The sequence below is a fragment of the Hydra vulgaris genome, chromosome 07 (assembly GCF_038396675.1).
Source record: "Hydra vulgaris chromosome 07, alternate assembly HydraT2T_AEP".
NCBI classification, from domain to species: Eukaryota; Metazoa; Cnidaria; class Hydrozoa; order Anthoathecata; family Hydridae; genus Hydra; species Hydra vulgaris.
The window spans coordinates 24483973-24556061 of NC_088926.1; the positions used below are offsets into that span (position 1 = coordinate 24483973).

Consider the following 72089-nt stretch of genomic DNA (forward strand, 5'->3'; position numbering starts at 1 on the left):
CTAGATAAAAAAACAAAAAAAAACATGGATATCATATTGTTTGCAAAATCGTCAAAAACAGTCTAATTTTTTCTGTTACTTGTTTAATCTTTTCAGCAATTCTAAGCCTAGGTTTATTTAATTTTTATGGTTGGGTTATGTTGGGATATTGTTGAAACAATTCAATTAAGTTTACTGTTTTCTTCATTTGCATATCTGCAAAACGCATAACCTTGACGCGCTAAAGTACAAAAAGTATCCAGTAATACAGTAATCGCTTCTATATGAAAAATTTATTATGTTTACTTCAATTGCCTTTACTCTGTTTTCCATGTTGAGAATACAGCCAATATAGTTTACAGGGAAAATAAATTCAATATAGTTTACAGGGAAAATATAGCCAATATAGTTTGAGGAAGTCAAAAAATAATTCCATCTCTCTGATTGGTTTAAGATAAATAAATGTGATAACATTGAGAAAACCGAATGGATTTCTGAAGAAATCTCTAAACATTGATAAAACCAAATGGATTCTTTTCCATCCCGACAACAAAAAACACCTACTTTCGAAAGACATACCTTTTCTTTTTATAGATAGTATACAGTTTCATAAATTTATATATATATATGTATGTAAATTATGTTAATAAGTAAGTTATGTTTTACAAATAGAGTGCTCAATGTTCTTAAAGAACAGAGCAGTAATAAATTAGTAAAAAACACTTATTTAACTTTTATCTTCTACTTTAAGTTTCACCATTGCTGGATCATCAGGAGGAGAACTTTTTTACTAATTTATATATATATATATATATATATATATATATATATATATATATATATATATATATATATATAAATATATATATATATATATATATATATATATATATATATATATATGTATATATACATATACATATACATATATATATATATATATATATATATATATATATATATATATATATATATATATATATATATATATATATATATGTATATGTATATATACATATATATATATATATATATATATATATATATATATATATATATATATATATATATATATATACATATATATATATGTATATATATATATATATATATAATATATATATATATATATATATATATATGTATATATATACATATACATATATATATCAGGGCCGTACCGTGAAATTTTTTAAGAGGGGGTCGTTTTTAAAAAAAAAGGCTGTTTTAAAACACCTAACAAATATCTTACTAAATTTAATTAATAAACATTTTATGAAACATAGCTATATTTGTTGAACAATGTTTATATAAACGAATTTATTGTTCTTTGAATATTTTTTGGTACAATATTGATCTCAATATTGGCTAAATATTGTTAACAATATTGCACCAATATAAAATGTCCACATTTCGATGTATATAGCCAATACCTAGATTTACAATATTGGCTATATATAAACTGCAATATAACGCCAATATATATATATATATATATATATATATATATATATAAATTAGTAAAAATACTTATTTAATTTTTGATTTCTTCAACACTGTGTTTCGCCATCAGTAGGTTCATCAGGAAGAATGTCTAAACACAAAAAAGTTTTCAAATTATAGAAAAATTATTTAATAACTGTAGTATTATGCTACCAGGAAGTTGCATCAACTACATAAGATAATTAAAAAATCTTGAAAAGAATTCTTTAGAATTAGGATAAATTTGGACTAATCATTTGTTTTTATAATTTTTTAAAAGGATATATTTTCAGGTCTGCATTTAGAAATTAGTTCTGATTTTTTATTCAGTAAATTTTCTTGATCTCAATGAGTAATAATTTCAAATTTTTCTTGTAAACATAGTATACATTTTTTGGAAATGTTATTATAGGCAGGCGCAGTTTTTAGGATAAACCAGTTTAACTTAAAATTAATATTTTTTTCTTTTAGTTGTCAAATATATTTTGACAGCATAGTCTCTTTTGAGTATTTTTTTATGTTTAAAAGGTTGTTGGTGGTTGGCATGACATTTTTTCCTTTTGCCCTCGGTTAAGTCAATATATTGTTTATCAGGGTTGTCTTTTGAGGAAACAATGCATTTGTAAATAATATTTTTTGATAAGCATTTGCCATTCATAGAGCAGTCAATTTTTTGCTTGCAGTTACAATTTTCAGTATATTTTTCTTTAAGAAATTCATTTTTATTAATCAATGCAAAATTATGGCCTTTTTAAAGAATTATAAAAGGCGAGAGATTTGCATTGATTGATTGATATCATTTGTATCAACAGAAGTCTCTAGATTAAAATCAACAGCAACATCATCTTTATCAATCTCATCCTGATCACTAGTATTACCAAGAATTATATCAGCAATACTTGCTTCTTTTTCATGGAGCGTGGCATTTGCATACATTAGAACTAAGCCGATTGCTTTATCTTTTGCAAGTCGGTTTCTATGCTTTGAATGTATAAAATCATACAAACTCCATATTCGTTCACTTGCAGCTTGAGAAGTTGGAATGGTAAAGACTATTCGTGCAACTTTAGCTAAATTTGGAAATTTCTCAACACTCTCAACACTCCACCAGATATCAGGATCCATTAATTTAACTTGAACTGCAAAATCTGGAGTTTGATTTGCGTATAGTCACTAAAAAGACCTTAATTCATTTTTTGAAGTTTGACAATTGCAAAATCCTCTTGTTTCAACTTTTGTACTTTGGAAGTAACTCAAGGACTATAACAAGATCACTTTTACTGGATGGAGGAGGCTCAATATACATATTTCTACCACCATGATTTCGTGGATCAAGAAAGTACGCGAACCCCATGGATGGTGTATGCACAAATTCCCATCGGTGTAAAACAAGAGCTTTCAATACTGAGTCTTCACTCCATATTTGCATTAAATTAACAAATCCTAAATAAACTTCAGAAAGTAAACAAGTATCTGATTCCAGTTTACCTATTAGTTTTGATAATGGTTTCATAACATTAATAAAACGTTGACAATATTCCCAAAAAATTGTCTTGTATAATATTTATATACTCTAACTTTTTTGTGGATTAAGATATAGGCGTAAAGACACCTGAGTTGACTAAATTCAAATGGACTAACTTGTTTCCAAGATTACGAGCAACTAATGTATGATGGCTATACAACCGTGTTAAAACTGCATGTGATAATGTTTGCATTTTCTTTAAATTATTTTCTTGTTTAACACGATTTTGAATTATACGAAATTGATCAACAAGAGATGTTCTTTGCTTAACAAATGCTCTCAGTTTTCTAGACTTTTCTAAAACATCCACAAATTCAGGCAGAAGGCAAATATCTTTTACTATAAGATTGATTGTATGGGCTGCACAACCATTACGAAACATTTTTGGAAATCTTTTTTCAATAACATCCCATGCAGCTCTCATGTTTGAGGCATTATCAGTTACATTGCTTGTAACTTTATCAACACCAACCTCTAGAATTACATTTTCTATGCGAGTTGCAATATTAATGCCAGTCTGTTGCTCCTATTTTCAGTCCTATTTTCAACATGAATCGAATAATTAATGTGATGATTTGTACTAATGTTTGAAAAACCATCAGTCACTATACTTACATATTCAGAATTATCGACATGTTCTTTTATTGAACGTTTTTCATCATTTAATGCATTCTTATAAAGACGCCCACTAATGCATTTACTAGATGGAGGCTTATATGCAGGCCTAAGATTTGCATGATGTTGCTTCCAAGCAGAAAAATCAGCTAATGCAAAAGGTACTCCTGCATGGAAAAACACCCTTGCATATGATTTATTAATCTTTTCAATATCATATTTGTTCATAGTGTCAAAGTATGAATTTAGCATAGTTCTTTTAGAAGATTGCCTAGAAACTGAATCTTCGGGGATTTGTGAGGCCATATTTTCATTGCTTTTTGTTTCAACTAAAACACTTTGAACTTCTCTTTTTATTTTTTTGAAGCACAATTTAACATTGTCAGATGCTTTTTTACATCCCAATATATGTTGCATCCGTCTGAATGTTGAGCGTGCTGTAATTTGAAAAACAAGAAAAATTTATTGCAAATATTGTGGTAACGCGATATTTGCGATAATTTTTTCTTGTTGAACCTTTTCCAAAAAAAGAGACATGTTTTTAAATTTGATCAACCATCTCAATTATTTTACTTAATACAATAGTAAACATACGTATAATATTGTTAACAATATTATTATTATTGTTAACAATAACAATAATAATAATAATAAAAGGAGTAGCAATAATAGTTATAGTAATTATTATTATTTAATTCAGAAAACATAAATCCACAGAATAAACTATATAAAAAAAAACATGTAAAAAAAAAGCAAAAATATTTTTTAAAAATGGTAATAAGCAACACTAACAGTATGGTATAAAAATTTATTGGTATAAAACTATAACAGTTTAACAAACTAAAACAAAAAATATTAAAAAATCAAATTAAAAATCACTTTAATTATTTATTTAATAATGTATTCAATAAAGTATAGCAATTAAATACATTAAGAAAATAAGTATAATCATTAAATCATCAAGTCATTCCGGAAATATTTCATAAATATAAGCATATAGGTATACTAAATGGTATACCAACATTCAGTATACCAAATATTCGGTAAAGTTTACCGTAAAGTTAGAATTCCGTATACTGTAACCATTGATCTCAAAATTTAACTGGATAGCTGGTTCTATTGTTTTTTTCAAAAAAAGTTGAAGCCAAAATTGGCTGGCGATTTTAATTCCTAGCGGTTAAAGTCAATAAACATTCTATATGGCTTTACCGAAATAGAAAATAGAAAAATAATTAAAAAAAAATTATTTTTTTTTAAATTAGAGATAAAAAAGAAGTTATCTTTTTGAATATATAAAATTTAATATTAATTAATTAAATTTAATATTAAATGGCATTAGCGAAATTTCCAAACTTAGTTAATTTGAATGTATAATTTATGTTCCCTTTAGTTCTTAGTTAACCAATGCTGTATGCTAGAAGGTTAATAACATAATAGCACGATAGGCGGCAATCATGTCTACCTACAATTTTCAATTTTTTGTATCAAGATACAATTTTGTACAAAAGCTGCATGAATTATTAACTGAGTGCTGTGAGTACACACAAACTCAGGGGTTCCTTCTAGCATTATATTGTACTTAAATATTATTATTGCATAAATCCTTTATTAAAATATTCTAAATTCTCACTTTTCCACTGTTTGGAAAAGTGTATTTATTAAATATTTAATATAGAAATATTCAAAACATTGCTTTGAAATATCTTTTTAACTTAAGTTATACATACTATTTACCTGCTGTTAATTATTATGGTTATATATTATGTATATTAAGGAGCTGTAAACCAGCAGTTAAATAAATTTATAAACATGCCAAGTTGCTGTGTCATTAGATGTACAAATAGAACTGGATCAAAAGCAATTTGAATGAAAAGGTTTCTTTTCACAAGTAAGTCAAGCTAATACTTGTATAAAAAAATTTATATTCAAATATAAATAAACCAGAATTAATAATATAAATACTCATGACTTTAGATTTCCAGAAGATATTGGAAAGAAAAAAAATGGATACATAACATTGGGCAAGAAAATTACATACCCTCTTCTAATGTCACATTTTGCTCAGAACATTTTGAAAAATCTTGTTTTGATAAGACTGGACAGAAAATTCGTTTGAGACAAAATTCTGAGCCAACAGTTTTAACATTTCCAAAACAATAATAACAGTACAAATATACAATAATAATACAAGTAATAGTTTGACTTACATGTGAAAAGAATGTGAAATTTTTAGTATACCGTAAACTAGTGATCAATTATATTAACAAACTGAATTGTACTTTTCATAACATCTTCAGATACAAGCTCCATACATTTTGAACTACATCTGTAAATAAAGAAAATTATTGAGGTAATATTACAATAATTAAATATCAAGATGTTTTACCTCCAATCATTGGTGGTACAACATGAGTAAATAAACAAAAATTTGAGAACGATTACAGTATATACTTTATATTAAAGAACTAAAAACAAACCTGCAAGAAGCACCCGTCTTACTTGGTGCCACATCATTTCCTTTGTGGTTTTTATAAGCTTCTCCTGCAATTTTGGCTTTTTTATTTTTTCATGTTTGTAATTTTCACTATTCCTTATACCAGACACTTTTATTCCAGATGTATATGCATTTTTTAGCAAGCTCACGATTTTCCATTTTTGTAATAAATATAGTGAGATTGCGGTCTGCAAGATCTGGATTTATGCATTTTTCAAGTTAAACGAAGCGCAATTGAAGTGACGCACACTTCAATTGCGCTTCGTTTAACTTGAAAAAGGCATAAATCCAGATCTTGTGCCATTTTCGATCAGACTTTAATTTTCATTATCATTTAAAGTTGACTTGTGGTATATGAAATAGTGTCTCCTTTAAAGTAAATGTGTAAAACACTTTAAAAGAAAAACCCAGTCAGCACAAGACGTTTTTAAAACGTTTTAATTCCGTTCGATTTTGGTCGGACGTTTAAAGAACCAATACAAACGTTTTTTAAACGTTTTTTTTTTTGAACGTTTTTTTTAATTGATGTTTTAAACGTTTTTTAAGCGTTTTTTTTTTATATTAACATACGGAATTTCCCAGCAAGACTTAAACGTTTTTTAATCTTTTTTTTTTCATATAAAAAAAAACAGTTTTACAGATATCTATAGATAACTGTAAAACTGTTTTTTTTACATGAAAAAAAATGATTTGCTTAAAAGGTACTTAATTTTTTAGATATTGCCGTATACGGCAATATCTAAAAAATTAAGTACCTTTTAAGCAAATGATGCGTGATGGCGTGAACTTCGATTAGATTTTTTAAAGTTAAAATTATATGAATTTAATATCGCATCTTTTATTCAACCAACAGTTTGTATTATTTTCTTATATTTCTAAATTAAGTTTTTTGTTATATTGGAGTATTTTTAGTTTGAAGCTGTTTACCTTAAAGCTGTTTAACACTAAAATTTTCTAATAAAATTGTGAGGCTTCTAGTACTAGTTTCTTATAAACGGGTTTCATAGTTGAAAAAAACGTGTGTTTTAGGTATTGTTGTAGTCATTTTTGTTATTATTATTATTATCTATTTCTTTTTCGATTATAATATTTTTTTGTTGTACATATGTTACATACAAACAAATATTCCGTATTACGTATGTTATATTCGTTTACAAATATTTGTATACTAAGGAGACTTGCCTAAAACAAAAAATATATAATAACAACAATATAAAGACATATGTCTGTTTACATGTAAACAGACATATGTCATATATATTGCTGTTATTATATTTTATTTGTTTCAGGCGACTCTCCTTTGATGACATCAAAGGAGAGTTGCCTAAAACAAACAAAATATAATAACAGCAATATAAAGACATCTCTGTTATATGTCATATGTCTACATCAATGATGTATTTTATGTTAACTTTTTTTTATGTTAAGTATTAAAAACTGTTTAATTTTTTCGAGTTTGTTTTGAGTGAACTGTTTTTATTTAATGTTTTATTTAACAATATAGTACTCAATATATTGTTTATTATGATTATAGTACTGTCATTGTTATATATAATAAAGATCCTTTAATTTTTTTGCGGTTATTGTTTTTATTTCATGATAGATTGTTACATTCTTCATCTAACTGTTTGTGACTTTTCATATATATATATATATATATATTTATATGTATATATAATATATATATATATATATATATATATATTTATATGTATATATAATATATATATATATATATATATATATATATATATATATATATATATATATATATATATATATATATATATATATATATTCTGTCAGGTCAGGTTATCCTTACGTCAAGTCAGGTTATCTTGCTACTGGTGACATGTAATCCAGTACACCCTGCTTCATGTTAACGTCAGGAAGGGCATCCGGTTGTAAAACATTGCTTCAACTCTTTTATAATGACATTTATATGTCATTATGAAGAACCATTTAAACCACACAAGTGTAGAAAAATAGATGTAAAAATTACTATATATATATATATATATATATATATATATATATATATATATATATATATATATATATATATATAATTTTTGTTTTAAATAATATTGATTTAATATTATATAATTATCTTTTTTTTATTATTATTGCCCTGTTAATTTATTCTGGTTTTATTATTATTATTTGTGTTGAAAATAATATTTATGTCAACAAAATGGCATTTACTTAACATTACTTTTTCAACTATTTTTAAATGACCATGGATCTAATATCATTTTCCAAAATATATTGATTGATTAATAAATTAATTGAAACTAGGTTGAGTTTGTAATTCTACTTGATAATCTAGTAGAAATAAAAACTCTATCTAGTATCTTAAGTAATTAAGTTTAGTTAATAATCAACTTGATTACTAAAGTTAAATAATCTACTTAACTACATCATAAAAACTTTATTAATCATATTCACTTTTGTTATAGTTTATTTTAGATGTCTAAAAATTATATCAATGTATGGAAACGAATAAATAGACAAGTTTTATCTTCTATTGCACAGAATGTTGATGTAGTTGAAAATAATGACGATCATACTAACTTTGAAGACCCACACATAGAAGTAATAAAATCTGATACTGCATTAAGTGATACAGATAACTTTGAAGGTGATGTTTTTTCTTTTAGTTCTGATGATACCATAGAAAGTTATTCAGATATAGATGATATCGAGGAGACTGTTGAAGAGTTTGATCTCTGCAAAGAATTGGCGTCTTGTGCAGTTAAAAACCAATGGTCTCATTCTTCTGTTAATGAATTATTAATAATCTTACAAAAGTCAGGGTTAAATGTGCCGAAGGATGTCCGCACACTGATTGAAACACCTAGGATAGTCTCTACCTATAAAAAATGTGGTGGTGAGTATGTTTACTTTGGATTGCTTGATGGTATTTTGAAAGTATTCAATGGAACACCTGAAACAAAAAATACAAAGACTATATGTTTATCTGTTAATATAGATGGAATTCCTCTTTTCAAATCATCCAGTACTCAGTTATGGCCTATCCTTTGTTCTTTTGATGGTCATGATATATTTACAGTTGCAATTTTTTGTGGAACAGGGAAACCTGATTCTTTGGATGACTACTTGGATGATTTTATTAAAGAATACAGAGAATTAAGCAAAAATGGTATTATTATAGATGATCAAAAAAGAGCTGTAGAAATTCTCAGTTTTATTTGTGATACTCCTGCTAGGTGTTTTTTAAAGCGCATTATTGGACATAGTGGATATAGCTCCTGTGAGAGATGCCTTATTATTGGGTCTTATAATGGTTGTGTTGTTTTTAATGAGAATGACCTCTTTCCAGCTAGAACTGAAACAGTTTTTAGAGATAATGGCTATGATTCTCATCAACAAGGCATCACTCCTTTGTTAACTATTGGTATACCATGCATAAAATCTTTCATTTTAGATTATATGCACTTGGTATGTTTAGGTGTTGTTCGGAGGATTCTTAACTATATGAAAAAAGGTCCTTCTGGTAAGCTTTCTCATTTTCAAAGAACAGAAATGACAAATAATTTGATTAAACTTAATGGATGTTTACCCTCCGAGTTTTCAAGACAACCAAGATCGTTAAACGAATTAGACAGGTGGAAAGCCACTGAATTCCGTCAATTTTTGCTTTATTTAGGACCTGTTGTGTTGCAAAATATTATTTCAGAAAATGCTTATATCCATTTTCTTTCGCTGAGTATTGCAATTAGTATTCTACTTAATTCCGACGAAGAAAAAAGAAATATGCATTTAAATTATGCTAGAGGTTTGCTAGTATATTTTGTACAAAATAGCAAAATATTTTATGGTAATACTTTCACTGTTTATAATGTGCATAATCTCCTACACATTTGTGATGATGTTGAGAATTTTAACTGTTCGTTGAATGATATCTCATGCTTCCCGTTTGAAAATCATTTACAGCGTTTAAAGCGTTTTGTAAGGCAGTCTAAAAATCCTATTAATCAAGTTGCCAAGAGAGAAACAGAATATGGTCTTTGTTTTACAAAACTGACTCATAAAACTTTATACACTAAGGTTTCTGCCAACAAGAAAGACAGGTGTTTTTATCTAAAAGATGGATCAATAGCTTTTGTATTGCAAAAACTTACAAGTGACAGTTATAAGTGTGATGTTTTTAGTCAGTGCTATTTAGATAATGTTTTTGTCAACCCTGTTGAGTCAAAAACATTTAATATATTCCTTTTAAGAACTGTGAATGCCCAGAAAGGTCGAAGTAAACAGCTGAACAAATCCGAGTTCATCAGAAAGTGTGTATGTTTACCTGAAGAAAGAGGATATTCATTGTTTCCACTGCTGCATTCTATAGAAAGATCTTAATTAATAGAACATTTTCTTATTTTATTTCAAATCTTGTAATTGCTGTCCGAAAATGTATATATATATATATATATATATATATATATATATATATATATATATATATATATATATATATATATATATATATATATATGTATATATATATATATATATATATATATATATATATATATGTATATATATATATATTATATATATATATTTGTTTGTTTTGTTTTATGTTTAGCACAAATGATTCCATACTTGTGTGGAATGGTTTTCCAAATTGCTATTTTTTTAATTAAATGGTGAATTAAAGCAAGTTTTTTACAAACTAAGTATTACCTAGGTTGCTATTTTCTGTACTTACGTGTAAGTTGCCTAATATATAGGATCAGTTTAAACCCATAACTAGAACATATATTCTATTGTGCAATATAAAGCTATTAAAATTTTACAACTAGAATATAATTTAGAATTATTAATAAATTATGCATTTAAAAACTCAAAGTATGTTGATTTATTTATAAATTGTTCGTATATTGCATTATATTGAATTATTAAGTAGATAAATTTATGATGTCATGGACTAAAGCTGTTTGGCTAGAGGATAATGAAGAAGTGGAAGGTGTTGTGCCAACTGTCTGGGTGGACGAGAAAAAAAATATTCTATGGTGGCCTAAAAAAATGTTGCATGTTATTAAATCATACAAAAAGCAAGAAGTACCAAAATCAGATTGGAAAGTTTTTACATTAATAAAAGTGAAGTTATCGGATGGTAAGTTTACTCATTATTATTTTATCTTTACAAGTTTACAGTTTGCAAATTTGATTATTCTCTGAGCTTTGAAATTTTACTACATAGGCACCATCTCCATTATTAATAATTAAATTTGTATTTAACTTTTAGGTACTTGAATATATTATTTACACAAAATTTATTTTTATGAAAAACCAGAATTAGTAATTTTTTTATATTAGATGATGAGGAATTATGCCAGGCATATGCCTATACTGACACAGAGACATCAGCAACAGAATTGATAGTTGACAAGTTGACTCCTGTTTCAAAATCAAAACCAGGTTGAAATTTATAGTTCAATTATAGTCATACTTGTTGATATTTTTTGTAAGGAAGCAGTTGTTAGCTTTTTTACTTATTAATATTTTCAGCCGCGCTGCCTTTTATGCCAAAAAAATTGTTTGGATTTGAGAAAAAGGAGCAGCATTCTCAGACTTTTTCTTCTTCAACTCTAAAAAGAAAAGCTGAACACAATGATTTTGACAGCAGGAGTGAAATGTCTCAAAAGAATAAATATGATTGTTTGTCTCAAGAAAGTAAGTGTCTTATTTTAAAATTTGATCAAAAAAGACCAATTTGAAATTTATAGTACAATTATAGTCATACTTGTTGATATTTTTTGTAAGGAGGCAATTGTTAGTTTTTTACTTATTAATATTTTCAGCCGCGCTGCCTTTTATGCCAAAAAAATCATTTGGATTTGAGAAAAAGGAACAGCATTCTCAGAGTTTTCTTTTTTCCACTTTAAAAAAAAAAGTTGAACACAATGGTTTTGACAGCACGGGTGAAATGTCTCAAACGAATAAGTATGATGGTTTGTCTCAAAAAAGTAAGTGTCTTAATTTTAAAATTTGATTTTAAGATTTTAAGTCTTAACTAAGATTTAGTGGGATTATTGGGTGGTATTAATACTATTTTTATGAAGCTTTTTTAACTTATAAAATTATTGTTCTGTAAAATAATCTGTAAAATGATAAATTTTTTGCTAAGTAAATTGAAATATTCTCTATGCTTATCTTCTGTAGGTCAAACAGTAAATGAGGATGATAGTGACTGTAATGACCAAGATATTCATTTTACGACACAACAATCTTTGTCACCTCTTCTGAATAAAACAAATAAATATAATGCATTTTCATTATCTCAAGCAAGTAAGTCTTGAATTAAGAACAATAATGTTATGTTTTTTTTAAAATGCAATAATGAGTTTACATTAGTTTTCCCAAAAAGCTGTCATTAGAACCATTGAGGTAATACAAAAAGAATTTTATCTAAATCACCTGGATGAAATCCAGTATTTCATAGTTTTTAAAACTATGAAACGTTCTTACTTATCTAACCCTAAACCGGAGAAATGCTAATAAATGGTAAAATAATTTGCGGCAATCCTATTAATTAGACTTGCCATAATAATTTTTTTTACTGTCTATTAGTATTTCGCATATTTAAGGTTAGGCAAGTAAGATTACTTAATTAACATATTTTAAATTTATTTATTTACGTAGTTCTGTTAAGTCTTATAAACGTTAAATTTAATAAAAAAACAAATTTGTTTAGACTTTCAATATCGTGTGTTGCATCTGTTAACAGACATTAAAACTAATGGATGCGGAAAATGCTTTGTAAATGAAGGAGAAATAGAAATTACAACTGAAATGGATAACTTAACAGAGTTTGATAAGTTTGATTCCACACTTGATAATGTTTCTGCTTTTAACTCTGCAGTATGTTTTTAGTTACTAAATACTGATTGATATAATTTATTATTATCAAATTATTTTCTTTACAATAAATAATTGTTGCTACTAAACTAGGTATTAACCATTTTTCCATTAATTTCTTTCTATCAGAAACGAAGACTTCAAAATATTGGCGGTAAGAGCTGTCAGAAGCTTGTGATAGCTATGATGAAGAGGTTCGTAAATTAAAACTGCATAGCTATAAATAGTATGTTTAAGTTCATAATGGTATATAATAATAATACTATTTCCATTTTACTCCAATCCAATAGTGGTAGTTTACTACCACTATAGTGCCCCTTCATGTATTTTTTGACACTGAGATTTTAGAGAGTTATAAGCGCTTTTAGAGATTTATAAGTTGTAAAAAAATTTATTTATATTTTTTTATTTTGCTGGGATACAGCAAACTTTAAATAGAGCAACACAGCAATACAGCAACCTTTAAAAAGACGTGTATTAAATAAACGATAAATTATTCTTTATAAATTTATTCTTTGTATTTGGAAATTTATACTTTATAATTTGTATTTGTAGCATTTGTATTTAAACATACTTGCTATAACTGTTTACAGTTTCACTTTGTTTTTGGTGTATGGAAACCATCTAGACCTTTATTACTTTATTTACAATAAGTATAGTTTGTGTGATGAGTGAGTATAGTTTGTGTGCTGACTAAGTATAGTTTGTGTATTTACACTAAGGATAGTTTGTGTGCTGTTTGTGTATAGTTTCTGCACGGGAAACAGCTTGTAAATTTGTTTACTTAGTTAAATAAACATTTAATTATAACTTAAGTTATAATTAAATATTTATTTATAAGTTGTAATTAATTATAACTTATAAATAAATATTTAATTATAACTTTATTTATTTATTACGATATTTAATTATAACTTTATAAATATTATTAGATTATTATAATATATTATTTTTAGTTATATGACAAATTCACTCATGAGCAAATTCAATATGGCAGGTGGAAAGGGCAAGAGATCCTTTCGCCAAACCAAACTGTACAAGTTAATAAAAGGTACGTTTATGTATGTATATACATACATACATATGTATATATATATATATATATATATATATATATATATATATATATATATATATATATATATATATATATATATATATATATATATATATATATGTATATACATATATATGTATATATATATATACATATGTATGTATGTATGTATGTATATATATATATATCATATATATATATATATGTGTATATATATATATATATATGTATATATATATATGTATATATATATATATATATATATATATATATATATGTATATATATATATGTATATATATATATATATATATATATATATATATATATGTGTGTGTATATATATATATATATATATATATATATATATATATATATATATATATATATATATATATATATGTATGTATATATATGTATATACACATTTTACGATATAATTTTTACAGTTCAAATAAATAAATATATAATATACTATTTTAGTTTGTGCATCGATGGCTCACGAATCCTATACTGAGTCTGGTGTAGATGCAATAGTTGCAGGTGCATTGAAGCGGGCACCGTTTACGCATGCAAAAATGCCTTAAATATGTAGATTATCTTTCTTTCTTTATTAACATTTTGTAATTTTTAATTTGCAAGAAAATAACATGTTAGTAACCTTTTTATCTTTTTCATTTCTTTACCCAACAGATTATTTCAAACAATAAAGAAACTTTTGTTATTAAATAATAATATTATTAAAAGTTCAAAAAAAGTCAAAGTTTATTAAATTAATTGTTTATTAATCATTTTAATTTTTTTCTGAGAAAATCTTTTTAACGTTCAAAAGACGTTTTTTAACGTTTAATTTTGGGTTTTTTGAGAACGTTTTTTAAACGTTTTTTAAAAAACGTTTTTTAGGTATTGCCGTTCCGAACGTTTAAAAAACGTTTTTTTTATTAGTTAAAAAAACGTTTAAAAAACGTTCATGTGCTTACTGGGAAATGGCATTAAAAAATGAAATTCGAAAAAAGTGGGACTTGTGCTCTTTTCGAAATGACGGGTTATTATATTTAAAGTAAAGAATATCAGGATTTTCTTTCAAAATTTTTAGTTGTACAATACTGGCCCACATAACTTTTATTGGTTTAGACTTTGGATCAATTGCTTTTGTTGAATCTGATATTTCAAAGCATTTGTTTGCTAATACTGCAGAGTATGCTGAAAATACTTTTTCATTTTTAAAATTTATTATATCATCATGATTTGACACAGTTGGTACACAGGCGTTTTTTTAAAATAGCTTGTTCTATTGTTGCTTCCATTGCATAGGTGTGTATATTGTTCGATTTTGATATTGTTTTTCAATTATTGAGTGAGCGACATCATTTTCACTCTGACTCTGACCTGGTACAAAGAATAAAAGCTAAATTAAATCTAATTTGAATAGAGTCAATGCATCCGACAACATTATGTTCATCATGTTCATCATTATGTTTAATAATTTTATCCCCAACATTGATCACAGAAGAGATAAAATTGTGTTGCTCCTTTTTTGCTTACGGATTCAATAAACTTAAATACTCCTGTACTTACTTCACAGCTTGCTTTTTCCCCTTCACTCTCGCTCCACAAATATGATTATGTCTTTAAAGAATTAATTTTTGTAACAGTGAGGTTATAATTTTGCACATGCCTAGAATAATAAAAAGCTCCAGTTGTATCATATGGTGATGAAAGAAATTGCTCTAAGTCAAAAGCTGCAGTTACGATCAATTGTGATTTTATTGCTTCATTCTTCTTTATAAGCTAAATTTTTTGTCGCTGACATGCTTGTTATACTTTTGACAATTTTTATAACCCTTTTCTGTTTTGTTCATAATATTGTATACCTTTATAAAAAGATTTTTCTTGTATATCTTTATAAGAAGATTTTTCTCACTGCAGTACTTTATGAAGACTCTATGCATTGAGGTCCATGTCTAGGGGTCGCAACTTTGAACGAAATATTGTAAAACATTTACCATAATACAATATTATGTTTTGTATTACTTGTGATTCTGAATGGCTAATTAATGACTGTATGTATTGAAACCTGTAGGTAGTAATAATTAATGTTAGTTTAGATATCATTTGTTTTGTAGATGTTGAAAATTTGGATCTAATTTGTGTTGCAACTTGGCAGTAGCAAGTTAGATATGGCTAGCTGTGGCACAAGAAGTACAAGTCGACACTCAGTGTTCGATTTTCCAAACTGCAAAAAAAATATGCTACCAACATGTAAAGACGTTTTCTGTGCATATTGTTTTTACTAGAAACAGCAGTGCCAATCTGTTAATGACATTGTGAGAACTGTCGCGACAGACTTGATTGAGATATATAACACAGCTAGCATACCTACGATTGCGTTCGATAGCGTAATGAAAAAGGTGAAACGGCTAATTGACAAAGGGAATGGTCTACGAAAATATCTTGATGCAAAGCGAACTTCTGAGACATATCAAAAGATATTGTCAAGTTTCAGCAATTTGTTTGACATTTGTCCATGTAAGTGCAATGTTCCTTAGAGAAAACGAAATTGAAAACCGTTGAATGCAGTTCTACTTTTTAAGATTTTGATAATGTTGATATGGAATAGAGTTCAGTTCAAAAAAGTCAAGACACTGGTGGTAGCTCCATAGACGATTCAGATATAACAGACGAGGAGACCAGTGATAGTGATTGCAGCAGATGTACACAAAACAGAAATTATTATTCAGAACTGTGTAAAGCTTATGATCGCTCTAAAAGTAGCAATCAAGATGCCTGTTTAATTGTGAATTCTGCCTTGAAAGACCTCGGATTTCTTTTCCCTGAAAATGCTATACATCCCAGCAAACTACGCCGTTAAAGATCTGCATATCGGAAGAAGTCAGTTGTGAGTCAATCTTACCATCAAAAGCAAGAAATTGTTTGTCTTGGTTTTGATGGTAAGATTGATGTTACTCTTACACGTGTAGGATCGACTCGACGTAAGTTAAAAGAAGAACATTATGCTTTGGTTTCATTCCCAAACCGAAACTGTTGAAATGTCGAACATGTTGTTCCAACATCAGGCAGATCTGACGACATCTCAAAATAAAATTTTATCGGTTGTTAGAAGTACTAAATCAGAAACAACTTTAAGAGCACTCGTTTACGATGGAACCAATGTTAATGTAGGAAAAAGTAATGGCATAATCCGAAAAATTGAACAATATCTACAAAGACCACTTCAATGGTTAGTTTGTATGCTGCATACAAATGAATTGCCTTTGAGAAAACTGGTAGAAGTTATTGATGGGAAATCTACTGGTCCAAGAACTTCCAAAGGACAATTAGCAGGCGTGATGGAATTTGATCCTCAACATAAACCTATAATTGATTTCTCTCCTGTATCAGGTTGCGTTGCTGAGGTTGATAAGACCGTAATGAGTGACCTGAGTACAGGATCAGGTGTACCTGCTTAAAATGTTGTAATTCAACGTGGTTACAACGCCAGTAACAATTACATTGACTACTTGCAAACTGCTCAACCTGGTGCAGTCAGTCATGCCAGATGGCTAACTAAAGCCAACCGTTTGTTGAGGTTGTATGTTTGCGAACAATGTCCTTCCCATAATCTTCGACGTAGTGTTTCATTCATACTGAACTTCTATGCACCATCATGGTTTCATATCAAATCTCATCCGACATGCCAAGATGGTGCCAAGAATTTCTTCTTCATGTTGTCGCTTTACCAGAAACTGGACAAGCCTGATCAGGAGATTGTTGCGCCAGTATTGCAAAACAACAGCTACTTTTGCCATCCGGAAAACATCTTGGTGGCAGCTGTTGGTGATCATGATGGAAATTTCAGGAAATTTGCTTGTGAAAAAATTCTGCATGCTCGTAGTGAACATTCTGATGATAGAATTCGTTGTTTTGACAAAAGCTTGATCAAAATTAACTTCACGTGCAGGTCATACTTAGACATGATCGACTGGAACAAGGCCATCTTTGCTTTACCTCCACTTCTGGATGACATCATGTCAGAAACAATTGTTAGTCATTTAAAAGTTATTCTACCTAATTTTCTACGCCATTTGCAAGATGTTGAGAGAAAACCGCAGACCACCGATATATCAAAGATATATCGGTGGTCTGCGATAAAGTTTACGGACACGATTCACGCCATATTGTAATGGCGTGAATCGTGAATTACGGAGCAATATTATAATGAATTAAATAATTCATTACAATATTGCTCCGTAAGATTCTCTACACACCAAAACAAACATTTCTTATCACATCCTTTTCGCATTTCCTTACCCTGTACCACTGCTACCTTTCCTCCCTACGACCTTTATTCAGACCATTCTTCGGTACATAAAGAAATCTCTGACCCGTCTTTACTTTAAATTTCCTAATGTTTCTAATCCTTTGTGATGGATCCTTCTTCTTTTTGGGGCTTGTATCAAGAGATGGGATAAGTTCTTCATAACCAGACTTGTCAAGTTCTACAGGTTTAAATTTTCCACAAACACTGAGGTTCCAAAGTATTGCTGCACCAATACTAGTTTTATCAACATCAAATTCTGGGTATATATCAAAGTTTTTCGTTACTTTTGTTATAAAAAATCTTCCATAACCATTAGGTATTGTCTCTCTGTGGACAGTAGCACTCACTAAAAATAATCTAATTATTAAAAGTATTTTTTGGTAGCAATTACATTTCACTCTATAAATCATATTGAATGTCCCCTGATATTAAGAAACAATATCTTACATTCCGTAGTAGCTTCAGAAGTTCCGCGAAAAATACGATTTCTATTATATGTTAGGCAGACATCTTTGCCATTGTCTAAGGTTTGTTTCAAAATTTTGAATGGTGCTATTGATAATTCATGGTCTGCATTGGGTCATTTATTGCATCCTGTAAAACAATATAAAACATAATGAAGTCATCTCATTGAAGTGATCATTACAGTTTTATTCTTATTATTTTGGAAGAGAAAAACAGTTTCTGTGAAACATAAGTTACACCTTATGTATTAAACTATTTACTTTTGTATTTACTTTAATTAATAAACTAATATATAATGTACTATATTTATCATATTTAACTAATCTGCTATGTCGCTATTAAATATTAGTGCATTTGGAGCTAAAAAAATATCATTCTTATCAACTTGATCAATACAAATACGTGTTTCAACAGTCACTGGTGGCATGTAATAATTTAAAAAGATAAAGTTTTTAAATAAACTAACAACATTGGGTCTGTAAAATAACAAATAAACTTTGTACAGTAGCTCAATAGAAAATTCATGGATAAGAATAAATACATTGTTTCAAATAAAGCCTTTGACGATTTTCTGAATTATTTCACTGTGGTAAAATAATTATTACATGTGGTAAGTTTTAGCATTCTAAATAATGTGGACTCTAATGTGGTGGACATGTGGTGAGTTTTTTAAATAATAATCAGAATGTTATAACTAGCTGTTTAATGACTACGACCTGTTATATTTAGTAACGTGTTCCTAATAAGTTTGATTTGTTTTTCTTTAAAAATAATTTAGGATAACATAGGATAGTCTTGCTTGAGTTTAGATGGACCTAAGATGGTTTTGAATGTCTCTTAAAATTTTTTTTTCGGACATAAGATGTTTGAATTTTACTCATAGAGTCCAAAATTTGATCATTTTTGGCCGAATACATTGTAAAATGTTTTTTATACACCTAAGGAGTATTTTTACCCAAAAAAGTCATTTTTGCCAAAAATGGACTTCAGATAGTTTTGCTTTGTAGCGACGATATAGAGAAAATATAAAATTTTCTTGTTGCTCAACTATATGTAATTCAGTTTTCGTTGATTTCTCCAAATCAATTTACTCGGACTCTGCGCTTTTTGGAAAAGGGTTCCTCTTATAACAATCCAAAAAAAAAAATTGTTATCAAAAAATTCATATTCGATACCACATTTTCAAAACATTATAATACAATTTATAATAGGCCTAATAAAATTTAAAAAAATATATAAAAAAATTCTTGTATTTATTAAATTTATTTTGTTTAACTATTATTTTATATCCACAAGAAAAAAAAGAAGCTTTTTTTGTATAAAATTTAATTTAAGAAAAAAGATTTTATTATAAAAACATAAATTATGAATAAAAAAAATCAAAAACTCATATATCATATAATCATGTATATTATTTTTATCATTTCTTAATGAAGTTCATTCTTTTCAAATGATTATCAATCACTTGGTAATTGATCCACTAAATTTACAACTGATTTACAACCTGTTGCATAAAACCATGGTATTGCATCCGGAAAATAATCAAGTTCATTAGCAATGGCTTCCAAGGTGGATTTTTTGAAACTGTAATTTTTTTTTTTTATTTCTGCTTCTGCGCATTGTTTGACATGTTTCCTCTCCAAAGGAAGAAAAGGAACATAAACGTTTATCAATTTCGTATTAATGATTTTTGAATCATCAAATCTACCCTTTGAATTTAAATCAGTAATAGCTATATATTTTTCTAAATCTTTACTGACAATTGACTCCCTTGGCCTATTACTTTCATAATGTCGAACAATATAATCGTTTATCACTTCACCAGCAACATTGCTAAGAAAAATAAATATATTTTTGCGATAATCTCGACCATCTACTGCAGCGTGGTAGTCTAAAAAAGGAGTCATAACGTCGGAAAGACCCACCGGCATGAAATCAAACTCATCAAAAACGAATAACATGCGATAACATTGCTCTGAATTATACTGAATATGCTTAATTAATTCGTCTTTGCATTCTTTTAAATTATTATTATTTTTAAAATGTATTGTTGCAACTTTAAATTGATAAAACTTACTTTTTATACGTTTTTTGAATAAAGAATTGGCAACAATTTGTGATACAAAAGTTTTAGCAGTTCCAGTCCTTCCATGAAAAGACATGACCAAAGGTGATTTTGGATCTTTATTTTTAATATGAGACTTAACAGCTTCACTAACAAGTTTATTGGCTAAGTGTTGGCCGAAAACTTTTTCATTCAATTCTTTTTCCAAACCTGAAAGATCCTCAATTAACCATTGATCATTGCAGCATTCATTATTTTTACAGAAATCTAAAAAGTAAATAATAGTAAAACATTTTCAAATTTGAAAACAAAGTTTTTTTAAAAAAACTTCAATATTAAATAAACAATATTTAAAAAAAACTTCAATATTGAAATTCTTTTAAGATTGTGTCTTGGAAACATAGACACAATCTTAAAAGAATTTCAAAAGTTTAAACTGCAAGAAGCCTGAATATATTAGGTGACAAGGGCCTCAGCCAGAGGCAATTCTACAAATAAAACGAGGGAAGAGAGGGGGAGGGCCAATCCTTAAAAAGTACTGAGTGGTTTCTTCAAAAAAAAAACGAAAAAAAACGAAGGTTCTCAAAAATAAAATTCACCCGAATTTTAATCGCGATATGGATTTTAGACACAACTTTAGTTTTTAGAAACAGTTTTTCACAGATTCAAAGCATTAAAATGTTTGTTGCGTGTTTGCTACGTGTTAGACCCCTTTTTATAAACAAAGAAACATTTAAATATTAAATATCTTATCAGAAATCAGAGTAAAAATATACAAAACTTAAAATTAAAAAAAAGTTATAACGAAATTTAATACAATCTTTGTTAAGTCAAGTTCCTTAATAAATCTCGAACTCCTTTTTAGAGAGCTAATAAGTGGATATGAACTGCACAATAATCTTCGCATAACATCTTCATTTGTGACTTTTCTTGAATATTTTCTTGTATAGTGTTCTCTATAAATTTTAACGTCTTTATTTCGACATTCCTGAGTTTCCTCAGAAAGAAGACTGGTGCTGGTTTATCTCTTACTAATTGAGAACTATGAATTAGAATTTTATGTACAATTTGAGGCATTGGAAACCATGGTTATAGAGAAACGTAGAGCTGTTTCTTTGATATATTTTTCAAGCTCATAAGCGTTAATTTGATGTTTGCACAATAAAACGCAAAGAATTATGGGCCATCCATAATTGATGTCAGTAAATATAGGGGAGAGGGGCACTGAAAAGTTTGACAAGAATCGAAAAATTGAAGGGTTTTGTTGAGACCAAAATGAGGTCAATTAAAAAAAAAGAATTAAGTTTATACAAGCAGATTTTAAGGGTATTTACATCTACAATGTGGTATTGAAATAGCATATTTGCTTTGTGGGGAATTCGATGTAAGTGATGCGATGTAAGCAATGTCTCAGAGACATTAAATAAATAAAAATTTACCAACGTTTTGTTATTTTATTACTATTTAACTGAAAATCTAATTATTTGCAGATATCAACAATTTGTATATAAATTTAACAACCATTATTCGCTCCCTAGCGGACTATAAAATGTGCTTCAAAGCAAACACATAAAGTCATTTGTCATTGTTTCAAATACAATTGTCATTATTATCGAAGATCACTTCAACAACCCATGGGAAGATGGTGAGTGATTAAATTTATATTATAGATATGGAATAAAATTTTGATTAATTTGATTATTATTTGATGAGATATTAACTGTTCTATAATATAACTTGCTGAGATCTACTACTTTATAAATGTATAATTTAACCAGAAAAAAATCAATGGTATTTACGCATATTTTTAATGTTACTTTAGGGGGATGGGGGAGGACGATTAAAAAACTGACATCATGTATAAGGAGGCTGGGGGGTGTTGGCCAAAAATAGTCAGAGTTTGACAAAGGGGGGAAGAGGGCGTCGAAAAATTGAGAAAAATCACTAACATCATTTACGAACAGCCCCTTACGTAGAAACGTTTCATGACATTATTATCTAAGCCAAGTATTTCAGCAGACAACTTATAGTTTTAGAATACTTTCTGTCCCGTGTTTCCATCATTTGTTGTACATGAACTGCTGCTTTTTGGTACATCTACAACTAAACCTAAGTGATCTATCATCTTTTGTTGAACATCTTTTTTTTTATAAAAATTTCTTTATCATCCTCTTCCCTAACTTGCAAATTTCCTAATTCAATTCTATTATTTATATGAAGGCAGCAATCAAAGCACCTAATCCATGCAGGTAATGTGCTCAACCCGAGCTCAGTGGAAACTGTATTATAGATTTTTGAAAAAGCAACATTTAGATTGTTCATATTTGAAGAGGTCAGTCCACAAATACTACATACTTGAAAAGAATTACTTAAAGACAAAACTATAGTGGCCAATTTTCCTTAAATCATTGTGCATTCTAACTTATGTTTGATAATAAAGGAATTAAAGATCGTTGGTTTCAAATACTGTTCTTGAATAAAAATTGTGTAACAATCTCAGCTCTTTCTTTTACATATTAAAATCGTACTGTAAAGTGTAGAGAAAGGTTTTTCATTAGTCCATAGTGATTCGCCAGATTCTTTAATATAAAGTTTAGTTGGAACGATGCAAAATAGAAATAAAGATTGTTCCTCAACATAACTGATACTTATCTTGTCTTCTGTACTTTGTTTGTGTAATGATTGACCGGTTGAACCATCAAATCCTACTTTATGTATAAAGGCAAGAATGGATTTCTCATGAGTCTTTACAGATTCATTGAGTATTTTTAACAACCTGTATGTAGTATGGTCAATAAGGGCTTGTTAATCAACTGAGGCTGAATAATCAGTAGTTTGTATTCCACAACGAGGTATGCGAAATTTTTTTCTTCCCTTACTTCATTATAAGTTGGATACATTATGTTTTCTTTAGAAACTTCTCCAATGCGAATTGTTTAGTAATCGGCTTTACTAAGTCGACAGTCCAAAATCAAAGCTAATGCTTCCTCTCCAGTATACATCGTTGATGAATTAATTGCACCATCTTTCTCTGATTTTAATATTTGCTTCACAACCTTAAGTGTAAAAATATAAATTTGAAGAGTGAGGTGAATACAATCCACTAAGAAAATTTATCACCCGTAGTATTTTGGAGATTTTTTTTTAATAAATAAAATAAATTAAAAATGACTAAAGTATTGATGTTAATGTACCTTAGCATCGCTGAATCTTTTTTCTTCTTTTAGTTTTAAAATAAGTGAGTCAAATAATTCCTCTCTTTCGGAGACCCTCCTAAAAAATTACGTCAACATTCAATTACTCCCTCCCCCCCCCCCTCCCATTAAAAAAATTACGTCAACATTCAATTACTCCCTCCCCCCCCCCCCCTCCCATTCAAAAAAAAAAAAAAAAAAAAAAGAAAGAAAAAAGCAAGTAAGCAATATTTTGTTATTTACAAGAAAAATAAAAAAGAGATGAAAAGTAAACTATTTAGAAAATCATTTAAAAATTACAAAAACTCGGATCAAAAAAATAAAGATTAAAGGGTGTTCACAAAAATGTGTACATCTAACACGTTTAAATTATTAACTTATTTCAAATTAATGCAACACTTCAATTTGCCAATCCTCCTCACTTTAACTTTAGACCTAATTCAATTTCACAGTAAAAGCCAATTATTTCTAATAGAGTTTAGTATAGCGAAAAAAGCATTTAACAAATTGTATAAACCAGGGAGCAGCAGCCTATTAAGACAGAAGATCAAAAAGTTGCAATTTACAAAGTTTTAGTTTGATGTGCAAACAAAAAAGATTTATGTAAGTACATGGTCTACATTATATTATTTAAATGTTTATACCAGAGGTCGGCAACCTGCAGCTTGCAAACTTCGTGTGGTTCGTTCGATATCAAGATGTGCCTCTTTAGCTCCATGCACAAATATTAATATAATATTGAAATAAAGATGTTGGTAACACTTTAAAAACAGAATTTTTAAAGAGCTACCAATATCTTTATTTCAAATCTTTTTTCAAATCATCTACCAAATCTTTATTTAAATGTTATATTATTATTTGTGCATGGAGCTAACAAGCCGCATCAACCGCAGGTTGTCCACACTTGGTATTAACGTTTAAATAATATAGTGTAGACCAAGTACTTGCATATATCATTTTTTGTTTTCACATCAGACTAAAACTTTGTAGATTGCAACTTTTTGTTTGCATAGCAGACTAATCAACAACAACTTTGAAAACATTCCGTTTGTGCTTATTTAGTTCTGTACGTGTTGGGTCTTTTTAAAACACAATGTGGTTTTTAACAAGAACATAAATAGCTTAATGAAAGTACTGAAGGTTTAGCGAGTATGTAACACAAGACTGCAAACGCTGCCTAATTTTACTTTTTTTTAAATAACTAAATTTATTAAAAGAAGTAACATTGTTGACGTCAACTTGTCTTTACCTCCCCCCTCCCCCTTGTCAACAAATGTCAAAAACATTCAGACCCCCTCCCCCCCTATTTTGTTGACATAATTTACAGCCCCTAAGTTGTTTTCCAAAGCATGAAACAATTTTCGAGTTATTTCTTTACTTTTCATAATGATTGGTAGAAGAAAATTTCAGTTAAAAATATAATTATATTTTTTAAAGTTTTTAAATAGTATTCGTATTTTACATGATTAAAAACATAATCGATAATTAACTGAAATAAGTATAAGTTTACAAATAAAAAACCCACATTACTTAATAAAGTAGAATAGTATTAAATTTTATTGTTTCTTGTAGTCTCCATAATTGCAATTTTCATAAATAAACGTCCGCGTATCAAATCGAGGCTTAGGCTGTAAGCAAAAAATTATTTCATTATTTATGCTTATCTGTCTCTTAGGCTTATCTGTTTTTTTAGCGTTATATGTTGTTTTAAAACAAGTTTAAACATTTAAAAAAAAATTTCACAAAAAACAATTTTTATTTTTTAAAGTGTTCTAAAATTTTAAAATTAAAATATTTCGAATATGTAGTCAAAAATTTAATTAAACTGAAGACTTCAAAATACACTTCAGTGAAGTTTACTTTGATCTATGAACTTAAGTAAATCTACGTTGTTCGGTTCACTTATTTCAAATATACATATATATTTTAAGATCCAGAGTTAATTGTTTTACAAAAAGTTGATATAAACAATCCAACTGTCATAGTTGATATTAAAAAAATACAACCGTATATTAGTTATCATTTTTAAAGGTGGCTACTTTACCTTATTTTACCAAAGCATCCTTATGAAAAATATAAAGGCAATATTAAATATAATTATCAATATTACTAAATAAAAATTATTTTTGAAGGAAATACTCTTCTTTTTAATAAATTTTTTTATTTCCTTAACATAGATCACCTACCAGTGGCGGATCCAGATCATTGTCCTAGGGATGAGGAGGGTAGGGGGTAGGGGGTTAATTTAACCAACAACAAAAAAATCTACTTTTTTTTTCTTCAGATAAACCACTTTTTTATTTGATTATTTTGAATATTTTTAGAAAACTTTGCTAATAAATATATTGAATGTATCTGTATATAAATATCTTGATAAAATCAAACTTTGAAAATAAATATTTAGTCTGTTATAAGGGACGGGTTTATATCCTCGAGAACCCTAGGTAGAAAAAATTTTGGAAGCCCTAAACACTCCTAAATACCACAATTTTTTTCCACAATACCCTATTTAGAAATTGAGCCCGCTAATATTATGATGCACAGGCTGCAGTCTTGTCTGCCTATAGATAAATCTGGCTTTGTCTGTAATGTGCAACAAAAGACGAAATAATATCTTTAGTATATTCTCTTTTTTTATAAAGACTTTTATAAATTTAACAAACTACAAAATAAAATTGAGTTTTCTAGTTTTTGAAGATGCAAAACTATCAATAATCTTTTCGACATTTATGATGCAATCTCTATGGATATGCATCAAAGCTAATCCATTAAATCGATCTTGTCTTATATTGGATCTTAACCAAGTTTTAAGTCTTTTAAAATCTAGAAACTCCGTTCTCCCGAAGCAATGCTAACAGGAAGGGTGCAAAGCAGTTGCAAAATATATTTAATTAAAGGAAAGACATTACCATCACATTGCTTGTATGCTTCCAGTGCACATTCAGGTAGGTCTTGTTGTTTCTTGATTGCGTCTTTCTTTAAGTTTGTAAGCATTCCATTCGCATATTGTAATATGCGAATGGAATGCTTACAAGCTTATGCAAAACAAGATGGATTGAACGGCATGATTCTGTGTTAAGTTTTAAATCGTGTTTAATAAATATAGTAGAAACACTTGATTTGATATCTCAGTGGAATGATCGGGACTCTTCAACAAAGGCTGCATTACTAAAAAAATGCAATATCTGAGCTCTTATTTGTAATAACACTTTGTTCATAAGCCAATGTGTTAAATACCACAGTCTCTTTAAGTGAGGCTCTTTAAAAAAAAATTATTGGATAAGGAATATGCAAAAACTGTTCTTAAACATACCATAAAAATAATAAATAAAAGATGACAGAATAAAGAAAACTTTAATGCTATATTTAGGACTGCATCAAAGTTACTAGAAGACTTAGGTTTAAAAATCAAGATTCCACGAATTACAGGAAAACAAACTAATTGCGCAAACCTCAATACCAATGATCCTCTAACTTACTATAGAGTCAATGTTTATTTACCGTTACTTGATAGCATACTTCTAGATTTAGAGTTCAATTTTTTTGATGAAACCTTGAAATCTTTTGAATTAAATGTAGCAATACCTAGAAATTTATTAAATAAAAAAAAGACAGAGTTAACGGTATCCATAATTAATATACTGAGTTTTATGAAAGGGCTGCCTAACATTAATACTGTTGATGAGAATATCCAATTAACGAAAGTTTCTTCAGAATTTGAATTTTGGGAGCTAAAAAAGAAAGACGCAATCAAAAAACAACAAGACCTACCTGAATGTGCACTGGAAGCATACAAGCAATGTGATGGTAATGTCTTTCCTTTAATTAAATATATTTTGCAACTGCTTTGCACCCTTCCTGTTAGCATTGCTTCGGGAGAACGGAGTTTCTAGATTTTAAAAGACTTAAAACTTGGTTAAGATCCAATATAAGACAAGATCGATTTAATGGATTAGCTTTGATGCATATCCATAGAGATTGCATCATAAATGTCGAAAAGATTATTGATAGTTTTGCATCTTCAAAAACTAGAAAACTCAATTTTATTTTGTAGTTTGTTAAATTTATAAAAGTCTTTATAAAAAAAGAGAATATACTAAAGATATTATTTCGTCTTTTGTTGCACATTACAGACAAAGCCAGATTTATCTATAGGCAGACAAGACTGCAGCCTGTGCATCATAATATTAGCGGGCTCAATTTCTAAATAGGGTATTGTGGAAAAAAATTGTGGTATTTAGGAGTGTTTAGGGCTTCCAAAATTTTTTCTACCTAGGGTTCTCGAGGATATAAACCCGTCCCTTATAACAGACTAAATATTTATTTTCAAAGTTTGATTTTATCAAGATATTTATATACAGATACATTCAATATATTTATTAGCAAAGTTTTCTAAAAATATTCAAAATAATCAAATAAAAAAGTGGTTTATCTGAAGAAAAAAAAAGTAGATTTTTTTGTTGTTGGTTAAATTAACCCCCTACCCCCTACCCTCCTCATCCCTAGGACAATGATCTGGATCCGCCACTGGTAGGTGATCTATGTTAAGGAAATAAAAAAATTTATTAAAAAGAAGAGTATTTCCTTCAAAAATAATTTTTATTTAGTAATATTGATAATTATATTTAATATTGCCTTTATATTTTTCATAAGGATGCTTTGGTAAAATAAGGTAAAGTAGCCACCTTTAAAAATGATAACTAATATACGGTTGTATTTTTTTAATATCAACTATGACAGTTGGATTGTTTATATCAACTTTTTGTAAAACAATTAACTCTGGATCTTAAAATATATATGTATATTTGAAATAAGTGAACCGAACAACGTAGATTTACTTAAGTTCATAGATCAAAGTAAACTTCACTGAAGTGTATTTTGAAGTCTTCAGTTTAATTAAATTTTTGACTACATATTCGAAATATTTTAATTTTAAAATTTTAGAACACTTTAAAAAATAAAAATTGTTTTTTGTGAAATTTTTTTTTAAATGTTTAAACTTGTTTTAAAACAACATATAACGCTAAAAAAACAGATAAGCCTAAGAGACAGATAAGCATAAATAATGAAATAATTTTTTGCTTACAGCCTAAGCCTCGATTTGATACGCGGACGTTTATTTATGAAAATTGCAATTATGGAGACTACAAGAAACAATAAAATTTAATACTATTCTACTTTATTAAGTAATGTGGGTTTTTTATTTGTAAACTTATACTTATTTCAGTTAATTATCGATTATGTTTTTAATCATGTAAAATACGAATACTATTTAAAAACTTTAAAAAATATAATTATATTTTTAACTGAAATTTTCTTCTACCAATCATTATGAAAAGTAAAGAAATAACTCGAAAATTGTTTCATGCTTTGGAAAACAACTTAGGGGCTGTAAATTATGTCAACAAAATAGGGGGGGAGGGGGTCTGAATGTTTTTGACATTTGTTGACAAGGGGGAGGGGGGAGGTAAAGACAAGTTGACGTCAACAATGTTACTTCTTTTAATAAATTTAGTTATTTAAAAAAAAGTAAAATTAGGCAGCGTTTGCAGTCTTGTGTTACATACTCGCTAAACCTTCAGTACTTTCATTAAGCTATTTATGTTCTTGTTAAAAACCACATTGTGTTTTAAAAAGACCCAACACGTACAGAACTAAATAAGCACAAACGGAATGTTTTCAAAGTTGTTGTTGATTAGTCTGCTATGCAAACAAAAAGTTGCAATCTACAAAGTTTTAGTCTGATGTGAAAACAAAAAATGATATATGCAAGTACTTGGTCTACACTATATTATTTAAACGTTAATACCAAGTGTGGACAACCTGCGGTTGATGCGGCTTGTTAGCTCCATGCACAAATAATAATATAACATTTAAATAAAGATTTGGTAGATGATTTGAAAAAAGATTTGAAATAAAGATATTGGTAGCTCTTTAAAAATTCTGTTTTTAAAGTGTTACCAACATCTTTATTTCAATATTATATTAATATTTGTGCATGGAGCTAAAGAGGCACATCTTGATATCGAACGAACCACACGAAGTTTGCAAGCTGCAGGTTGCCGACCTCTGGTATAAACATTTAAATAATATAATGTAGACCATGTACTTACATAAATCTTTTTTGTTTGCACATCAAACTAAAACTTTGTAAATTGCAACTTTTTGATCTTCTGTCTTAATAGGCTGCTGCTCCCTGGTTTATACAATTTGTTAAATGCTTTTTTCGCTATACTAAACTCTATTAGAAATAATTGGCTTTTACTGTGAAATTGAATTAGGTCTAAAGTTAAAGTGAGGAGGATTGGCAAATTGAAGTGTTGCATTAATTTGAAATAAGTTAATAATTTAAACGTGTTAGATGTACACATTTTTGTGAACACCCTTTAATCTTTATTTTTTTGATCCGAGTTTTTGTAATTTTTAAATGATTTTCTAAATAGTTTACTTTTCATCTCTTTTTTATTTTTCTTGTAAATAACAAAATATTGCTTACTTGCTTTTTTCTTTCTTTTTTTTTTTTTTTTTTTTTTTTTTATTGGAGGGGGGGGGGGGGGGGGAGTAATTTAATGTTGAAGTAATTTTTTGAATGGGAGGGGGGGGGGGGGGAGGGAGAAATTGAATGTTGACGTAATTTTTTAGGAGGGTCTCCGAAAGAGAGGAATTATTTGACTCACTTATTTTAAAACTAAAAGAAGAAAAAAGATTCAGCGATGCTAAGGTACATTAACATCAATACTTTAGTCATTTTTAATTTATTTTATTTATTAAAAAAAAATCTCCAAAATACTACGGGTGATAAATTTTCTTAGTGGATTGTATTCACCTCACTCTTCAAATTTATATTTTTACACTTAAGGTTGTGAAGCAAATATTAAAATCAGAGAAAGATGGTGCAATTAATTCATCAACGATGTATACTGGAGAGGAAGCATTAGCTTTGATTTTGGACTGTCGACTTAGTAAAGCCGATTACTAAACAATTCGCATTGGAGAAGTTTCTAAAGAAAACATAATGTATCCAACTTATAATGAAGTAAGGGAAGAAAAAAATTTCGCATACCTCGTTGTGGAATACAAACTACTGATTATTCAGCCTCAGTTGATTAACAAGCCCTTATTGACCATACTACATACAGGTTGTTAAAAATACTCAATGAATCTGTAAAGACTCATGAGAAATCCATTCTTGCCTTTATACATAAAGTAGGATTTGATGGTTCAACCGGTCAATCATTACACAAACAAAGTACAGAAGACAAGATAAGTATCAGTTATGTTGAGGAACAATCTTTATTTCTATTTTGCATCGTTCCAACTAAACTTTATATTAAAGAATCTGGCGAATCACTATGGACTAATGAAAAACCTTTCTCTACACTTTACAGTACGATTTTAATATGTAAAAGAAAGAGCTGAGATTGTTACACAATTTTTATTCAAGAACAGTATTTGAAACCAACGATCTTTAATTCCTTTATTATCAAACATAAGTTAGAATGCACAATGATTTAAGGAAAATTGGCCACTATAGTTTTGTCTTTAAGTAATTCTTTTCAAGTATGTAGTATTTGTGGACTGACCTCTTCAAATATGAACAATCTAAATGTTGCTTTTTCAAAAATCTATAATACAGTTTCCACTGAGCTCGGGTTGAGCACATTACCTGCATGGATTAGGTGCTTTGATTGCTGCCTTCATATAAATAATAGAATTGAATTAGGAAATTTGCAAGTTAGGGAAGAGGATGATAAAGAAATTTTTATAAAAAAAAAGATGTTCAACAAAAGATGATAGATCACTTAGGTTTAGTTGTAGATGTACCAAAAAGCAGCAGTTCATGTACAACAAATGATGGAAACACGGGACAGAAAGTATTCTAAAACTATAAGTTGTCTGCTGAAATACTTGGCTTAGATAATAATGTCATGAAACGTTTCTACGTAAGGGGCTGTTCGTAAATGATGTTAGTGATTTTTCTCAATTTTTCGACGCCCTCTTCCCCCCTTTGTCAAACTCTGACTATTTTTGGCCAACACCCCCCAGCCTCCTTATACATGATGTCAGTTTTTTAATCGTCCTCCCCCATCCCCCTAAAGTAACATTAAAAATATGCGTAAATACCATTGATTTTTTTCTGGTTAAATTATACATTTATAAAGTAGTAGATCTCAGCAAGTAGTTACAGCCTTTTACAGCCTACGGCTGTAATAGGATGTAACTACTCCAACGGTTACTATAATAAACAAACTAGTCTAATAAAACTGTAACTACTCTAATAAAATTAATTTTTTATTTTTAAAATGTAAAAACCGCAAACTTTTGTTTTATCGATTAAAATCGCATTAATGCGTATTTGCTGAATCTGTAATTAAAAAACACAATATGTAGATAAGAAATCGCAATATGTCATTAAGAATACTTAATATGTAATTAAGAAATCGTAATATGTAAATGAGAAAACATAATTTGTAATTGCGAATTCACAATCAAGCTTATAGGTCATTATAAAAGGTCTTCTAGAACATGAATTTGAATACATTAATTTCAAATTAGGCATATTAATGAAATTAAAAGATCGTTGTGTTATTTGTCAATACACTTTTACCTGAAAGTTTACTATTAAATTGAATCCGTGTCAGCATTTATTTCACCAAATTTAGATACACTTCTGGAACAATCAAAACCAACATGTTCAATTAGTTTAGTAAATAGAGGGTCGAAGTGGAAACTAATTAGTGCAGAAGCAGTTTTTAGCCTGAACGTCTCTTCTACTCTTTATTTGTTGAAATCCGAAACCCCACCTGCATACCCCTTTAGCGTTTTTCACAATTTAATGTCAAAGTGAGGTACCTTACAATAAATTTCAAAAACATATGGTTTCTTAAGAAAATCCTGAAACAGCACCTCTATTTAAATTAAAAATATGAACTTATCAGTTACTAATTTGATCTCATTTAAGTTTATATTTATCAAATATAAATGTAAGTTAACAAAAATAATAATTTTTTAGAAAAAATAATAATTTTTTTTGGGGGTGAGGGGGGTGGGGGGTAAAAAAAATTAAAATGGCGGATTTTTCCAATTTTGCCTAAATTAGGCTATTTATAGGTTGTAAAATGTTATTAATGACTGTTATCTGACTATTATTTTCTGATTTGTCATGATTGATAGAAAAGTGAACCTCAAAATTGAAATTTAATACAGTTATTTATTTTCAGGGAGTAAAAATAATTAAAAATTGTGTATTTTCATCACATTTTGCCCAAGTTAGGCTGTAAAAAAAAAAATAATAATTTTTATATGGCTATCTTATTCTGATTTTTCATGGTTTAAGGAAAAGTGAACCTCAACGACCAAAAATAAAACTGTTATGTATTTTTAGGGGGTCAAAAAAATTTTAAATTGTGGATTTTCAGCCAATATTGCATAAATTAGGCCTTTTATAAGCTGTAAAATGTTATTAATGACTGTTATTTGTCTATCTTATTTTGATTTTTCATGACTAAAAGAAAAGTGAACCTAAAGGATTAAATTTAAAACTGTTATGTATTTTCAGTATTTTTTTATATCAATATAAAAAAATCAATGTTATGTCAATATGAGTGAATTTTTAAAGACATGAAATCATATCGAATATATTTCCGTGAGTCATCATCAGAAATATTCATCTTGAGTTGTGTTTTCACAACCAATGCCTTTGCAATTTTCCCCTTCTTCCAAAATACATTAACATAATGATTACATTAGTATTATTGGCAACCACTGTTACGGAATCTCCATTTTTGCATTGATCCAAAGGTACTTTAACTATTATTGTGTCAGCATCATCATTTGCATGCTTAACAGTACAGCCATTAACTTCAAACTTATCACTGATCAATTCAATTAACTTACTCTTGTTAATTTGATTTGAAAGAAAAGTGTCTTGGTTGACTGACACCTTTGTGTCTGACCGTACATCAATATCAGAACAAATAGCTAACTTCATTGACCGCCTATAATGTTCATGATCTTTTGTTGATAAACTGTTATTATAACCATCAAAAATAATTGTAGCTTTTGCGAAGTTTGCTTTAAAATAATTTCTGTACAGATAAACGATATTTGTGAGAGTTTTCCAGACGGTCTAAAAATAAAAGTAAACAATATTGTATTTAATTATATCTATCTATATGTATATATATATATATATATATATATATATATATATATATATATATATATATATATATATATATATATATATATATATATATATATATATATATATGTATATTTATTTTTTAAATTCTATTTAAAAATTAATAATTTTAAATTATGCCTAAAAACTAAAAGTAATAAATAAATAGTAGAAAAGTAATAAATTACCTTTCTTAACAGTGGTCCGCCATCCACTATGTGGTGCTTCGCCTCAATAATATCAGATTCATCAAATCCTTTACCAACAATGTTTCGATAAAAGATGCTTTGTTTGGCTTTTTTATATTGTTGTCTAAAAATAATGCTGTTGGAACTGAAGTCAATTCATTGTTGAAGTAACTCTTAATACCAACACTTCGTTCTGAAATCACTATCAATCGCATGAATAATAAAGCAGGATCGATGCTGATCTTTTGATTGTTGACACAAGCAATATTCTAAAAATAAAAGTAAACAATTTTTCGCTTTAAAAAATTTAAAGCGAAAAGAAAGAACATTAATACATCCATGCAAATACCTGTTCAATCACAAGATCAGGCCACAACCGAGCTAAAAAGCGCTCACATAATATCAATGTATTCCATATATTGAAGCCATAACTTTGCCGTTTGTGGCTTGAAAGCTAATACGATTTTTAACAAGTCAATAATCAAATCAAGCTTTTCAATACCTGCACAAGGAACATCAAGGTAGTTAATTTTTTTTCTGAGATTGCTTGAACAATTCTTCAGGTGTTAATTTGCTATTCACCTTGAGTTTGTGAACTCTCCAAGAAACAATCTTCAACTTTTTAGAATCCCATCACCTTTTATTTCATCACTTGTTGGGTAGGTATGGGTTGCTGTATATTTTTCTTGAATATCGGCTTTTATTTGATTACCTAATAACAGTCATCAATAACATTTTACAATGGGTAAAAGCCTAATTTGGGCAAACTTAGCTAAAAATACACAATTTTTAATTATTTTTACCCCCTGAAAATAAATAACAGTATTAAATTTCATCCTTGAGGTTCAATTTTTTTAAAATTATGACAAATCAGAAAAAGATAGACAGATAATAGCCATTAATAACATTTTACATCCTATAAAATTTTGCAAATTTTGCCTATTTTAGGCAAAATTGGCTGAAAATCCGCCATTTAAATTTTTTTTTTTTCCCACATGATATTTTTTTCTGAAAAAGTTAAATTTTTTTAACTTACATTTATATTTGATAAATATAAACTTAAATGAGATCAAATTACTGACAAGCTCATATTTTTAAATTGAATAGAGGTGGTGGTGGTGGTGGGGTGGTGGACGCCCTATTATGATGTATAATGCACAAAACTTGTATAATCTTTTAAAAGATAAATCTTATTGTATGTGTTGTAAATTGTATTCAATTTATAACAATTTCAATTATTAACTTGAATTATTTTAATAACAACCTATTTATAAGAGTTGAACATTTTTGAAAATAGGGTTTGTTAAACAATCACCATCACATTCCCTGCAACTCTAAGATATTTTCTCAGTCTCTTATATTTAGTTGTGGTCTAGAATAAAATTTTAGTATTTTATAATTTTATAGTATGAAAAAAATTTGTAAAAAAACTCTTTTGTATGAAAACATTATGCATATTTTACGGTTAAAATGGTGATTGTTCTCCACCTCCAAGATACGCCCAGTGGTGAGAAGCCAATATAAAATTGTAGCTCAATGTTACATCTATATTTTGATACGAAGTTTTATGTATTCAAATAAAATTAAAAAAGTTATAAAAATTTAGATATATAAAAACTAAATTTTTACCACAGTTTCTTCAACAAATCCATATATCAAAAATTTGTTACTTAAAACGTTAAAACTTTTTAAGAATTGTTCGATTTTAATAATTTTCACCATAAAACACTGTATTGAAACTCTTTCAGCTATATCATTCTTTCATTGGAAAGGGTTTAATTCACTAGCTCAGTTGTTACTTTTAAGACCCTATAGTCCAATGTTGAAAACGGTATATTATATTATTAAAAACCAACCCATATGTCCGTCCACCTTGGCCAAATTAGGAACCATCCTTAAATCACAAGGTAAATTAAGGCAATAAAATTAAAAACACAAAGTACATTTTCTGAGAATTTTCCTTATTACTACTATTATGTTGTATTTAAGTATACATCTCAATTACATCTTATTATTTCTTATTTACAACTTTCATGTTTTAAATTACATCTAGGATTCTTAATTACTACTTTCATTTTTTCGATTACATCCTACCTAGTAAACATAGATTGGTTCAGAATTGGTCAATATTTAGTCAAAATGGGTCGAAAAATGGATAAAACGTTTAGCGAACTATTATTGACTAAAAATCAACGCTTGATTTGAAATGTAGATTTCAAATTTTTTTTATATATACGTTTAATAAACGTCGATCTAACGTTCAGAATATCGATTTAAATTAGTCAATATTGTAAATCTTTAATCAACCTTAATTAAATGTAAACATTTATAGTTTTAAAATCTACGCTTTAAATCTTTTAATATATACGTTTATTAAACGTCGATCATCCGTTTAAATTATTGACTAATATAAGTTGTTATTCTAAACGTTTGATCTACGTTTAATAAACATATATTATATTAAAATAATTTAATACAGCCATTGGTCAGAAGACTCACATAACAGCTTAAATCACGTGGTTTAAATAGGCATAATTAAAACGAAATAAAACAAAAAACAAAAATATAGGCATTAGAAAGTAGACATTTAAAAACACATAGTATTACAAAAATATAGATGTTGAAATAATTTCAACAAATTGCATATTCTTGCCACAAACACAGCAGGTAACGTCGGTTGAATATTTCAATTTTAATTAAATTATAATAAGTAAATATTTGTATTGAAGTGGTAAATACACATGAACATTATTATTTATTACTTTATTCAAATATAATTAGCAAACAATTTGTATCGCTTCTTATCTCTAATTAAAGATAAGATGAGATTGTTTAGAGTAATTTAGAGTCTAATGTTGTTATATCAATTAAAAACAATTAAAAACTGACAAGAGCATGACTATCTACAATCAGTTGTAGTAACTTTAATTAAATATATAAAACAAATGGCGGACTTTAAAACGACACACCCTTGACTCTGTTAAATAAAGAATATTTTTGATTTACTCCTAAAAAATTCTTTTTCATTGACTAAATAATTAAATTAGACTTTACTGCGTTTTCAAGATTCACTTCCCTTCAACAACTAAAAGCAAAACGACTAAAAAATAAATAATAAACGAGTTTCGGGAGCGCCATTTTAATTCATGGAAGTTTTGAAAAAGCACTTTTTGCGACTATCTACCTTCCTAAATGCCAACAAATCAATGGACTCTGATGTTATAAAAATTACTGATGGTCACATTGATACAGTTAAAAAATATGAGTTGCTGGTCTTTTGCTATGAAAGTCCTGCTGCAAGAACTTTTTTCGAAAGTATTATAACCAGTTTAATTTCATTTTGTAAACGCTAGTATGATTGTGTAACAGTAGGTATTCATCTTTGCTATAATCAAGATGTTTAATAACTAAATATTTATATTTTTAACTTAGATGCATATTAGCTAAATTTAGTTACATTTGCTAAAGAAAATTGGCGGAACAGAGCTGGTAAAAACTATTGCATATGATATGTCGCGACGTTACTAACTTTTTTACTGTCATAATTTCAAAACTCTTGTTTCGAAAACAAATTATTTCAACAGGTTTCAAATAAATATTGATCAAAGTTACATGGTGATGGAACTTAGGCGATTTTACAGAATTTGTTATAAAATTTAAAGAAAATAGAATTTCACGGTATCTTTCATAAAATTTAACGAGAATAGGATTTTACAAAAGAAATCAGACAAATTCTTAAATATTTTTTCGTTACATATTTTTTAATGGCTGGATAGCTCAGTTGGTTAGAGAGTCAAACGAAATGTTAAAACCCAACCTGTTGTACGATACGGGTTCAAATCCTGCCACCGCCACCTCAGCCCTTAAATGGTACTTCTGTACGCTAAAATGCTGGTCAATAATGGACGCTACATTGGATTAGTCTCAATGACTATTTGTGGCTGTTCCTATGCTAACCCAACAAGCATGAAAATTCAAACTAATAAAAAAAAAAGAAATGAATGCCTAAATTACAACTACAAAAATTAAAAAACTCAGACATTCAAAATTAAGAGCAGAGATTTTTCAGATTTTTCTGATGCTCGCCTAACTTTATTTTAATCAATATTAAAATAGTTATTTTTTTTTGCGATAAGTTTACCATCAATGAGGGCAGCTTGTTTTTATTTCTGTAGTTTCTCTTATAGCTCAATGCTGCCGTAAAAAGCCAAAACACAGTAACTTAAAAAATCGTTTTAACATCGTTTACAAAAATAATTGAATGCAAGAGTTACCGTCTTTTGGCTCAGTTTTATCTCAAAAATTGTACTTATACCTCAGATTACATGAAACCGTAAGAAGTTGGAGATTAAAATTTGACTTGGAGTATCAATTGATAAAAAAAAGAACAAAAGTTAAAGATGACGTCAAGAAGTGGCAGGAGATACTATCAAAATTACTAGATTTCATTAAATTCAAAAATTTGGTTGAAAAATAAAGTACATTAGAGAATTATTTTTGGAACAAAGCATATTTTTGACAGTTGACAAAAATAACAATAATTATAGTTTCACAAAAATAACGATAAATAGAAGAATATTTAAAAATATGCTAATATAACGACAAAAATAAGATAGACAATGCACCCAAACAATACTTACAATAGTATATCTTATGATTTTTAAATTTGATAACCAAACAAACTTAAAAATCACATCAAATAATCAACCATAATTATATAGGTGTAATGCTTAAGTCTGTGCTGTTCATGTCGTTCAGTAGTCTCTTGTTGTTAGTGACCAGCATAAAAGATTTATCTCTGAACTACTCCAAGACAGCCCAGTCTTACTTCAAAACCATGATGAATTTAACACCTATGCGTGGATTTATAACTGATTTCTGATTCTAAAAACTAGCCCAGGCGTATTCCAGAGACGAACATCTATTTCCGCAGCAACGGTAATTGTTTTAGAAAATAGTCATGCTTGACGACCGTAATACTAACCCTTACGAGCAAGGCCCAATATAAAAAAAAAGTACATTAAAATAAAAGAGAATTGTTTTTCAAACAAAGGTTATTTTGACAGTTGTCAAGACAAAGAAAAATGATTAACAAAAATTGTCTATTGGAGAAGATTTTGGCAATGAAGATCAAGACTAGAAAATGGAAATACTACTGGAAAGAGAATAAATTTTTTAGAACTAGTTTATTTGTTGGCAAAATATGACTCCATGCTACGTGAACACATTCTAAAAACCAAACTAGGGAAAAAAAATTCTTTATCTTACTTGCCACCTACAATTCAGAATAAGTTGTTTTGACGAAACTGGAAATTTCATAGAACTTGTTCATTTGTTGGCAAAATATGACCCGTGCTTTGTGAATACAAAAATATTCTTTTTCGTACTTGACATGTTTTTTGAGATTTTGTGAAAAAAACTCAAAAGAATAGTTATTGAACAAGTATTAGAAGCTAAGTATTTTTTAATGGTGTTTGACAGCACTGATAATTCTTTTAAAGATCAAACCAGCCAAGTTTTACGTTACAGTAGGATCAATGGATACCAAGTGTTTGTTGGAAAAAATACAGAAAGAAAAAGAGAAAAATGGTGACTCTACTTCAACTATGATAAAAAAAGTTAGAAAATGATGGAATAGATATTCAAAATTGTAGAGGACAAGTATACGATAATGTTGCTGAAATAATTGGTAACCTACTGATGTTCAGAAAGAAATTCAGAAATCAACGGAAAGGCAGAACTTATTGCATGCACAAACCATTTACTAAGTTTAGCAGGTGTGCATGCAGCACCAGTTGCAGTGAACTCTGTTATATTTTTTGGAACTATGGAGCAAATATTCACATTTTTCTCTTCAACTAATCGATAAAATGTTTTGATTTCAGTCATTGGTCAAAGTTTTAAGCACATAATAAAAAAACATTATCTTTAACAGCAGTTGTTTATGAAAAAGAAATTTGTGATAATCTGGGCGTAATCATGGATTGTCGATGTAGAAATAAGAAACAGATAGCTGGAAAATAATTACATAAAGCTGTGTGAAGTAAATCGATGAATATAAACTTAGCTAAGAATAGCAAAAAAATTATTTCACCAACTTGCTGCTCTCGCGCTTGGGGCAGGGGGGGATGAAATTTTAGGTTTTTTTTTGTTCCCAGCCTCCAATCATTGCAATATTTTGCAAAGCATCATTATTTAACACATTTTAAACAAAAAATGTTTGGAGTTTACGCCATGTCTTTTAGCTGTCTCAAACACCAAAAAATGATGGATCAATCACTGATCTGTGGTTTGATGCCTACTCTAGGCTTTTTTTCGACATGAAACAAGCAAAACTTCCAAGTTAAATGCTCTTCTGTTGTGCTCTGTGATGCGACCATTAGGTCTTCTTGGAGCACCTAAAACAACCACAGAAAAAATCTATATATATATTTTTGAATCACATTGATACATTTTGACCTAGTTTAGTTTACAGCAAAAGATCGAGTGTCCTTTACCCAATCTTTTTAGGAAACCATTTTAGATTTGGATTTGTTTGATTGAAGGCATAGTAGCAGCATTTTAAAAAAACAAAACAAAGTTTGTCATAAGACTGAAAAAAAATCTCAAAAATCAACAAAAAATCACTTGACAATAGTTAAAGTGTTAATTTATCTATCGTAATTAGTGATAGGTACAACACATTTCTTAAATTAATAAGCACAGTGTTTTTTCTTGGTACAGGAACACATTAAGAAAATATTGCTGAACAAATTAACTGGATTTGACATTAGAATCTATTCACACCAATGCTTGGAAGTTGCTCTAAATTTAGTAAAAAATTATATAGCGTAGCGTAACTTGAAACCACACTCTTTCTGTCAGCCAGGAGAAACATGTTAACCTATATTAGACAATCTATACTTATATTCTAACCACTCCAGCTTCTGGGTTCTATAACCTAACCACTCCGTTTTAAAAATTTATTTCTCTCCTAAACTCATTTACAACTTGTGACAACATTCAAAGCATAGTCAAAAAAATTCCCAATACTTTCAAAACAATTTAACAAGTACTTAACTGAATCTGTTATCCTACTTGCTGGAAAATGACATCTGTGTTTCTAATTAATAAAACCTCTAAAGAACAATCTGACTACTCTAACTATAATCCAACCAGTCTTCTTCCTATTATCCAACCAGTCTTCTTATTATTATTAGCAAGGTCTTTGAGTCTTTAATTAACAAATTATTATATCTTATATAAGTCCAAAATCTTATATAAGTTATAAAACTTATTCTCTGACAAGCAATTCGAATTAACAAACTTTTAATATATAATTTTGAATCTAATAACTTTCTAACAATCCCACTTTGATTAACTCATTATATAGCTGACTTGTTAACTATTATAACAGAAACATTCTTTTGTGCAATTAAATAGAGGCAGCAAAGCAAGAGTTACTTCTCTAGACATCAAAGACTGTTGATAGTCTGGCAGCTCGCTTAATATAGTGTATCAGGGAAAGTTTTAGGGAAAGTTTCTGGGAAAGTATCAGAGAAAAGTATCAGGGAAAATTATTGAATAAATCCTTTCTAAACGCTGTTTTAAAGTTGTTCTTAAAGGCTAATACTTTTTATCATTTACACTAACTTTAAGGGTACCACAAAATTCCATCTTTTGTCCTCTACATTTAAAAATGTTTTTATTTGCTGACAAAACAACTATACACTCCCGTGACAAAAAGTCATTACTTTTGATCACATCTTAAGTGCAATGTCTCTTCTGTGACAGCTTGGGGGGTTAAAATGGCTGGTGAATTTTAATGAAAACCAAACCTAGTATTTTTATAATGAAGCAAAGCAAGAAAACAGTTGGCAAAAGACTTGAATTATTATTTGAATATCTACTTTATGTCTTCTTAGATTATCTTTCACACCTAACCTCTCATAAAACCAAATTTACAATCCATTCCAAAGTGAGTACCTGCTAAAGGTTGCCTCTTTTTTTTGTGCCTCTATTTTACTACTTGTTATTTTATTTTCTATTAAATTTGGTTTATTATATCTTATTATATGAAATAACTATTGTCATACTTTGACTGGTTCTTCAAATGTCTAAAAACAAATTGTATATGACTTGCTTTTGCTTCCAAGCTTGAGCCTTTGTTTTATTGTTGTAAGGATGCATTTAATTTCTTCAAATACTATGTAGTAAGTGATCTAGGTTGAAATTTGACCGGAACCAATTTTGATAAAAAATAGCTGCTACCAGAACCGGGTTTGTGACTGGAGCTGCATAGGCATTGATACATAATAAGTTATATATCTTAAATTAAAATAAATGTTATATTATATTTATATATATATGCACGCATATTTATATATAAACATCATCATCATCATCATTATTATTATCATCATTATCATCATCTTCATCAATATATAATGTATTATAAATTTATTCCTGACCCCAGCTATCAACCGTCGCTAAATCTCATTATTTTAATGGTGCCGGGTTTGTAAAAAGTCTTATCTTTATCAGGACCAGGGCCATTACTAATACTATAATGAAGGTAGCTCAAATAAGCTATTTTCTTTTTGAAACTTTGCCTGAAGTAAATTAGTTAGTGTATGTATATATATATATATATATATATATATATATATATATATATATATATATATATATATATATATATATATATATATATATATATATTTGAGTGATTCAAAAAACACTTTTTTGAAAGTGTCTGCTGGAACCCCTTAAATGTGTTCTATATAATAAAAGAATACTCAATTTAAAAAGCTTTAGAATAAAAAATATTTTTAAGGGTTGCTATGGACCCTCAAACATTAAATCAGTCCCTAATACTATCAACAAAGAAAGTTTTACAAAAGAATGTCAGGGTCTCAAATAAAGCGAAATTATATAAAAATTTCAAAAATATGAATAGTGAACAGAAAATGACATTTTTAAACTAAAAAACACTTTAACGCTTTTTTGAAAATAATTTTTTTTTCAATGTTTTTATATATATATATATATATATATATATATATATATATATATATATATATATATATATATATATATATATATATATATATATATATATATATATATACATATATATATATATATATATATTTATATATATATATAGATATATATATATATATATATATATATATATATATAAATATATATATATATATTTATATATATATATATTATATATATATATATATATATATATATATATATATATATATATATATATATATATATATATATATATATATATATATATATATATATATATATATATATATATACTTTAGAAACGCAAAAATCGGGTAATATTTAAAAAAAGCGCAGTTTAGAAAACAATTGTTAATGGAGCTACAATTTTTAATTTAAAAAAATCTATTATTTCCACCTCAAGTAAGTTTATTACAACAACATAACATAATAATGTATGTTATATTTTATAATCATAGCTAAATAAATTAGGTTATTTAAACATTTATAATATTTTAATTAAATATAATATTTTAAATAATATAATATTTTAAATAAACTTTTAAAAAATTATAAACTTCATACAAATTATGAAAATGTTTATAGTGTTATAAAACAATGATTAACATTATGAAATTTTGTTTTAAAGCTAGCTATGACAACAAAAGTATCTGAGGTGTATCCCTGTCCCAAGTTGGGGTTTAAAAAAAGAAGATCGAGTCGCAAGAACATGTTCCTAGTTAATGTCACTCTGGATAGAATGGAAACAAACCAGCTGCCTCTAAGGATTCACGTTATCCAACGCTACTTATTTTTAAGAGAACAATTTCCAAAGAAAGCACTAAAGGATCTCGTCGCTTGTCTTTTAATGTCCAAAACTTTCCAGTAAGCTTTTAGCTTTAGAAATCAATAGATAAGAACGTTATTTCATGTTTTATGTCAAATATAGTAAAGACAATTTAATAAGTTATGTTTTTATATACATAAGTTCTTCATAGATTAAAATGCATAACAAACAATGAATTTTGCAATGTCAGTTGTATCCTTTCCGGAATCTTAATTCCTTGGAGAAAGACTGGCTTCAAAGTCATCAGTGACAAAAAGATGATGTATCATGTCAAGAAATATATTACTTTAAAACAATTTTATACCAAAAAAGAAAGAAGAAACATAAAAGTTTCTAATTGAATTGTAAATTATATACATTTAGACTTTTCAGAAGTGCAAAGATTATTGTGAACTGGCAGAGCTTGTAGTTATGTTCCTTGAAGAAGATCAGACAGTTAGATATAAAATTCACAAAACCGGAGCTATTTCACACGTCAGATTCATGGCAAAGGCATTGTACTATATGAAGTTCAATTTGCTTCTCCATAAGATCAGACAGGTTCTTTTTCTGAGTGAGAAAATTGTCAAAGAGATCAACAGAATGGCTGACTACATTTCTCTTTTCTGGGCATCATGGTTTTTGACCTGCAAGTTTTCTGATTCTGCAGCTTTTGAAGTAAAACTTAATTTCCTATACATTTTTATATTAGTCTCATAATTTAAGAATAATTTGTTTCAAAAAAAGACCAACTAAATTATTTTAGAATAATGACATAAATAAATGACGCTTATTACATAAGATGTTAGACGTTAAAAGTAATTTTTTTAAAAACATTATCATTTGATACCAATAAGAAGTAAAAAAAATGAATATTGCACTATGACTGAAAATGACCTCATAGATCAACAAAAAGAAAATTTGAAAAAACACAAACGTTGAATTTTCTATCAAAATCAGTGAACGGTAGGCATTATATATTTCTTAACTCAAAAAGCACAGTGTTTTTTTTTGTATAGGAAACACATGAAGAGAATATAAATGAAAAAATTACCTGGATTCCACATCAGAATCGATTTGCGCCGTTGTGTTGAAAACTGCTCAATTTTGGTCAAAAATTGCCTAGTGCGTAACTTTGAACAACCGGCGCGAATACTTCTAACAGGAAAAAATAAAAAATAAAATAATTTGACATATAAATATGACCTCTACGCCACTCATTAGCGGCTCCGCATGTAATTTGGTGGTCAAAAAAAAATTATGAGATGGCCTAATATATATACATATATATATATATATATATATATATATATATATATATATATATATATATATATATATACACATATATATATATACACCTATATATATCTATACATATATATATACATATATATATATATATATATATATATATATATATATATATATACATATATATATATATACATTCATATATTTATATATATATATATATACATATATATATTTTGTATATATATATATATATATAAATATATGTACGTATAAATATATTTATCAGGTTGGGTCTCAAATAAAGCGAAATTATATAAAAATTTCAAAAATATGAATAGTGAACAGAAAATGACGTTTTTAAACTAAAAAACACTTTAACGCTTTTTTGACTATAATTTTTTTTTTCAATTTTTTCAATATATCGAGGTCGCCAATTTATTGCTGACCTCATTTTTTCTAATTCAGAGTGTTGATATATGTATATATACATATATTTACATTTATCTTTTATTTAGATGAATAAAAATAAATGAATAATAGGACTTAAAGTTTCATGCCCGAAGGCAATTTTCAGCCGTTAATACAAACAAAAAACGTAAACCAATCATTACAAAAACATAAAAATTACTGTAGAATCACTTCTGATGTTTTAAACAAATCTACGTAAAAAACAAAACAAAAAACAAAAAGCCATTATAGTTTACTACTCTCCTTTGTCAAATAAAGATAATAAAATTATTTTTGAATGTCAACACTGAGACACAATTTTGTTTTTTTTTTATCAAGTTGGTTTTTTCCATTCCATTTTTGTTGCTAGATTGTAAGGTTTGCAGTGTTTGACTATTTCCCATTCTATTCATGTTTTGGTCTTTTAAGATCTATATTTACTTAGATAGGTCTGTGTCATTTCTATACTTAACTGATGCAAATAATTTAAAATGGTTTCCCTATCTTAATTTTAATGGTGTATTACTAATGCTTAAATATACTTTTTTATTATGATCATGATGACTGGAACTTATGGTTGCTTTATAGACAATATTGTTAGACAAACATTGGTTGTTCAAAGGGAAATATGCTTTATTTACGCAGTTACATTGGTTGGTTTTTAATTAATTTTTTTGGAGCAAAATTTTGAAATTATGCAAACTTATGATAGACTTTAGGTCAGGCATGCACCTTATGGGGAGTCAAAAAAAGTAAATTTTGAAAACAAAAAAACCATAACCCCTAAATTTGGGGCAAATATATAAAGAATGAGCCACGAAAAGTTTGAGCGCTGTCGGATCACTTTTGACCCCCTCCCCCTCAAATCATTAATTTAGGGGGAAAATGAACAAAGAGTGGTCATTTTCGGACCTCTTAAGGAAGGGGTTAAATATACTTTTTTTTCAAATTTTTTTTTTATTTACTATATAAAGGACTATATTTTAGTTTAAAACTGTATGGTTTTTTTATTACCCCTCAAAAATTTATGCTTCTTGGTATTGAAAATCAGGAAAATTGGTAATTTTTTGCGCTTTCTTCTGTTACGCCTATTGTTGTATATTTATATTTTGGTACAACTTCTGAAAATTTTAAATTTTAAATTTTTCTTATAATTTTAGAATAGTACATAAAATAAACATATTAGAAATGAGTGCAACTCAACTAAGGTCAATGAAAAAGGAGCTTTTTATTATAAAAGAGGCAAAACCAGCTATATCAGGTAGAAACATTTTTGTTAATACTGGAATTAGTAATGAATCTTTTTTGTAATTATTAATGAGACCTTTTTCGAACGGTTCATTGATAATTTAAAATCTTCTTATTTAGATATACAGCTTCCAACGGGCTTTAATATTCTTCAACACTTAATATATGACCAGCAATGTCGACCTGCATCGTTATCAAATAAAATTGCTTGTCCCCTTAAAAAATTTTCAAGATGGTCAGATTGTAAAAAATTTTCAAGATGGTCAGTTGCTATGAATGTATTTTGTCTAAAATCAAGAGATGCTGGATTAAAGCTGGATTTGATGTGTTAACTGATTTAGCTTTAGTTAAAAAACTTTTTAATTTGCATTTTAATTTGTCTTATTCCAGCTTGAAAAAAAAAAGCAAAACAAGAAAGTAATGGTGATTTGGCTAAACAAAACAATTTTGAGATTGAAATAAAAAAACTTTTTTGGGCTAGTAATTCTAATCTCAAAAGCACGATCAGTAAAGAACAGGTCCCTAAAAGACAAGATTGAAGACTTAAAATTTCTTGAAGATCAGGAAGATCAAAGAAAGTTTGTTATTGGTTCAGAAGATATTAAGTATAGAATAAAGGTATTCAATGCTTTTAGTTAACTACTTCAGCTCTGGTTACCTCTTTTCCACTACTTCTAAAATTAAAAACATTTCTATAAAATAGACAAAAGAAAGTCAGGAAGAAAAATTATTCACAGCCTATAAGTTTGGGAGATGATGTACCTAAGGTTGAACTTATAGACACGGATCTAAGTGAGGATTCTTTAATTGAACCTAATTTTGATCCAGGTGATTGGTATCATATAGAAGTTTCTGAAAACCCAGACAGTAATTTCAAAAATTCCTTAAAATATTTTTGCTGGAAATGTTTCTCTTACTGCCACAGCCTGTGATATATCGCCAAATATTTTACAAAAGGTAACAAATGCAATTCTATATCAATCAGGTGTTGACCTTAAAGAAGTTAAAAGCAGTCAGTCTACCACATATAGAAAAATGAAAAAAGAATATGAAAACCTATCATTACAAAATAAGATATTAAAGCAGCAATTGATGCATCTCCATATCCATGTATAAATCATTTCGACGGCAAGACAATGTTTAAACCAAACAAAGGAAAAGTATTAAAGAGGAATAGAATGGCTGTTTTAGTTAACATTAATTTTGGAGTACCTCTGCTGGTGCATCAACCGACGAATATCAATTTTTTGGTATAATAGATTTAATTAAAGAACATTAACTTACATCAAAAACTAGAGGAATATGCTTCAATACAACATCATCCAATACTGGTTTCAAGAGTATCTAAAGAACTGGATAAATATCTTCTACAAATAGACATCATGTAAACGAACTAAGAATGCTTTTGGAAAAAAATCACTTTTGGAAATTAGTGACCAATGATAAAACAAATGGACCTAATAATCTTCTTTTCAAAAATTATTATTGAAGAACCTAATTTTAATTATAATCCAATACAACTCTTACGGTTTGATTGGAATAACATTAAAAACAATCTTTTAAAGAAGGCAGCTGAGAATTCATTAACATTTTGCAGAGCTTACAATGGTAAACCAGGTATTAAAAAAGATGATAGAAGTGAGCTTGCAGAATTAGTTGTCACTTACTTATCCCGTGTTACATATAAAGTATGAAAAACAGGTGCAATTCATAATGCAAGATTTTTAGGAAAAGCAATTTATTATCTAAAGCTTCAGCTTCTATCAAACAAACTTACATTTGTTCTACAAAATGATAAACTAAAAACTGAAATTAGGCTTACTAATTTAATATTAGTTTTGTGCAAAATGGTATTTACAATCTGAGGATGTCATCAAAGCTCCTTTTCTTGTTATTACAGCCAACTATCAATTTCATTTGTACAAGAAGGTATGAACAAACCCAACTGCTGTTGATGCTGTATTGGAATCTCAGTTTAAACATTGTTGGTATTTGGACTCAATGATACCTCTAGCTTTGCCAGATGATGATTTAACATTAAAGAAGACAAAAATTGCATCATCAATTCTGTCATTTGACATGCCTAGCTCTGACTATTATAAGCCTGAGAACAAAATAAAACAAGATATCAAGAAAATTTATAAAATGAATATAAATATTGGAAAAAAACCACCATCCCTGTCTGTCTTAGTTGATGATTTTTCTTACCTGATTTTTGACATGATTGGTCTTGATAAGCAACAAGTTAAAGACTGGCTCTCACTTCCACCAAACGATTGGCATACCCAATCATGCTTTAAAAGTTTTCAAAAACATACTGAAACTTTAATATTTGTAAATGACCATTCGGAACAGTCAATAGGTATGATGGCGCAGTATATTCTAAGATATTCTAATGAAACTGAAAACAAAACAGATTGCTCAATGTAGACAAAGTTCGATCTGTATTCAGATCACCAGGACAAAAATCAAGTAAAATTTCAAAGATTAAGTTAAATAATATATATATATATATATATATATATATATATATATATATATATATATATATATATATATATAATGCACTTGTAGCTGATTTTAATAGAATTTAAGTTTAATGTAAGTCATTAAGGGCTGGAAAACAGTTTCTTATTTTTGTTTTTATGTTTAAGCTGAACGGAGGGTTATACCAAATGATTTTTTTTTACATTTACAATGCTTTTTTTGTTAGTTTTGATTTGAGATTATTGTGGTTGGTATGTAAGCTTTGACTTGTATCCCAATGTCCATCCAACTATTTGTAACAAAAACACCATCTCGTTCCAGATTTATAGAACTCCATATTGATCCACCTATTGGTATCTCAATTAAAAATAATTTCCATTGCACTCTTATATGGAGTTTTTTGTTTGAACCATCAATCTCCCCAACCAGGGTGTTATTATTAACCAAACCAAACTATGGTAGAGGCAACTATAAAAATCAAAAACTCAAAAACAATCCCATTATGATAAACCAACTCCATGAGTATTGATACAAAGAAGGGTTAGCGAAATGTATCAAGACAAGCCATATTACATATTTCGCTAACCCTTCTTTGTATCCACTCATGGCCGCCAGACCTACATTATTTTATAAAGCTTGAAAATTTCTTACTGCATGCTTCCAACACTAGTAGAAACATGTAGGATGGTTAACTACGTACTTTAGATCATGGTGGCTTTAGCTGGTAACAAAACCGTTTTAACCGGTTGAAACTACTAGTCAGCTCAACCTATTACTCATCAGCCAAAAATCTACTATCGGCCCAATCTACAAAGCAACTTGCAAGCAGTTAAAAAAAAGACATACTTGGTGCATGAAAAAACTATGAATCAAAACTTGCCTCACTTTTAAAAGCGGTATATAACTATACTTTCAGTCACAAAAAAAGCAAAGTTTACTGTTCCCTCCTTTATAAAAGATGGCATGGAGCTAACAAAATCGCTTGAAAAAGCAGATTGTCTTAATAAACAGTTTGAGTCTGTTTCAGCGAGTTGAGTAATTTGAAAAAATATAAAGTGATTGGCCTAGATGGCATAAGTCCTTATGTTCTCAATGAGTGTGCTACTGGATTAGCTTGGTCTATTTCCCTTCTGATAGTGTCATCATTTGAAACAGGTATAATACCTTATAATTGGAAAGAAGCAAATGTGATACTAATATATAAAGAAAAAGGTAAACAATACAATCTATCTGAATATAGACCAATATCTTTAATAGCCATAATATGCAAAATCATGAAAAGATTGTTGAAAAAAACATATAATGAGTCACCTAGTTCACTACAAATTAATCACTAAGCATCAACATGGTTTTGTAATGCAAAAATCATGTGTTACAAATTTATTAGAGACAATAGACATCACATCAGAGGAACTGAACTGTGGCTTTTACACAATCATAATCTATCTGGATTTTGCTAAAGCCTTTGATAAAGTCTGTCATCAAGCATTAGTTGTCAAATTAGAGGCCTATGGTTTCAAAGGTAAACTACTGAGATGGCTAAAAGCATTCCTTATGGACAGAAAACAAAGAGTTTTTGTTGACAAAAACTACTCTGAGTGGATAAAAGTTTAGAGTGGTGTGCCACTAGAATCTGTTCTAGGTCCTTTACTGTTTATGGTTTACATAAATGACATGCCAGATGTTGTCAAATGTTCACTCAAGCTCTTTGCTGATGATACCAAACTAATAAATATAATAAAAAATCAATTTGACATTTAACAGCTGCAGACAGATCTTGATGCTATAGCTAAATGGGTCGATAATTGGAAAATGGAGTTTAATGCAAACAAATGCAAAGTATTAACAATAAATATTGAGACTATGTTGACAATTTTAAATTAAAATAAAATCATCTAAAACAATTTTCTATGATCACAAATTTAGCATACATAATCAAGATAATAGCCACACATAATTATTGTCTACCAACCAAGAGCGAGACCTTAGAACTTTAATAACAGCAATCTAAAATGTTCAGCCCAATCAAAACATGCAACAGTTAAAGCTAATGCAGCACTAGCTTCACTCAAGTGGGCCTTTAGATACTGAAACCCTTCAATATTTAAAACACTGTATACCACATTTGTGAGACCTCATCTTGAGTATGGAAAACCTGCATGGGCTTCTATCAACAAAGTTAATGAAATAGTTATTGAGTGAGTACAAAGAAGAGCCACCAAATTATGCCACCAATTAAAAATTTACAGAAGTTACAGAAAGTAATTATTAAATAAATTTCTTTTTTTTGGGATTTAAAAGAAAAAATATAAATTTTAATTTACAATGGTCTATTCTAAAATCTGCCCCTGCCTATAAAAACATTTCCAAAAAATGTTTGCTTTGTTTGCAAGAAAAATTTGAAATAATTACTCATTTAAATCAGGAAAATTTATTAAATAAAAAATCTGAATTAATTTCTAAATGTAGGCACGAAAATAAATACCTCTTAAAAAATTATGAAAACAAATGACCAAATTAAAGTATTAAAACTATCCCCATTCCAAAGAAATTTATTTAATAATTACTTTCTGTAACTTAACCCGTTAACCAAAAAAAAATAGTATTTAAAAATTTTTTTTATTTTTATTTTTAGTTATAATAATTTATAACTTCCTGTAAAATATTTTTTTCTATAAATTGAATTTTTTTTGAGATTTAGTAACTCTTCCTGATGATCCAGCAATGGTGAAACTTAAAGTTGAAGAAAAAAGTTTGATAAGTGATTTTTACTAATTTATATATATATATGTGTGTATATATATATATATATATATATATATATATATATATATATATATATATATATATATATATATATATATATATATATATATATATATATATATATATACATATATATATATATATATATATATATATATATATATATATATATATATATATATATATATATATATATATATATATATACATATATATAGATATATACACATATATATATATATATATATATATATATATATATATATATATATATATATATATATATATATATATATATATATATATATATCATGGCCTACTATAGTGGCAGGCCGAGTAAACCTATGGCTTTTAAAAAAACTGCAGGCAAGATTTTTTAAATATACATTTGTAATATGGCGCATTCTAGAAAAAGAACGTCGTCTTTTAATTTATTATGTGATAAATTTCACTTATATCATGGGCCTCGGAACTGCGGGGCCCAGGTGGGCCAGAGCCCCCCGAGAAAAAAATTATGGCACCCTTTTTAGTTATGCCTTTAAAAAATTATTGCCCCTGAAAAAAAATTTTTTTTTTATAAATTGTTTAAAATATATCTATTTAAAAATATATATATATACTTTTGTATTACCTTTTTCTTTGGTCTTCTTGTCTTGGTTAAATTTTTTAATAATTGATTAACAAGATATTTACGGACAAGTAACATTGTTTTGATAGCGCTAAAAAGCCGATTATCTGAAAAAACCACACAAGCACACAAAAGTAAAAATTATTCGATTAAAAATACTTTTATTTTTGAATACGGAAATAATCTATTTAAAAATTGCGCTGTTTCAAATTTGAACAAAAACAAGAAGTTTTTAAACGTAAGTTTTTGAAACGCTTTACATTATAATTTTAGAGATTATAATTGTTATATTGGACGAGATTAATTTCCATTCCATTCGGTCTCTTGTTTTGGCAACATAACTATAACGATATATTCCAAAATTGGTATATATGTTAATATGCCCGGAAGTAATTTATATTTCAAAAGATTATGTTGTTCTATTTTTTTATCAGAGTCCTTCCAAAATTGGCTAAAAATAAGAAGTTTCTTAATGACGAAAAATATTATTTTTAAATCAAGATTGTTTTGTTGAATTGAATAATCAAATTTTAATTAATTGTTCTTAGGTAATATAAAATTCCTATATATATAAATATTAAAGCAAAAAATTTATAATAATGATTTTATTCTTTATATATATTATAATTATATAATAGAAGTATTTATTATATTATATATTGACTAAGTTTTATTTTTTAAATGTCACTATTAAAAAAAAGGTAACTACTATATACTATCACGCTTTGCATTTAGACTATATAATGGTAGCCAAAGGCCAAGCTATCTATATTAAAAAAATATATATTTTAATAGATTATGTATATATCTATTTATATAATCAAATATTAAATATTACATACATCATAAGTATTTTAATAAAAATAAATTTGTTTTTTAATTATTGTGACCCCATTTCATTTAATAACAAATTATTTATTTAAAATTTTTAATTATATTCTAGAGATGCCACCAAAACGCAAACTTTTGGGTGCAGAAGTGAAAAAAGCAAATAATAGGCGGTTGTTAGCTAAAGAAGCATCTAAATCGAGAGACATTCTTCATTATTTCTCGCTACAACCCTCGGCATCTTCCGAAGCATTCCCGAGTTGCAGTGTGTTTCCATATAAAACATTTGGTAAGGACAAGAGACGATGTTTTCAACAACATTGGTTTGGCATCTTTCCATGGCTTCATTATAATGAAGCCAATGATTTTGTTCTTTGCCACATGTGCGTGTCTAAATATAATGAGACTTATCGGAACACATTCAGTTGATATGTCGTTCATCAATAAAGGATTTATTAACTGGAAGAAAGGTATTGAAGCTTTTAAAAATCATCAGCTGTCTGCAAGCCATAGAACCACTGTTGAGTCTGATGCATCAAAATCTAAGCAAGATGTGGAGGAAATGTTATCCAGTCAACATTCAGAACATAAAGTCCACAATCGCAAAAATGCTACAAAAAATTATTGAAAACCTTATATTTTTATCTTCTCATGGACTAGCAATTCAAGAGAAAGTTGAAGATACTAGCAATTTTCATGGACTCTGTCTATTGCGGCAAAAGGTGATCCACTGTTTGCAGACTGGCTGGAAAAAAAACGAAATGCGTATGTTACTCACACAATACAAAAAGGAATCTTGAAAATAATGTCCACTATGATTCTCAGAGACATAATTATATCAAAAGTAAAGGATGGCATCTGGTATGCCATTATGGCAGACGAATGTGTTGATAGCAGCAATAAGGAACAATTGGTAATTTGCTGGAGGTTGGTTAGTGACAAACTTAAGATATCAGAAAATTTCATTGGAATCTATGAAATTGAGAATATCAAAGCAGAGACTATTTTTAATACTATAATGGACAGCCTTTTAAGATGCAATATTGGCATTCAGAATTGTCGAGGTGTTTCGTTTAATGGTGCAGCTAATATGAGTGGACTGAAAACGGGTGCCGCTAAGCATTTAAATGATAAAGCAGAAGGGCTTGCTCCATTCTCTCATTGTTATGGTCACTCTCTAAACCTTGCTGTGAAAGATGTTTTCAAGAAAACGGAAAACCCCACTTTATCTAATTGCCTTGATTTTGTACATGAAATATCAAAACTAATTAAAAAAATCACCAAAACGAGATGCTTTATTAAACAAACTGAAAGCTAAATTGTCTGATGTAGCAGTTATTCCGGGTATTAGAACTCTTTGTCCAACTAGATGGACTGTGAAAGGATCAAGTTGCAAATCGATAATCGACAATTATGCATTGCTTCTTCAGCTGTGGGATATCTGCCTCGAAGACAATTTAGATTCTGAAACAAGTTGAAGAATCGTTGGCATTCAAGCCACAATGAAAAAGTTTGACTTTTTCTTTGCTCTACGTCTTAGTTGTCGCATTTTTATGATTACTGATAACTTATCTAAAACCCTTCAACAGAGAACAACCCAACAACATGCTTCTGAAGGAAGGGACATTGCTATGTTGACTGTCAAAACACTCATGGATATGCGAAATGAGGAGTGGTTCAATTTGTGGAGGCAAAAATTCAGAAGCATGCTAATGATTTCCCGTACCTCGAGGAACCCAAGCTTCCGAGAAAAAGGAAGATGCCAGCAAGGTATAAGGAGGGTTGTAGTACCACATATCATTATGTTGAGACAGCCATTTAGTACTATCATGCCACATACTACAATGTAATTGATTCTTCTGTTGACACTATCAAATATTGTTTTGATCAAGCAGGACAGAAACAACTTGAAAAGCTGGAGAAACTTTTGCTTTCTGAAGATGTCACAGATACCATAGCATGGATTAAGAAGACATACTCAGATATTGACACGGACTTACTAGATGTGCAACTTGGGTTATACAGAACAATGTTTGATAAAATTCCAAGGTATATCAGTGATGTTGTCTCACATCTCACACAGTTTTCCTTTTCTCAATTATCTTCTATTTCTGAAGTTGTCAAATTGCTCAAGCTGATTCTAGTTACTCCAGCAAAAAATGCTGTTAGTGAACGAGCATTTTCAACAATGAGAAGACTCAAAACTTTTTTGAGAACGACGATGAAACAGCAGAGGCTGAATAATTTGGCAATGTTACACATCTATTCAAACTGTGCAAATCAACTTGATCCAGAAAAAGTGATAACAGAATTCTGTAGGGATCATCCTTATAGAACAAATTTATTCGGATTTTAGTGTCTTTATTTTGAACTTGAACTATAGTACTACATGTGTATACAGTTTTATGTACCTACAACCTAAACTATTTTATACTATAATAAATTATTTCTGGTTATTATCAGCCTTTTGTATTCTCATTTTATATAGAATCTAATATGTACTATAGTACCCATATATTCTCTATTCAACAAATACAAAATAATAATATGTAATTTTAATATGTATAACTCCAAAGAAACATATAAAACAACATTTATTTTTGGGGGTACATCAAAGGAATGCACCCTTTTCAGTGTGGCCCCCCAGTTTATAAAAGCTTCCCAGACCCCTGTATATGTATATTTAATTTGCTTTATTTTTAGAGCTAAATAATTAAATTGTTATAATATGGTTTTTAAGTATTGTGTCACTGGATGCAGAGGTAACTACGATGTTACAAAGCCTGTAAAATTTTTTCGCCTTCCAAATAAAAAAAATGTAGATGAACAAAAAAGATGGATAAGTGCTATACCTCGTGAGAATATTCCAGATACTCTAAATACTTTATTTGTGAAAATCACTGGCCTAAAGATTATGAAAAAGTTTTAGTTAATGGAAAGTTAAGACCAAAACTTCTACCATCTGTATTTTCTTGTGTAAATCCAAGTCAAATTCCGACTCTACATGCACTGCCAAGATCAACAACTAAATCATTGCCATCTTTAAGAAATATTGTGCCTGATAAAATGGAGGATTTTTAAAAGCTGACAAAATTTTATCCTTTGAAGATTTGTGTAATAAAATAATGTCTAAAACTATATCTTTTATATTTTTGATAGTATCAAATATTGATGAAAACTGTTTACATCTTCAATCTGCTGATACATTGGACAATTTGGGTGTTCCAAAGTTTATTTTAAAAATAAAAAATGATTTATCCTTTGATAGCTACCACTGTGGTGTTAATTGTACCATAAAACCTTTTTCTTACAATCATATGAATAATAATGACTGTTTTAGTCGGCTCCATGCTGCTATACACTATATGAATTCTTTACCAATTGATCACAAGAAAAGTATTATTATGGAATGAATGTTAGGTATGAATTCATTAGTGTTTGTTGGGGAAAAAAAAAATTCTCCTGATATAGTTGCTAGGGCGTTTGAATACTTTTCATTGTCAAGAACTCTTTATTCTCGCTTACGTGATGATTATGAACTACCAAGTATATTGCTGATGACAAAATTGACATCTAAAGTTAGAAATGATGGAGATTATGACTTTTTAAAGTTTTATTTTGATAAATGTTCTTTTTTTTAAAGACTGGTAATTTTACTAATTGATGAAATTTATGTTAAACCACAGTTAACATATTAAGGGGTAACATTTTTGGTAAATCTGTAAACACCCCAAATAAATTAACAAAAACAGTTTTGGGTTTAATGATTTGTTCATTGTTTGGTAGAAAACAGTTTTTGTATAAGGCTTTGTCAGTAACAAGTTTAGATGCTGGTTTTCAATATGATCAAACAATGCAAATAATTGAAACAATAAAAAATTATGGTGGTTCTGGTGTTGTTATTATTTGCGACAATAACAAAGTAAATAAAAAATTTTTTGGAATGTTTAATCTACATAATAATTGGTGCACTAATGATAACATTTTTCTTCTGTATGGCTTTGTTCATTTAACAAAATCTATTTGCAACAATTAGCTCACAGAAAATGCCAAGAACTCTGTTTTAATTATGAAGATATTTCATAAACTGCAAAATGGTCAGATCTTAAAAAGCTTTTTCAATTTGGAAAAGATTCTATTATAAAATTGTCTAAACTTGATGAAACTGCAATTTTTCCTAAACCAATTGAACGTCAAAATGTGTCAACTTGTTTAAGAGTATTTTGTGATGAGACTTTAGCTGCTTTAAAAACTCATCCATCAATGGAAAATGTTGATGATACAACAGCTTTTTTATCTATTTTTATCAAATTTTTCAAAATTGTTAATGTTAAAGGACTTTATTAGGATATCTGTACTTGAGATAAATATTGTGCAGTTTTTTCATCAAATGATAAGCAAATTACCTTTCTTTTAAATTTGGCTGATATGGACAAAAAAATGGCACCTGATAAACAAGGTCAAGGAATTAAACATTTAACTAAAGATACCTCTCGTGCTTTTTCTCATATGTGTCGTGGAATGGTTGAACTAGTAAAACATTTACTAATTACAAGTCATAAGTATGTTTGCCTTGGATATTTTACTAGTGATCCTATTGAGAAAGCATTTGGAAAACTTTGACAAGGATCAGGTGGTACCTGTTTTATAAATGTTCAGCAAATATTGCAAAAGGTTGACATTAAAGAAACAAAACTTTGCTTGAATATTGGTATCACTGTTAATGATTTAGAATCTTCGTCAAGCCATTTGTGTGATAAATGTTATTATGTAATGCAAGATGATACTTTGTTTAATGTTTTTCATAATCTTCCAGTTATTGAAAGTGATTTATTTGAAGAAATTAAAATGTGTTTGGTTTATATTGATGGCTATGTCAGTAGAGAAGATCCTCCAGTTGAAGATACATCATTTTGTTTTGACCAATTCAGAGAATATGTCAGAGAGATTAATTGTGGTGGCTTAAATTTGCCTGGCAATAACATTTGTCATTGATTATTTTATTCATGCATTTTGTTTCACCCACTTTACACTTTTGTCTGTCGTGTTAGCTTATCTAACTGCTTTTTGATGGTATCTGACTTTTATGATTTACCAATGTTTCAAAAAAACATTGCAGAATCCTTGCCAATAATTTTTTAACAATTATTGCCATCATTATACTCAGCGATCTTCAAAGGAACCCTAATTGAAAATTTTGAAGCTATCTTAAATGTAAATTATATATATATATATATATATATATATATATATATATATATATATATATATATATATATATATATATATATATATATATATATATATATATATATATATGTGTGTGTATATATATATATATATATATATATTTATATATAAATATATGTATATATATAAAATATATATAAATATATATAATATATATATATATTTAATATATATTTATATATAATATATATATATATATATATATATATATATATATATATATATATATATATATATATATATATATATATATATATATATATATATATATATATATATATACATATATAAAAATCTTTTTTTTTAAACTAATTGTAGTTTGGTTTTGGAAAAGTTTTATCTTTTTTTCTTAACGATTTAGAGCTTTTATTTAATAAAATTTGATTGGATTACATTTAATATACGATTTTTTTATTTCGGAGATTTTATTTATTTATTTGTTACAAAAATCTTTGTTTATGATAAATTAAAAAAAAATCTCGCCTACAGTATTTTTTAAGCCACTATAGTAGGCGATGATATATATATGTATATATATATATATATATATATATATATATATATATATATATATATATATATATATATATATATATATATATATATATATATATATATATATTTTTGGAATTTATTATTTATGGCTCAGATACATAGCTTAAACTAACTTAAGGTACATAGATTTAGTAAATCACAAGGACTCCAAGCCCTTACTAAATAAAACTTTTTTTAAAAACCCAGGCACATGCTGAAAATCATTATTTGCAGGATAATAAGAAGGGCAAGTATACTTTTTTATTGATCTATTTTTACTGTTATTTATTTTGCATCAAATTATATTTCTGATTAAAAGTATTATCTGCTATAAAACTTAAAGAAATATAGGAGATAGGCCACAAAGGGATATAGGAGATAGGCCACAAAGGAAATCAGACCCTGTCTAAGGCTGATGTATGTATGTATGTATGTATGTATGTATGTATGTATGTATGTATGTATGTATGTATGTGTGTATGTTTGTATGTATGTATGTATGTATGTATGTATGTATGTATGTATGTATGTATGTATGTATGTATGTATGTATGTATGTATGTATGTATGTATGTAGGTATATATGTATGTATGTGTGTATGTGTGTTTATGTATGTATGTATGCATGTATGTATGTATGTATGTATGTATGTATGTATGTATGTATGTATGTATGTATGTATGTATGTATGTATGTATGTGTGTGTGTATGTATGTATGTATGTATGTATATATATATGTATGTATGCACACATTTTCTGCAGTTACCTAAGATTTTTACTATTTTACACAAACTTCATAAATGATATCATGCTGAAAATGCCATCTGCAGAGGCTTTACATTTGATAAGGGTTCACTACAGGAACCTCCTTCTCATTAACCACATGTCTATTAAATGTCAAAACAACATTTAGATAAAAAGTTTAGATCTAGTTGATTGTTTGTTTAGAATAAAATCCAGATTTATGTTTAGAACAAACGTCAATAAAATGTCGATATTCAAATGTATTTTAGACATCTATGAAAGGGTTATTATATGTATATAAAGCGTTTAGATTTAGGCTAACTTAAGTTTAGATCTAATCTAATAAACATATATAAAGCTTTTAAATTTAGTCTAATTTACGTCCAGATCTAGTCTAATAAACATACATAATGCATTTAGCCTAATTAAATATATATAAACCGTTTAGATCTAGTCAAATAAACATATATAAAGGGTAAAGATTTAGTCTGATTAAATATTTAGATCTTGTCTAAGTTTCTATGAATTTTAGAAAAAAAAACTAGGGTAAAATAGTTAGCATTTTAAATATACATTCGAAATTCAAAATTCTAATTACCAACTACAACTTTACGTAAAAAGGATTTTCTGAATGGAAGTTTTCCCAAATTTCCTCTACCACCCATGTTCAGTTTTGACATTGAAGAAACATTAAAAAGTTGCAACATAATATATGCAGTGGTCTTTCCCAGATCTGTTCTACCAGTTTTTGTTAATAAGTGGAACCAAAATAAAAAAAATAAATATTTTATTATTAAACCTCTTGATTATTGCAAAGATAAATAGCTATTGTATAACAATCATAATAACATTTACAAAATGAATTTAAACAGTTCAGTTGTTTATAAAACTTACCAAAGAAGTACGTGAAGCAGGACTTTCATAATGAGAAACCAGCAACTCATATTGTTCAACTGTACCATTATTATTTTCTAAAACATTGGAATCCATTGATTTGTTGGCATTTAGAAAGGCAGTTAGCATCGATTATTGCTCAAGGAGCTTTTTAACTTTAATAATTTTAAACAACGCACCCAAAACTTATTTATAATTTATTTATCAGCCATTTTGCTTTCAGCTGTTGTACGGAAGGTGAATCTTGAAAACGTGGGTAAGTCTAATTTAATTATTTTGCCAATGAAAGATGACTTTCCAGCAGTAAAACAAAATCATAGTTTATTACCAAAATACCATTTATTTTATATATTTAATTAGAATTACTACAAGTGGTTATAGATTGTCATGCTGTTGTCAGTTTTTAATTGTTTGATAATGATATTTTGATAATCAAAACAATCTAATCTTATCTTTAAATTAGAGGTAAGAAGAAGTAAAATTGATTTGCTTATTCTATTTGAATGAAGTAATATATAATAAAGTTCATGAATATTTATGAGACTTATATAATTGCAATACAAATAATAATATAATAAAATTTATTTCATTGAAATATTCAACTGATGTTACCTGTTATGTTGGTGGCAAGAATAAATAATTTGTTGAAATTATTTATCGCCTATATTTTTGTAATATCATGTTTTTTAATTTTTTGAATGTTTTCTTTCTAATATCTGTTTTTGTCTTTTTAATTTTATCTTAACTGTGCATAATTAAACTGTGTGGCATAAGCTGTCATGTGATTCTTCTGACCAATACCTATAATACTATATCATAATATAATATACATTAATTAAACATCGATCAAACGTTTAGAATATCGACTTATGTCTTATGTCGTAAGGAATCTTGTTTTGTTGGTTGCTTAAATCAATTGACACCAGTCCAATACAAGCTTCTCAAAAATGTAATCAAAAAATCATAACATTCTACCATTGGTATGAAGATGGGCATTCTGCATATTGAAACTGCAGCTAAGAAATCCGAAAGAAAAGGTACTGTTATGTGTAAAATGGATAACCACTCAGCTCAGTACTGCTCCAAAAAATTCACAAATTCAAAAAACATTTAAAGGAGGCCACCTCCTAATGTGAGTATGGCTTCCCTTAAAACTTAAAACCACTAACATTGTGTGTGTAAATGGAAGAAAAATAAACCATTATTAAACTCTAAATCTATTAAGCTGCACCACCCTAAACACACAGTAAATACTCAGAAGATTATAAATAAAGCTTAGATTATCGGAACATTTAAACAGCGTTTCCCAGGCTAAAATTACTTTAATTTTTTTTAAAGCTAAGTATATGTATATTAGGGTGTAGTGATTTTTTTTGAATTTGAAAATTTAAATATTTTTTTCAGATGTCCAAAGAGATTTTAAGATATACTATGAAAATTTTTTTTTCATAACCTCAAAATAAATTAACAAAATGGGATAAAAGGGGGAATTATTAACATTAAAATATCATAAATTTTCAACACAACATATTTTTGCCAAAATTCAAATTTGTTATTGGACATTAATCTATTTTAAAATATTAAGTAAAAAAATAAATTTGACTAGGGTTTTTTGAGTTTTTAAAGGACGAGGGGCGATAGCCAGAGGAAGGATTTATTGTAGATATTGAGACTTAGCCTGAATAACAATTGATTTTTTGAAACTATCCTCATTTGACAAGTGTATAAAATATCAAAATTTGATTGTTAAACTTTTAACATTTTTAACCTTTAAAACTAAAACTATTAATGAAAAATAGTACTGCAAAACCAAATAAAATATTTTTTTTTTTTCATTTTAAAATAATTTTAGCCTGGCCAGTGATTACAAATAATTTATACTATAATATTGACCTTTAAGTCTACTCATAAATTCAAATAATAAAAATTAAAAATAACAAATTGATTTATATCAATTAGTAAAACATAAATACCTTAGATCATATGCATTGTTATTTGGGGTCATCCATAAAAGATATCTCCTTCTAAGTGAAATGAGATTATTTTTAAAATCAAAAATAGTCTCTATAGTAAAGTTACATGTTTGAATTGGATTATAACATATTACAAGTCCAAGAACATAGCTTTGTGAAATTCTTAGCATCAATATTTAAAGAAGAAGCATGAGATTTTTCTTGAACAGATATATTTCCTTTGTCAGAACCTTTTCTGATTTAAAGAATACAATTCACTGCAAAAACCCGCTCTTCCACTATAGAACTAAAAAGCAATGTTGTTAGAACAGCTTTGGTGTGAGAAAACCAGGCTGCTGATATGATATATTTTTCAACAACACCCCTGGTAACTTGGTTTACTAACTTTAAGCTTTCTAAAACATGTCTTGGACCTTCTATAAAAGAACACTTTACCTTAATATCAAACCACATTGGACATTGGATAATAAACCCCAACAACATACTCAACTATGCAACTTAAATTATGAAAATTTTGCCCAGACAATTTTTTCTTTAATGTCATCTAATTACAAAGAGAATCATTAAATAATGACATTTAATTTAATATTATATGAACTAAAAATCAGTAAAAGAAAAACCAGGACAGCCTAATTTCAAATTTTAAAACTTGACCTAAAATATATGTAACACCACTAGATTAAAAAATACTATACTTAAGTCCTTGATTTCCATGTACAAAGTGGCCAGCCACTTTGTACATGGAAATCTAAAAAAAAAAATCTAAAAAACGATTTTTAAACCAAAAAATTAAAAATAATTAAACATGTTAATTAAATAAAAGATTAGCTAAAAGTTAAGGATATAATAATATACAAGAACAATTTAAAAAAAAAATGCAGCAAAAAAAACTATTTTATTACTTTGAAGAATTTCTCTTGTAATTTTCATTGATTTACGCTCTTTGGCATTGAATTTACAAGGCTTGATATACATGTACTTTGCTTCATTCGCTTTAATGTAAAATCGAATATGCAATATTTAACTTTTTTTTGTTTTATTGACAGTGAGATAGTCCTTGGTTTCAAAGAAAAATTCATAACGTGTTTTTTCATAGATTTTCAACCGTGATTTCAGGAGTTTCATGCTTTTATAGCTCATTTTGTAACTTTTTTTATTATTTGATTTATTTATGTTTTTATTAGTAATATTTCAAACAACAAAAACAAATTATTTGATTTATTTATGTTTTTATTAGTAATATTTCAAACAACAAAAACAAATTATTTGATTTATTTATGTTTTTATTAGTAATATTTCAAACAACAAAAACAAAAATTTACAGTTAGTAAATGCTGATGAAAATAAAAGCAAAATTATAAAAGAAAATCATCAAATAAAGCACCAATCCTCAACTTTTAACCAACATTAAAAAAATGAAAACTATAAAGTAGATGTTTTAAAATTATATATAATTAGTAATATAAAGTAATATTTAAGGAAACAACATGTCAATTAAATATTAAAGACTTTACTTATTAATTAGCTTATTTCTTGTTATCTCTGTCTTTATTTATAATTATACTAGGTAAAATACGTCTTTAAAACATATAATAATTAATATTTGAATCTATAAATAATAAACTACGGTTATAATAAAAGTTTATTTGCACAATAAAATGTTTTTAGGCATAAAAAATAATAATTTAATTTACCCTGCATTCTTCAAGTCTGCATTTTATTTTTTATTCACTTTATTTTTGTTTAATCTGTTCCCGACTAAAAATGGTAATTTTACTTCATTTAATTACTGTAAAATATTTTAAACTTCATTTTGGTAAATTATTTTGAAGTTATGAAAAAAAAAATTTATAGTATATCTTAAAATCTCTTTGGACATCTGAAAAAATATTTAAGTTTACAATTTCAAAAAAAAAGCTTTTTTACTACACCCTAAGTATATGTTTATGCTTATTTGATAAACATACACATACACATTTTTCAAGTTTACTCCAAGTCATAGAGTTATCTTTTTCAAACATCAAAAAAAGCTGTAGCAATCCCCGGTTTAATAATACAATAGAAGTAACTGTGGAGTTAGTTTTATTAAATGTCAGCATGAATAAATTTAATAATCACTATTAAATTTACAGTTAGGCAAAATAGGCACTGCCTGAGGCTCAAAGCACCTGGGGGGCTTAAACTATTAAATTTTTTTAAATAAATTTTTTAAGCACAATGCTTCTAATATTTTTTCGTTACTTAGCTGTATTTAATGAAACATTTTAATATTTAAGAACACTTTTACATTTTTATATGACACAAATTATTATTAAAAAAAAAAAGAACAATTAATATGAATGGCGCATAAAAAAGAATAGGAAAAAAGGAAATTGAAACATAAATAAGAAAACTATAAAAGATAGATTCATTTTTTACCTGAAAATTGGAAAATGTTACTGTATAATCAAGTGCAGTTAAATATTACTTATTTAAAATTCGAAATCAAGATGATTTGGATACTGTGAATATTTCTTTCTAATGATTATGTTTTTTATAATAATTTGATAATAATTTCTTTTTTTCTAATGATAATGTTTTTGCCGCTTCAGGTCAGATTGAAACAAAAAAAATTGTTTTCTAAATTTTTTATTTTAAAAAATTGCTTTAAGTAATCTTTAAAAAAAAATAAGTCAAAAACTTAGAACTTTTAAAACTTAGTCGAATTGTAAATGAGAAAAAAAATATTGGCATAAAGCCTTGAAAAGAGTCGATTACAGAGAAAATGTGTATGCAAGTCTTTTACATTTTGTGGGACATTGTTACATTAGGTTGGATTGAATTAGTCAACATTTTTGGATTTGTTTAAGGAATGTACACATTTTTCGTTGCTTCTACTAAACAATGGCAGGTAATTCAAGAATATTTTAAGAGTCATTATCTAAAACATGGTGTAATGCACATGAAAAGTCACTTACCACAATAAAATACCACTATCGTGATATTTTTGTTGCAATAAATTCAATATGTGAAAATCATTCATTTGACATTGAATCTCGAGCAGATGCACACAATTTGGTTACGAAAATGAAAGAGTTTGAGTTGCACTGTTTAAAATTCTTTGTGAAAGAACTATGCATAGAAATGACATCTTATCGCAATCCCTAGCACAAAAGTGACACTAAAAACTTGTTCAGACTTATTTATATCCTTGAATAAGTTTATTCAGAATATAAACAAACAAATCGAAGACATAGAAGTAGAAGCCAAGAAGTTGATAATACTGACACAAACGTGTTCAATGAATTGATTCATTTTCGATTTTATTTAAAAACAACTTAAAAGCTACTATGCAGAAAAATCTACTCATAATATACTATACTCATACTCTAACGTACCATATTCATACCCTAATGTACCATACTCATATACCCCAATGTACCATACTCATACCCTAATGTACCATACTCATACCCTAATGTATATACCCTATATGACTTGAACAATAAGCAATTATACAGTCTTTATAGACAATATACTCTACATGACCACTTGATTGCTGTTTCTCCAAACACTAAAATAAAAAAAAGTTTTGCAAATTTTGATATGTTTAATGGTAACTAATTGCTCTGGTGGGCGCATATTTTTTCAATGTTGAAAGTAATTTTCACAAACTAAACTTATTTGGGCAATCCTATGGGTCAAGTAATGTTAAATAATTTGGCAATTATGTCAATTAATCACAATAAGATAAGAAAATAAAATTTCAATGATTTGGTAAGTACATTTGCAAATGAAACAGAAATTTGAAAGAAAAAGAATGCTTTGAACAAATTTATCAATGAAATTTGTGATAGCTTGATTTCACTCTTGACAAGGCTGTAAGCAACCATCATTAAGTTGGGAGTTACTGGAAAAAAATGAATAGAGTTATGGAGCAAGGAAACAGTTGGCGGAAACAGTTGACTTAAAAAATTGATGGTTGTTCCAGGAAAACATGAAGATGGGAAAGAGTTCCAAAGAGTTGAAGTGCTGGGAAAAAAACTAGATGAATAAAAGTTTTTAGAGCATGCAGGGACAGATACAGTAAACAAATGAGACTTTGTTGAATGACGAGTCAAAAGAGAGTGAGTTTTAGTTGATGGAACTAGAGATAATAACTTCTTTGAGCAGCGTCTATGATAGTATTTGTAGAAAAGAGAAAGAGATACAACTTTACGATAATCCAAGAAAACGTAAAGAAGAGGACTCAGTGAGAGGGTTGTCATTCATTAATACAAGAATGTCAACAGTATTGTAATAGTTGTTTGCAGTAAATAACTGAGTTTTGTTGGAGGAGTTATTGTTTTTACTCTTTATATATGTCTTGAACAATAAGCAATTATACAGTCTTTATGTTTTGGGATGTATTCCAAATAGTTAATCTCTTTTGAAGGCACCAGATTCCAATAGCCTAATGAATTCGAATGATGAATTTGGAATAAATAGATTCTAATGCATATTCACTATAAAAACATTTTAAAAAATTCTTCTGAGCATTTGAAGGTTTATTTGCTGGTCATTTTCATGCTTTTTAGCCTAATTTTCAAGAAATCAAAATATGTACTGGATAATAGCATGCCCTTTTCGAGCGATTGAAATTCCAAGATCTCTGTTTCAAATGAATTTTAAAATTTCAAATAAAGAGATAGCATCTTTGTATTTGGGATCAAGACTAAAACATGATTTTACAACTTCATTGAAAGCTCCGAAAGCGGAAAAAAAAAATTTTTTGTAATTCATTTTTAGCAATTGCTAATAATGATTCATGCAATTCAATTTTATTCAAGAGTTTTTGACATTGATTACTATTGAATTCCACTTCATGCAGCGGAGGGATCTAGATACCCAATTTATTTGACCAGTAAGTTTTGAAGCTTTAAAGAAACAAGAAGCTGTTTAATTCAATATAGTGTTCAATTAATCAAAAAGGCGGTTGGTAATGGTTATAACAGAAACATGTGCAATTCCATGACAGGCATAAAATCAAAAACAAGTGTGTCATCTGGAAGATCATTTAAAGGGAGGTTCATGCAACTTTTGTATTGAGCTTCTGAGAGCTTTGTTTTCTGAAAGCAATTTTTCTAAGAGCAAACATATAGAAAATTTGTTTTAAGCTTTCATAAGATTCATTTAAAGATAGAACAATAGATAAAATTATGAGTTTCTTCACACCAGAATCTTGAAAAGATTGAGAACCAGCCTCTTTAGAAAAGCAAAATTTTTTTTTCTTGGTTATTTTGGCAATTTTTTTATTTCAAGGCATGAAGGCCACTACAGTCAAGGAAGCTATTTTTTAGTTAACTAGTAAACTCTGCTTAATGTTTGTTACCATAAGAATTGCTTGTTACCGCCCACCATCCTATATCTATTTTGAATTGATGATACCGATAACTAGCAATACTGTGAATCTGTTCCTCAATTTGTCATTGTTGGAGATTTCAACTTACCAAAAATTGATTGGCTTAACTACATTTTACCAAATAAAAAATGTCATAATCGTTTTTTAACTTTAGTTAACAGCCTTGGAATGCACCAATATGTGATGGAGCCCACTCAAGAAAATGATATCTTGATCTTGTTCCTTCAAATATAATTTCATTATTAAGTAATATTTCTGATGAGTGTCTATTTAGTACAAATGACCATAACTCAGTCCTTTTTCATATAAACACCTTTGATTATTACCAGTTCAAAACAAACTCTGAATTTTTTTACGATTTCAAAAATACAAATGTTTTTGGTTTTATTTCTCATTAATTAAAAATAAGTTGAGACTAACATTTTTCTTTTGTTTTTACAACTGAAGAGTATTGGAACATCTTCGTAAAGGCATTGATCATTTTGTTTCAATCAGAACAATATACAATAAGAAAAAAAGTCGTTCTTATCCAAAGTATATTTATAAAATCCTAATTTTTTTTTTTTTTTTTTTTTATGTTAAATTGCTGAAGTGTTAAACAAACACTTTGGATGTGCTTTTACGGTAGAAAACAAAAATTGACCTAAAACAAATACTTATGCTAGTGAATATATTAAGATGGATTTCTTTGATTTTTCAGCAAAGATAGTTTATCAAAATCTAAAAAATCTAAAACCTAACACATCAGTTAGCACATATAAAATGTAATTCGCTTTTGTACATATTCGAATCAAGTTTTACGTCAAGCTTGTTACAAAACAGTGGATCGACTTTAGATGCTAACAATTATAGAACAATAACCCTCACATGTAGCTATCTTGTCATAAAAAGTATTGTTAGTTCAAATACCGCTGATTATCTTAATATAAATAATCTAATAACACCTAATCAACACAGCTTTTTATCAAAAAGATCTATGCACACAAACCTTCTAGATTTAAATAACAACTGGAATAAAGCTTTAGATAGCAATTTATTTACTGACGTGGTGTAAATTAAGTTTCAAAAAGCATTTGACTTTGTACCTTAACCAAAATTTTTGAAAAAACTTACAATGTATGATATAATAGATAACCTCTTTCATTGGATATCAGCATTTCTTTCCAACAGATATCAAAGGGTTTAATGAATAATAATTGTTCTCTGATGTTAAATGCCAGCAATATCAAGTTATATAGTTCATTTAAGGATTTTGATTACAGTCACGATCTTGCAGTTGCCATTTACGAGTCTTCCCCAAAAGTTAATTTTTGTTAAAAGTTAATGTTTATTTGTTTTAACGCCTTTTTGCTTTTAAAAATACTTTTGCTATATTTGACATTTTTTCTCAACACTAATATAAGAGGAAAATAAGAAAATAAATTGCTATTTATTTGTAAAATATATTACTTGATTAATAAATTTTGTATGATGGAAAATATTAAATAAAAGAATTGCAAGGTTACTTTAATAAATGTATTTACCACATTTGATGCCTGTCTGAAATTGTTTCTTTATATTGCCCAATTTCCAACGTTAATACAAATTATTAGAGATATTGAACATAATAATAGCTCTGTTTGATGCATTACCAATAAAGTTTATCAGGAAATAAACTATCGGGTTTAAATGCATATTTTAGAGAATCTAAGACAATTTTAATGGGGGAAGTAAAAACAACCAAATTTTTTATATTTGAATATTAGCATTAATGACTTTTCATTTTCTTACATGAAAAACTTATTAAAAAATTAAAATTTTTTTTACAAATAAGTAGCAATTAGTTTTCTCGTTTTTCTGAGCGTTGATAAAAACAGTAAAGTTTAGAAAAAATGTTTGAAAGAAAGCAAAAACAGTAAAATATTTAAGTATATTATTTGACAAAATTTATCTTTTTTTATATTTCAATATTTTTTACTTTATTTTATTTAGATTTTCTATTCTGTATAGTATATGTTTCCTTTCTTCGAATATTGCTGTTTTATTATCTGTAGTTATCTTGTAGCTTATTTATCATAGCTTATTAATTCTTAAAACCTTAACTATATAAAAATGAGGTCAAGTTGTCTAAAAAAATTACTTAAAACGTGGACCAAAAAAGGCATGTGACCGCACGTGCTCCCTGGGATGGCTCTGGTCAGAAAAATGGTAGTTTAAAGTAGCCAATAATAAGTGTTTTACTCATAGAATAGCACCTACTTCATTTTTTAAAGATATAAAATACAACTATCAATTAGAAAATCATAAATTAACCTGGTCTACAAACCCAAAAGATCTTGGTGTGACCATAGATTCTTACTTAAATTACAATAATCATATTGCAAATATTGTCCATTCATCAAACATTTGAGGATTTTTAATCCTTAAGTGTTTTAAAAGTCCGCGTGTTTAAAAGTCCACATGTCCACTATGTGGACATGTAAAAGTCCACATGTCCACATTGTGGTCCACATGTTATTATAAAAATATACACAACCTACATAAGACTGATTTTAGAATATTGCTCTCTGGTTTAGCCACCAAACAGCACTGAATTGAACAAAGCACTGGAAAGAGTGCAAAGACGTTTTACCAATAGCTAACCTAAATAACTTTTCATATTTTAATAGACTAAGAAATCTTGGTTTGGAACTACTAGAAATTCGTTGCCTTAAGCAAGATATGATTAAATACTAAAAAATTCTGAACAATTAATTTTGCCTTAATATATCATGTTTCTTTTTAATAAACAACTGTATTTATACTCGGGGTCACAAATTCAAATTAAGCAAACTAAAGTGTAAATCCAAAGTTCTTAAAGTTCAAAATTAAAATTAACACTATCAATTTTGAAAAATGCTGTTCTGGCAGCAACCAATTTTTGTTTTATAACTGTGGTATTATAATAGTTATTTTTTTGTAATTTATCACAGTATTGTGTGATTGCACATCTGTTATGTGTTTGCACATGTATTATGTGATTACACATGTATTATGTGATTGCACATGTATTATGTGATTGCACATGTATTATGTGATTGCACATGTATTATGTGATTGCACATGTCTTATGTGATTGCACATGTATTATGTGATTGCACATGTATTATGTGATTGCACATGTCTTATGTGATTGCACATGTATTATGTGATTGCACATGTCTTATATGATTGAGGGCACATAGTCAGAGTCCTTCATACTTTATGGACCTGTGTACCCATTAGAACATGTATCACTGTTCTAATAAATTTTAATCTAATCTAATCAGGCATAAACTTTCTATAAAATATAAACTTTATTATTTGAAACAATTATTTAAAATGAGGTTAAATGCAGCTGAACGAGAATCTTTTT

General features: G+C 27.8%; 2 protein-coding genes across 8 annotated transcripts; one reads left to right on the forward strand and one right to left on the reverse strand.

Annotated features, from left to right (window-relative positions):
- Positions 1-10720: 10720 nt before the first annotated feature.
- Positions 10721-14690, forward strand: LOC136082361 (uncharacterized). Of its 2 annotated transcripts, XM_065801434.1 has the most exons (9): positions 10722-11229; positions 11433-11534; positions 11625-11789; positions 11918-12082; positions 12279-12404; positions 12811-12977; positions 13104-13168; positions 13931-14025; positions 14514-14690. In XM_065801434.1, the coding sequence occupies exons 1-9, from the start codon at positions 11028-11030 to the stop codon at positions 14615-14617; spliced, it is 1191 nt and encodes a 396-aa protein (XP_065657506.1). In that variant the 5' UTR covers positions 10722-11027; the 3' UTR covers positions 14618-14690. The 2 variants fall into 2 exon arrangements, with proteins under 2 accessions (XP_065657507.1, XP_065657506.1); XM_065801435.1 differs by lacking the exon at positions 11625-11789 and having other exon boundaries at positions 10721-11229.
- A 5421-nt stretch (positions 14691-20111) lies between these two features.
- Positions 20112-53270, reverse strand: LOC136082362 (torsin-1A-like). 6 transcript variants are annotated; one of them, XR_010639632.1, is made up of 6 exons: positions 49439-49634; positions 49053-49334; positions 45333-45436; positions 34796-35158; positions 34447-34715; positions 33397-34204 (listed from the first exon to the last, which is right to left on the reverse strand). XR_010639632.1 is itself a non-coding variant. In XM_065801438.1 (4 exons), exons 3-4 carry the CDS (start codon positions 45343-45345, stop codon positions 20274-20276), a joined length of 888 nt encoding a protein of 295 aa, XP_065657510.1. In that variant the 5' UTR covers positions 45346-45436; positions 49053-49334; positions 49439-49634; the 3' UTR covers positions 20112-20273. The 6 variants fall into 6 exon arrangements, 3 of the variants coding, with proteins under 3 accessions (XP_065657510.1, XP_065657509.1, XP_065657508.1); XR_010639634.1 differs by having other exon boundaries at positions 33606-34204; positions 34949-35158; XR_010639633.1 differs by lacking the exons at positions 49053-49334; positions 49439-49634 and adding an exon at positions 53115-53264.
- Positions 53271-72089: the final 18819 nt, after the last annotated feature.

Excerpts from the sequence above, each read along its gene's own strand:
- LOC136082362 (XM_065801436.1), bottom strand. Across the intron at positions 21,149-45,332 it reads GATTCTGATGTGGAATCCAG|ATTTCTGTAAAAATAATGAA; the intron begins GTAATTTTTTCA and ends TTTACTTTTTAG.
- LOC136082361 (XM_065801434.1), top strand. The coding sequence starts at position 11,028 with ATGATGTCATGGACTAAAGCTGTTTGGCTAGAGGATAATGAAGAAGTG. Across the intron at positions 12,405-12,810 it reads ATTTTCATTATCTCAAGCAA|ACTTTCAATATCGTGTGTTG; the intron begins GTAAGTCTTGAA and ends AAATTTGTTTAG. Across the intron at positions 14,026-14,513 it reads ACTGTACAAGTTAATAAAAG|TTTGTGCATCGATGGCTCAC; the intron begins GTACGTTTATGT and ends ATACTATTTTAG.